This window comes from Bufo bufo, chromosome 4 (genome assembly GCF_905171765.1).
Source record: "Bufo bufo chromosome 4, aBufBuf1.1, whole genome shotgun sequence".
In the NCBI taxonomy this organism is placed as follows: domain Eukaryota; kingdom Metazoa; phylum Chordata; class Amphibia; order Anura; family Bufonidae; genus Bufo; species Bufo bufo.
In genome coordinates, this window is record NC_053392.1 from 622,945,967 (window position 1) to 623,018,055 (window position 72,089).

Consider the following 72,089-nt stretch of genomic DNA (forward strand, 5'->3'; position numbering starts at 1 on the left):
ATATATAAAAAAATTAAAAGGGGGCTAGGGGTGTGACTAAGTTTAATAGTGAAAGAAAATGGACATTAGAAGTAGAGTCTAACAGTCTTGATTGGAGATGCATTTATAAAAGCATAAAAAGAAGCACTTTATCGAGCAATTTTCGGTTGATACAGTTTTTCATTCTCCACCGAACCTATATCACCCCTTGGGTGCTGAGCAGGATGTATAAAACGAAGGATTCTAGATGCTGGAAGTGCAAAGCGAACAATGCGGATTTTATTCACTTGATCTGGTATTGTCCTCCTATTCAGGTGTATTGGACGCAGGTATTTCAGGAGCTAATTAGATCAACTGGGTGCACTGCGCCACTCGAAATTTCTATAGCGGTGCTCGGATATATTAGGAAAATAGGTTTAGACAGCAAAAATGAAAGGAAATGGGCCAAAGGATTGATGCTGGCGCGGGTTGTGGTGGCTAGAGAGTGGGGGGCGGACGCACCACCAAATATTGAAGAATGGAAGAACCTATGTGATAGGGTGCAGAGATATGAATATGCCTGTAAGATAAAATAAAAAAGAACAGGGAAGGTAAATGGATATGAGGAAAGGGGGGAGATAAGGAGTAGGTGAGATGCGCTTAAAATTTAGAATTAATATAATGAAATGGGAAAGGAAAAGAAAATAGGAAACGAAGGAGGGAGGATTGAGATCCCAGACTGAAATCCCCGATATGAGATCAAGAAATCAATCTTTTCTCTCTTTTTTTTTTTTGTAGAAAACACCAAGACAACCAAGGGGGGAGGGGGGGGGGGTTATAACTTGTCTTTATAATTTGTTATTATAATTTGTTATGATATATGTAGGAATTAAAATAAAATAAAAAAAAGGGTTAGACCCCATGATGAATAATGAGAACTGTGTAACAAACTTTTGTGTATATTTGGGAACCATCACTGTCTATATCTTTTGTTCCCTGTCTGTTCTTTTGTTATTTTTTATATGCTGAAAATGAAAATAAAAAGTTTATAAAAAAAAATAATATAAGAATTTTTTCAATTTAGGGCACAAACATTTGCACTTTTTTTGCATTAAAATGGCTCTAAAATAGTCCTTGAAAAGGCTAGAGGGATGTAAAAGGCAGTAAAATGTGCTTAAGAGCATGGCAACTGCTCTGCAAACAAATGTGGATAGGGAAATAACTTAAAATGAAATAAAATAACTAAAAATTACAAATTATTAACCTGCAACTCAGAGAAGGAGGTGGATATGGAGTCGGAGGTTGAGGAGGCGGTGAATGTGGTGTTGTAGGTGGAGGCAGCAATGGAGGAGGAGGAGGAGGCAGCCAACAATGTTTTTTTTATTTATTTTTTATTGGGGTAGGTAGCCCCCAAAATATTGGGACAAATAAAAAAGATGAAAACAAAGAATCATTGCACTTGACTTGAGTTCAAGAATGTATGTTTGATGGTGGTATAAATGTCTATTCTGCACAAGGTACAGACAAGTCTTGTGGGATCCAGGCCTGGTTCATTTTAATGAAGGTGAGCTTGTCCACGTTGGCTGTAGACAGGCGGCTGCGTCTGTCTGTAATGACGCCCCCTGCCGTGATGAATACACGTTCAGATAATACACTGGCTGCAGGGCAGGCCAGCACCTCCAAGGCATACAGGGCAAGCTCTGGCCATGTGGACAATTTGGAGACCCAGAAGTTGAATGGGGCAGAACCATCAGTCAGTACGTGTAGTCGTGTGCACAGGTACTGTTCCACCATGTTGGTCAAATGCTGCCTCCTGCTAACACGCTCCATATCAGCATTGGGGCCGGTTGTTGCGGCGAGGTGACAAAGCTTTTCCACATGTCGGCCATGCTAACCCTGCCTTCTGAGGTGCTGGCGCTGACACAGCTGCGTTGGCGACCTCTTCCTCCCAGTGGCGTACCAAGGGGGGGGGCGGGGGGGGGGGGGGCGGCCCGCCCCGGGTGCCACCCACAAGGGGGGTGCCAGCCGCGACTGAGGATAAAAAAAAAAAAAAAAAAAAAATATGTGGCGAGTGGGCCAGGCGTGGCGCTGTGATAGGGGCAGGGCTCCCCCTGTGCTGCTGCCGCCGCGGCGAATAAGAAGAGGGACAGGGCGGGGGGGGGGCGCACTGCGCCACCAATGAAGATAACTGAGCTGTTAATACAAATACAGGAGGCGGGTGCCGGAATCAAATAGCGGCACCCGACCTCTATGACAGGGATCTGCAATCAGCTGCAGTTAACCACTTAGGTGCCGCTCCCTGTCATAGAGGTCGGGTGCCGCTATTTGATTCCGGCACCCACCTCCTGTATTTGTATTAACAGCTCAGTTATCTTCAGAGTGCCCCCCCCCCCCAGTATAATAAACATTGATTGCGGCGCCCCCCCCCCCAGTATAATAAACATTGAGTGCGCCCCCCCCCAGTATAATAAACATTGAGTGCGGCGGCGCCCCCCCCCCCCAGTATAATAAACATTGGTGGGCAGTGGGCAGTGCCAATGAGGGTTAAAAAATAAAAAATTAACTCACCTCCTCCAATTGATCGCGTAGCTGCTGCCGGTCTCCTTGTAATTTCTTCAGGACCTGTGGTGACGTCACTGAGCTCCAGCCTCTATCACATGGTACATTACCATGGTGATGGATCATGTGATGTATCATGTGATGTATCATGTGATGAGCTCAGTGACATCACCACAGGTCCTGCGTCCTGAAGAAAAAGTACATGAGACCGGCTGCTACGCGATCAATTGGAGGTGGTGAGTTAATTTTTATTTATTTTTTTAACCCTCATTGGCACTGCCCACCAATGTTTATTATGTTGGGGGGGGGCGCACTGCGCCACCAATGTTTATATGTTTATTATGCTAGGGAGGGGGGGCGCACTGCCCACTAATGTTTATTATGTTGGGGGGGCACACTGCGCCACCAATGTTTATTATACTGGGGTGTTGGGGGGGGGCGCACTGCACCACCAATGTTTATTATACTGGGGTTTAAGGGGGTGCAGGTTTTTATTTTATTAAGGAAGGGTTAAGGGGTCTATTAAGGGGTGGTTAATGGGTTTTATTAAGGGGTGTTAATGGGTTTATTTCGTTAAGGGGGTGTGCAGAGGTTTATTTTATTAAGGGGTTTTATTTTTATTTATAAATATTATTGAAAACATTGAATGTTTTCTTAACTTTCTTGGGGGGGGGGGGGGTGCCAAACAAAGGGTTCACCCCGGGTGCCAAATGCTCTAGGTACGCCCCTGCTTCCTCCTCCCCTGCCTTCGCCTTGTGCCTCCACTTGTTCCCCGGCGTCAGTCGGGAATGCTCTCAGGAGCGTGTCTACCAGCGTGCGCCTGTTGTCGCTCATCTTCCGATCACGCTCCAGTGAGGGAATTAAGGACTGCACATTGTCTTTGTAACGGGGATCCAGCCGGGTGGCCACCCAGTAGTCCGCACACGTTAAAATGTGGGCAACTCTGCAGTCGCTGCGCAGGCACTGCAGCATGTAGTCGCTTATGTGTGCCAGGCTGCCCTCTCTGGGAGGGCAAGCTGTCCTCTCTGGGAGGCGTATCGTCTGCGTCCTCCGTATCCCCCCAGCCACGCACCAGTGATGGGCCCGAGCTGCGTTGGATGCCACCCCGCTGTGAACATGCTTCATCCCCATCCTCCTCCTCATCCTCCTCGTCCTCCAGTAGTGGGCCCTGGCTGGCCAAATTTGTACCTGGCCTCTGCTGTAGCAAAAATCCTCTTTCTGAGCCACTTCTAAAAGACTGGCCTGAAAGTGCTAGAGATAATCCCTCTTCCTCCTCCTCCTCCTGTGCCACATCCTCTTCCATCATCGCCCTAAGTGTTTTCTCAAGGAGACATAGAAGTGGTATTGTAACGCTGAGAACGGCGTTATCGGCACTGGCCATGTTGGTGGAGTACTCGAAACAGCGCAACAGAGCACACAGGTCTCGCATGGAGGCCCAGTCATTGGTGGTGAAGTGGTGCTGTTCCGCAGTGCGACTGACCCGTGCGTGCTGCAGCTGAAACTCCACTATGGCCTGCTGCTGCTCGCACAGTTTGTCCAGCATGTGCAAGGTGGAGTTCCACCTGGTGGGCACGTCGCATATGAGGCGGTGAGCGGGAAGGCCAAAGTTACGCTGTAGAGCAGACAGCCGAGCGGCAGCAGGATGAGAACGCCGGAAGCGCGCACAGACGACCCGCACTTTATGCAGCAGTTCTGACATGTCGGGGTAGTTGTGAATTATATTTCTGCACCACCAAATTCAGCACATGTTCCAGGCAAGGGATGTGCGTCAAACCGGCTAGTCCCAGAGCTGCAACGAGATTTCGCCCATTATCGCACACCACCAGGCCGGGCTTGAGGCTCACTGGCAGCAACCACTCGTCGGTCTGTTGTTCTATACCCCACCACAACTCCTGTGCGGTGTGGGGCCTGTCCCCCAAACACATCAGTTTCTGAATGGCCTGCTGACGTTTACCCCGGGCTGTGCTGAAGTTGGTGGTGAAGGTGTGTGGCTGACTGGATGAGGAGGTGGTAGAAGAGGAGGAGGAAGCCGAGTAGGAAGAGGAGGCAACAGGAGGCAATGAATGATGCCCTGCGATCCTTGGCGGTGGAAGGACGTGCGCCAAACAGCTCTCCGCCTGGTGCCCAGCCGCCACTACATTTACCCAGTGTGCAGTTAGGGAGATATAGCGTCCCTGGCCGTGCTTACTGGTCCACGTATCTGTGGTTAGGTGGACCTTGCCACAGATGGCGTTGCGCAGTGCACACTTGATTTTATTCGATACTTGGTTGTGCAGGGAAGGGATGGCTCTCCTGGAAAAGTAGTGGCGGCTGGGAACGACGTACTGTGGGACAGCAAGCGACATGAGCTGTTTGAAGCTGTCCGTCTCCACCAGCCTAAATGACAGCATTTCAAAGGCCAGCAGTTTAGAAATGCTGGCATTCAGGGCCAGGGATCGAGGGTGGCTAGGTGGGAATTTACACTTTCTCTCAAAGGTTTGTGAGATGGAGAGCTGAACGGTTCCGTGTGACATGGTGGAGATGCTTGGTGACGGAGGTGGTGTTGTTGGTGGCACATCCTCTGTTTGCTGGGCGGCAGGTGCCAACGTTCCTCCAGAGGTGGAGGAAGAGGCCGAGGCAGCAGCAGAAGAGGGAGCAAGAGGGGCCTGAGCCCTTTCTTGGTTTTGAAGGTGCTTACTCCACTGCAGCCCGTGTCTCGCATGCAGGTGCCTGGTCATGCAGGTTGTGCTAAGGTTCAGAATGTTAATTCCTCGCTTCAGGCTCTGATGGCACAGCGTACAAACCACTCGGGTCTTGTCGTCAGCACATTGTGTGAAGAAATGCCATGAAAGGGAACTCCTTGAAGCTGCCTTTGGTGTGCTCGGTCCCTGTTGACAGTGGCCAGTAGCAGGCGAACTGTTTTGGCGACGGCTGCTCTGCTTTTGCAGCCGGCTCCAGCTTTTGCTACGCTGTTGGCTCGGTCTCACCACTGCCTCTTCCTCCGAACTCTGAAAGTCAGTGGCACGACCTTTATTCCATGTGGGGTCTAGGACCTCATCGTCCCCTGCATCGTCTTCCACACAGTCTTCCTCCCTGACCTCCTTTTCGGTCTGCACACTGCAGAAAGATGCAGCAGTTGGCACCTGTGTTTCGTCATCATCAGAGACGTGCTGAGGTGGTATTCCCATGTCCTCATCAGGAAACATAAGTGGCTGTGCGTCAGTGCATTCTATGTCTTCTACCCCTGGGGAAGGGCTAGGTGGATGCCCTTAAAAAACCCTGCCAGCAGAGTCTTCAAACAGCATAAGAGACTGCTGCATGACTTGAGGCTCAGACAGGTTCCCCGATATGCACGCGGGTGATGTGAAAGACTGATGGGCATGGGTTTCAGGCGCCACCTGTGCGCTTTCTGCAGAAGACTGGGTGGGAGATAATGTGAACGTGCTGGATCCACTGTCGGCCACCCAATTGACTAGCGCCTGTACTTGCTCAGGCCTTACCATCCTTAGAACGGCATTAGGCCCGACCAAATATCACTGTAGATTCTGGCGGCTACTGGGACCTGAGGTAGTAGGTTCAGTAGGACGTGTAGCTGTGGCAGAACGGCCACGTCCTCTCCCTGCACCAGAGGCTCCACCAACACCACCACCACGACCATGACCGCGTCCCTTATTAGATGTTTGCCTCATAGTTAGCGTTCACTAAGCAAAGTAAAAAGTGGTTAACCACTTGCCATCTGGGCCATTTGCCCCCTTCCTGACCAGGCCTAATTTTGCAAAACTGACATATCTCACTTTATGTGGTAATATCTTTGGAACGCCTTTACTTATCCAAGTCATTCAGAGATTCTTTTCTCGTGACACATTGTACTTCATGATAGTCATAAATTTGAGTCAAAATATTTCACCTTTATTTATGAAAAAATCCCAAATTTACCAAAAATTTGGAAAAATTCGCAATTTTCTAAATTTCAATTTCTCTGCTTTTAAAACTGAAAGTGATACTTCATAAAATATTTATTACTTAACATTCCCCATATGTCTACTTTATGTTGGCCTCATTTTGGAAATTTCATTTTATTTTTTTAGGACGTTAGAAGGCTTAGAAGTTTAGAAGCAATTCTTCAAATTTTTAAGAAAATTGCCAAAACCCACTTTTTAAGGACCAGTTCAGGTCTGAAGTCACTTTGTGGGGCCTACATAGTGGATACCCCCATAAATGACCCCATTGTAGAAACTACACCCCTCAAGGTATTCAAAACCGATTTTACAAACTTTGTTAACCCTTTAGGCGTTCCACTAGAATTAAAGGAAAATGGAGATCAAATTTTTAAATTTCCCTTTTTTGGCAGATATTCCATTTTAATCAAATTATTCAATTTTCTTTAACACATCGATGGTTAACAGCCAAACAAAACTCAATATTTATTACCCAGATTCTGCGGTTTAAAGAAACACCCCACATGTGGTCATAAACTGCTGTATGGGCACACGGCAGGGCACAGAAGAAAAGGAACTCCACATGGTTTTTAGATGTCATGTCCCATTTGAAGCCCCCTGATGCACCCTTACAGTAGAAACTCCCAAGAAGTGATCCCATTTTGGAAACTAGGGGATAAGGTGCCAGTTTAATTGCTACTATTTTTGGGTACATATGATTTTTTGATCATTCATTATAACACTTTATGGGGCAAGGTGACCCAAAAATTGGTTGTTTTAGCACAGTTTCTATTTATTTATTTTTACAGCGTTCACCTGAGGGGTTCAGTCAAGTGACATTTTTATAGAGCAGATTGTTACGGATGTGGCGATACCTAATATGTATACTTTTTCTTATTTATTAAAGTTTTACACAATAATAGCATTTTTGAAACAAAAAAATTATGTTTTAATGTGTCCATGTTCTGAGAGCTATAGTTTTTTTTATTTTTTTAGAGATTTTCTTATGTAGGAGCTCATTTTTAGCGGGATGAGGTGACGGTTTTATTGGTACCATTTTGTGGGACATACGCGTTTTTGATCACTTGGTGTTGCACCTTTTGTGATGTAAGGTGACAAAAATGTATTGTTTTGACAGTTTTTTTTTTTTTTCTTACGGTGTTCATCTGAGGGGTTAGGTCATGTGTTATTTTTATAGAGCTGATTTTTACGGACGCGGCAATCCCTAATATGTATACAATTTTTTTTATTTTTTTCACTTTAACACAATAATAGCATTTTTGAAACCAGAAAAATGATGTTTTAGTGTCTCCATGTTCTAAGAGCTATAGTTTTTTAATTTTTGAGAGATGTAGGGGCTCATTTTTTGTGGGATGAGGTGACGGTTTTATTGGTACCATTTTGTGGGACACACGCGTTTTTGATCACTTGGTGCTGCACCTTTTGTGATGTAAGGTGACAAAAATTGCTTGTTTTGACACAGTTTTTGTTTTTTTTACGATGTTCACCAGAGGGGTTAGGTCATGTGATATTTTTATAGAGCTGGTTTTTACGGACGCGGCAATACCAAATATGTCTATTTTATTTAATTTTTTCTATTTTCAACATTTTTTTTTTTATTCCTTATTTGGGGAATTTTTTTTTTTAAATGTGAAACCTTTTTTTTATTTTATTTTTTCAACCCTTTGTTTTTTTATTTTTTATTTTACACTTTTCGTCCCCCATAAGGTCATACAAGACCTCTGGGGGACATTTACTTCACTTCTTTTTCTTTTTTTTTTCACTGTTGATTTCTCCTGTAACTGGGGCTGACATAGTAGCCCCAGTTACAGGACAAATGCACCCCTATAGAGGCTGTACAGCAGCAATCCAGCGCTGTACAGCCTCAGAGCAGGGCTGATCGAGGTCTCTGAGAGACCTCACACAGCTCCTGCACTCTCCGGTCACGGCGGTCACATGACCGCCGGGCCGGAACAGGAAGCGCATAGTGCTTCCTGCTCTGCATACACAGCTGTGTATGCAGCGATCCAGAAGGCAGGGACACCTGGGCACTGTCCCTGCCTTCTCTAAGGGTTGCCCTGCTGTCACTGACAGCGGGCAACCCGATCAGCAGCTGCACAATTAGCGTGCAGCTGCAGTTTCTGAACGGACGTTCTGGAACGTCCGTTCAGAAATAGAGATCCACCTCCCGGACGTTTATATCCTATGGGCGGACGGGAGGTGGTTAAGTATGTTAAAAATAATTAACCGCCAATATAAACCCTGATGTAGGGTATTGCACTCAATTTATTTTTTTTTTTAACTCTATATGACAGCGGTATTTGTGGCCTAAATGTGACACTCACTTATGCATGTCTAATCCCAGATGTGCAGTATATTCAGGGCTGGGACAAGGTCCACCACCAACAGAGGCTGAGCTGCCCAAGTGCGCCCCCCCCCCCCCTTGCCTGCGCCCAGGGCCGGTGCAAGGTTTTTTACCAACACAAGCGAACCTACATTTTGGCGCCCCCGACCCCCCCCCCCCCGACCCCTTCAGCTCACCTGGGGGAAGGGGGGGGGGGGGGTGCGCCAAAATGTAGGTTCGTCCCATAAGACGCACCTAGGTTTTAGAGGAGGATAATAAGAAACAATATTTTTCATTCCACCTCAGGTCAGACCAGCCATCAGACCCCAGCTCACAGGCACAGCCCCAATGCCTCAGATCAGACCCCCATGTCAGCCATCAGCCCTTCATGTCATATTTCTCCCCGTCCATGGCACAGGCAGGCTACAGACATTGTCTCCGGCCCATCATGTAACCCCATCCTCACCCATGTCACATTTCTCCCCCTCCATTTGATTGCTCTAACACCTAAAGAAATTTTTATTTTTTTTTAAAACCTGATGTTTCTCCAGATGATCTTATGCTAAAAGTCATGGTAATAGAATCTCAAAGGTCTATAGAAGCAGGTACACTATTTTTACAAACCTTTGAGACTCTATTAACACTACTATCAACATCAGGTCATTTAGAGAAACAGCATGTTTTTTTAATTATGTTTTTCCTTTAGGTGTTAAAACATAACTTTCATTTGATTGCTGTAACACCTAAAGGAAAAATCTTTTTAAAAACCTGCTGTGTCTCTAGATGACCTTATGTTGATAGTAGTGTTAATAGAGCCTCAAAGGTCTGTAAAAATAGGGTAACTGCTTCTATAGACCTTTCAGACTCTATTACCACTGCTATCGACATAAGGTCATCTAGAGACACAGCAGGTTTTTAATTTGTTTTCCTTTAGGTGTTCAAGCAATCAAATAAGTTATGTTTTAACACCTAAAGGAAAAAGATAATTTAAAAAACTTGCTCTTTCTCTAGGTGACCTTATGTTTATAGTAGTGTTAATAGAGTCTCAAGGGTCTATATAAGCAGTTACCCTATTTTTACAGACCTTTGAGACTCTATTAACACTACTATCAGCATAAGGTCATCTTCTAGAGAAACAGCAGCTTTAAAAAAATCCCTTTAGGTGTTAGGGTAGATTGCAATCAAATGAACGTTATGTGTTAAGATTAGGGTCAGAAGCCGACAAGCAGGGCTTTGTTTAGCCTCTTGGGTATCTTAGTTTTTACATTCATAAAGCTCCACATTGAGCTTCCAGCAGCAGACAGATGCCAGGGCACTTCTGTGGTCACCTCACCTGGGCACATGGTCTTTGCTCAGCAGAGTCCTGCCATACATGCTGGGTAGATGCTAGAATGGATTTGTTAGAAGGAGGTCTGTGACATCACTGGTCACATGATCCACTGTGAGAACGCCTGCCTCCTGCTGTGTTCAGCTCCAGAGAGAAGGGGGTGTGAAAGGATGGACTAATGGCAGGGCAGCTAGCTAATACTGGCCAATCAGCAGCCTCCTGCTCAGGGGCGTAACTAGAAGTGACTGGGCCCCACAGCAAATTTTTGTATGGGCCCCCCCCCCTTCCCCCAGAAAACTACTGATCGTTAAACAAAAACAAGCCCTCACATAGACCGAAATATAGAAAAGTAATTTTTTAAAGTAATTAAACGAAATAAAAACCATACAAGTTTAGTATCGTATTGAGCCGCAGAATAAAGACGGCATTTTTAGTGAACGCTGTGATGTGAAAACCTCAAAAATCTTGGTGGAATTGTGTGTGTTTTTTTTTTTGTTTTGTTTTTTTAACCCACAAATATATTTTTTTCCTGCTTTCTGATACAAGACATGGTAAACTAATTGGCTTCATTTAAAAAATGCATCTTGTCCCACACAAAATAAGCCCTCATATAACTGTGAATGGAAAAATAAAAAGGTTATGGCTAATGTACAAATGAAAATGGGCCCGGTCTTTAAGGGGTAAAAGGTATCAAACTACAATGTTTTATATTGCTTGCTCTTTTTGAGAGCATCAGGGTTTTTGCACATTTTACATACACAGCTCTGCTACATGCGCACACACACACAGCTCTGGGTGGCACATTATATATCACTGTGTTGCACATTTTACATACACAGCTCCGCTGTGCACATTATACATTCCTCTGTCTCATACAGCTCTGCTACATACACCACACACACTACTGTGCTGGATTCACACTATACACCTATCTTTGCTGCATTATACACATTAAGCACCCTCAGCTCTGCTACATGCACCCCACACACAGCTGCTCTGGGTAGGCAGACACACACAGCTCTGCTACATACACCACACACACTACTGTTCTGGATTCACACTATACACCTATCTTTGCTGCATTATACACATGAAGCACCCTCAGCTCTGCTACATGCACCCCACACACAGCTGCTCTGGGTAGGCAGACACACACAGCTCTGCTACATGCACCCCACACACAGCTGCTCTGGGTAGGCAGACACACACAGCTCTGCTACATACACCACACACACTACTGTTCTGGATTCACACTATACACCTATCTTTGCTGCATTATACACAAGAAGCACCCTCAGCTCTGCTACATGCACCCCACACACAGCTGCTCTGGGTAGGCAGACACACACAGCTCTGCTACAAGCTCGCTGTACATCTTGTTTGCAGATTTGACTAAATCTGCAATGTGTGAATGAGGCCATACACATCATCCCTGCATTAACCCCTAAGTACCCGGAATTGTAAGTGCTAGGGTGCTAACCTCATATGTTCAACAGTTCAAGCCAAAGTCAGGAGCAGATGAGGATCATAAAGGCGCTACCAGTCCACAGCCTGGCTCCTCCCACCCACATGATCGGTCACATGGTCATGACATCATCAAAGGTCCTGTAGCTTAGAAGGATCTCGCATCTACACTGAGCTGCAGGGCGCAGAGCCCCTATGTCTGGTATACTGGGAGGGGGGGCGCGGAGCTGAGGGATCCCCATATGTTTAGCTCTGCAGGGATAGACAGGGCACGCTGCCGGGGGAGGGGAGGGGAGGGCAGGGCGCCCGGCAGCAAGTAAGGGCTCTTTCACACCTGCGTTATTGTCTTCCGGCATAGAGTTCCGTCGTCGGGGCTCTATGCCGGAAGAATCCTGATCAGGATTATCCTAATGCATTCTGAATGGAGAGAAATCCGTTCAGGATGCATCAGGATGTCTTCAGTTCCGGTACGGAACGTTTTTTGGCCGGAGAAAATACCGCAGCATGCTGCGCTTTTTGCTCCGGCCAAAAATCCGGAACACTTGCCGCAAGGCCGGATCCGGGATTAATGCCCATTGAAAGGCATTGATCCGGATTCGCCCTTAAGCTAAACGTCGTTTCGGCGCATTGCCGGAGCCGACATTTAGCTTTTTCAGAGTGGTTACCATGGCTGCCGGGACGCTAAAGTCCTGACAGCCATGGTAAGTGTAGTGGGGAGCGGGGGAGCAGTGTACTTACCTTCCGTGCGGCTCCCCGGGCGCTCCAGAGTGACGTCAGGGCGCCCCAAGCGCATGGATCACGTGATCACATGGATCACGTCATCCATGCGCATGGGGCGCTCTGACATCATTCTGGAGCGCCCGGGGAGCTGCACGGACTGTAAGTATACCGCTCCCCGCTCCCCACTACTACTATGGCAACCAGGACTTTAATAGCGTCCTGGGTGCCATAGTAACACTGAACGCATTTGGAAGACGGCTCCGTCTTCAAATGCTTTCAGTACACTTGCGTTGTTACGGATCCGGCAGGCACCTCCAGCAACGGAAGTGCATGCCGGATCCCAACAACGCAAGTGTGAAAGAGGCCCAAGTGATAAAAAAAAAGGTTTGTTTTTCCGCCCACCCCAGGCTGCGCCCTGAGGCTGGAGCCTCCCCAGCCTCTGTGTCGGCCCGGCCCTGAGTATATTAGAGGGTTTTTTCACCCCAGTATGCCAAAGCCGTATTTATGGCCTAAATGTGACAGTCACTTATGCACGTGTAATCCCAGATGTGCAGTATATTAGAGGGTTTTTTCACCCCAGTATGCCAAAGATGTATTTCTGGACTTGCAGACATGCAGATAGCCTATGCTGGTGCACTATCGTTGCATAAAATGGCTGCCGATCATGTATTGATATTGACTAACTGAAGAAAAAAAAGTTGGTTTTCAGCAGTAGTTGGCTCAGGGCAGGCTAAAAAAAATTGTGCACTGCACCCACAAAACACTTTTTCTGTAGATCGCTGAGTACATAATCCAGTTCTTGATAAGATTTCTCCCTGATCTCTCCCTCACAGCAGCTGCAGCCTCTCCCTACACTAATCCGAGCAGAGTGACGTGCGGCGCTACGTGACTCCAGCTTAAATAGAGGCTGGGTCACATGCTGCAGTTGGCCAATAACAGGCATGCCAATAGTAGGCATGGCTGTGATGGCCTTTTGGGGCAAGTAGTATGACGCTTGTTGATTGGCTGCTGTGCAGCCTTTCAAAAAGCGCCAAGAAAGCGCCGAACATCGAACCCGAACTTTTAAGTAAATGTTCGGGGTCGGGTCCGAGTGCCGAAAAACCTAAAGTTTGGTACAAACCCGAACTTTACAGTTTGGGTTCGCTTAAGGCCTCATGCACACGACCGTTGTGTGCATCCGTGGCCGTTGTGCCGTTTTCCGTTTTTTTTTCGCGGACCCATTGACTTTCAATGGGTCCGTGGAAAAATCGGAAAATGCACCGTTTTGCAGCCGAGACCGTGACCTGTATATGACCTGTCCAATTTTTTTGACGGACAACGGTTCACGGACCCATTCAAGTCAATGGGTCCATGAAAGAACACGGATGCACACAAGATTGGCATCCGTGTCCGCGATCCGTGGCCGTAGGTTAGTTTTCATACAGACGGATCCGAAGATCCGTCTGCATAAAAGCTTTTTCATAGCTGAGTTTTCACTTTGTGAAAACTCAGAACCGACAGTATATTCTAACACAGAGGCGTTCAAACACAGGTGCTGCCAGGCAGCAGGGGGCAGGCCCCCCCCTGTAGTTAACATATTGGTGGCCAGTGCGGCCGCCCCCCCCCCTCCCTCCCCTGTAGTTAACTCATTGGTGGCCAGTGCGGCCGGCCCCCCTCCCTCCCCTGTAGTTAACTCGTTGGTGGCCAGTGGGCCTTCTCCCCTCCCTCCCCCTCCTAATTAAAATCTCCCCCCTATCATTGGTGGCAGCGGAGTGTACCGATCGGAGTCCCAGTTTAATCGCTGGGGCTCCGATCGGTAACCATGGCAACCAGGATGCTACTGCAGTCCCGGTTGCCATGGTTACTTAGCAATTTGTAGAACCATTATACTTACCTGTGAGCTGCGATGTCTGCGTCCGGCCGGGAGCTCCTCCTACTGGTAAGTGACAGGTCATGTCACTTACCAGTAGGAGGAGCTCCCGGCCGGACGCAGACATCGCAGCTCACAGGTAAGTATAATGGTTCTACAAATTGCTAAGTGACCATGGCAACCGGGACTGCAGTAGCGTCCTGGTTGCCATGGTTACCGATCGGAGCCCCAGCGATTAAACTGGGACTCCGATCGGTACACTCCGCTGCCACCAATGATAGGGGGGAGATTTTAATTAGGAGGGGGAGGGAGGGGAGAAGGCCCACTGGCCACCAACGAGTTAACTACAGGGGAGGGAGGGGGGCCGGCCGCACTGGCCACCAATGAGTTAACTACAGGGGAGGGAGGGGGGCCCACTGGCCACCAATGAGTTAACTACAGGGGGGGGGCTGCCCCCTGCTGCCTGGCAGCACCTGCCAGGCAGCAGGGGGCAGTCATGTACACAGTTCTTTTAGTATATTCTAACCTGAAGCATCCCCATCACCATGGGAACGCCTCTGTGTTAGAATATACTGTCGGTTTGAGTTTCACGATGTAACTCAAATCCGACAGTATATTCTAACATAGAGGCGTTCCCATGGTGATGGGGACGCTTCAAGTTAAAATATACCATCGGATTGGAGAAAACTATATTAACATTGAATTGCATTGTAATTCAGGACGGATCCGTTTGACTCCGCACGGCCAGGCGGATACCAAAACGACTTTTTTTTCATGTCCGTGGATCCTCCAAAAATCAAGGAAGACCCACGGACGAAAAAACGGTCACGGATCACGGCAAAACGGAACCCGTTTTTGCGGACCGAAAAAAAAATATGGTAGTGTGCATGAGGCCTAACTCTAGTGATGAGGAGAGTCAGACATGTCTTCCATGAGGGAGTTTGGAAGAGAAGATATGAGAAGCTACCCAGCACAGACCAGAGTGACCGTGGATATACAGGGAGTGCAGAATTATTAGGCAAGTTGTATTTTTGAGGATTAATTTTATTATTGAACAACAACCATGTTCTCAATGAACCCAAAAAACTCATTAATATCAAAGCTGAATATTTTTGGAAGTAGTTTTTAGTTTGTTTTTAGTTTTAGCTATTTTAGGGGGATATCTGTGTGTGCAGGTGACTATTACTGTGCATAATTATTAGGCAACTTAACAAAAAACAAATATATACCCATTTCAATTATTTATTTTTACCAGTGAAACCAATATAACATCTCAACATTCACAAATATACGGTACATTTCTGACATTCAAAAACAAAACAAAAACAAATCAGTGACCAATATAGCCACCTTTCTTTGCAAGGACACTCAAAAGCCTGCCATCCATGGATTCTGTCAGTGTTTTGATCTGTTCACCATCAACATTGCGTGCAGCAGCAACCACAGCCTCCCAGACACTGTTCAGAGAGGTGTACTGTTTTCCCTCCTTGTAAATCTCACATTTGATGATGGACCACAGGTTCTCAATGGGGTTCAGATCAGGTGAACAAGGAGGCCATGTCATTTGATTTTCTTTTTTTATACCCTTTCTTGCCAGCCACGCTGTGGAGTACTTGGACGCGTGTGATGGAGCATTGTCCTGCATGAAAATCATGTTTTTCTTGAAGGATGCAGACTTCTTCCTGTACCACTGCTTGAAGAAGGTGTCTTCCAGAAACTGGCAGTAGGACTGGGAGTTGAGCTTGACTCCATCCTCAACCCGAAAAGGCCCCACAAGCTCATCTTTGATGATACCAGCCCAAACCAGTACTCCACCTCCACCATGCTGGCGTCTGAGTCGGACTGGAGCTCTCTGCCCTTTACCAATCCAGCCACAGGCCCATCCATCTGGCCCATCAAGGCTCACTCTCATTTCATCAGTCCATAAAACCTTAAAAAAATCAGTCTTGAGATATTTCTTGGCCCAGTCTTAACGTTTCAGCTTGTGTGTCTTGTTCAGTGGTGGTCGTCTTTCAGCTTTTCTTACCTTGGCCATGTCTCTGAGTATTGCACACCTTGTGCTTTTGGGCACTCCAGTGATGTTGCAGCTCTGAAATATGGCCAAACTGGTGGCAAGTGGCATCTTGGCAGCTGCACGCTTGACTTTTCTCAGTTCATGGGCAGTTATTTTGTGCCTTGGTTTTTCCACACGCTTCTTGCGACCCTGTTGACTATTTTGAATGAAACGCTTGATTGTTCGATGATCACGCTTCAGAAGCTTTGCAATTTTAAGAGTGCTGCATCCCTCTGCAAGATATCTCACTATTTTTATCTTTTCTGAGCCTGTCAAGTCCTTCTTTTGACCCATTTTGCCAAAGGAAAGGAAGTTGCCTAATAATTATGCACACCTGATATAGGGTGTTGATGTCATTAGACCACACCCCTTCTCATTACAGAGATGCACATCACCTAATATGCTTAATTGGTAGTAGGCTTTCGAGCCTATACAGCTTGGAGTAAGACAACATGCATAAAGAGGATGATGTGGTCAAAATACTCATTTGCCTAATAATTCTGCACGCAGTGTAGAGCAAATCTAGTTGAGATAGCAGGAGTCTCAGCTTATGGACTCCACAGCACCAGTGACCGGGAGAAGCCTCCAGCACCTGGACACAGCCGGACAACTAGCGAAAAGTCGTGTTTTACCACATTCCTCTATGGACCGTGTGGAACCGTTTCTGATGGGAACCAGTACAAAGAATGGAGCAGATGATGGATGCCTGCTGCTAGGGAGAACGACCTGTAGATTGCAGAAAACAAGTAAGAATTCTATTAAATCCAGTAACTGTCTGTTAGCGAGTGGACCAATGACCCAGTGAGTACAGATAGAGGACTCTGATACTAGCTAAAGGAAGCCTGTTAGTGCATTACCTGAGCCTGTTAGTACCACAACTGAGCCTGTTAGTGCCTTAAATGAGCCTGTTAGTACCTCACCTGAGTCTGTTAGTGCCACAACTGAGCCTGTTAGTACCACACCTGAGCCTGTTTGTACCATAACTGAGCTTGTTAGTGCCTCAAATGAGCCTGTTAGTACCACAACTGAGCCTGTTAGTACCTCACCCGAGCCTGTTTGTACCACAACTAAGCCTGCTAGTACCTCACCTGAGCCTGTTAGTACCACACCTGAGCCTGTTTGTACCATAACTGAGCTTGTTAGTGCCTCACCTAAGCCTGTTAATCATGGGCGTGCGCACAGGGTGTGCCGGGTGTGCCTGGGCACACCCTAATAGGTTTGTCACCTCCATGCTCACTGCCCCCTGCTGATTCCCCTGTCTGTTATGCTGGCTGCCACCGCCCGCCGCACTGTAAATTAATTTACAATACCTGGCTGTGGGCTGCCGGCGGGCGGCGGCTAGTATTCACATAGGGGGGCAGAGTCCTGGACCCAACGGAGGCAGAGAGGGAGCCGTACGGTGTGTGCTGTGCGGCGCAGGCTGAGTTGACGTCACGTCACACTGTATCTGTGTGCTTCGCGCGCCTGCTAGCTGGAGAGGTGAGGGCATATAAAAAAAGAAGTATGTACCATTGTACCCGCCTGTCCCACAGTGCTACGCCTCCTCTGTTGTCCCCTGTATTATCCTGATACCCCTCAGTTATATAATATATCTAAGGGGTATCAGGGTAAATTATACAGGGGGTAATATAACTAGGGGTATCAGGGTACATGAGGGGTAATACAACTGAGGATGGCAAGGCTAATATCAGACATTATATAGGGGTAATATAACTTATTTTACCCCTCACCCCTGTATTATGTCCCTGATAGCCCTCCTCAGTTATATTACCCCTGTATAATGTACCCTGATAGATACCCCTTAGTAATATTACCCCCTGTATAATGTCCCCTGATAGCCCTGGTCAGGTATATTACCCCTGTATATTGTACCCTGATACCCCTCAGTTATATAATATAACTGAGAGGTATCAGGTTAAATTATACAGGGCGAGGTAATATAATTAAGGGGTATCAGTGTACATTACTATACAGGGTAATATAACTAAGGGGTATCAGGGGACATTATTATACAGGGGTAATATAACTGAGGAGGGCTATCAGGGGACATTATACAGGGGTAATATAACTTATATTACCCATGTATAATGTCTTTGATACCCCTTAGTTATATTACCCCATGAATAATTTACCCTGATACCCCTCAGTTATATTACACCCTGTATAATGTCCCCTGATAGCCCTCCTCAGTCATATGTCATCCACAGATCCCCCATAACAGTGTGTCATCCACAGATGCCCCCATAACAGTGTGTCATCCACAGATCCCCCATAACAGTGTCATCCACAGATCCCCCATAACAGTGTGTCATCCACAGATCCCCCCATAACAGTATGTCATCCACAGATCCCCCCATAACAGTATGTCATCCACAGATCTCCCATATCAGTGTGTCATCCACAGATCCCCCATAACACTGTCATCCACAGATCCCCCATAACAGTGTGTCATCCACAGATCCCCATAACAGTGTCATCCACAGATCCCCCATAACAGTGCGTCATCCACAGATCCCCCATAACAGTGTCATCCACAGATCCCCCATAACAGTATGTCATCCACAGATCCCCCATAACAGTATGTCATCCACAGATCTCCCATATCAGTGTGTCATCCACAGATCCCCCATAACACTGTCATCCACAGATCCCCCATAATAGTGTCATCCACAGATCCCCCATAACAGTGTGTCATCCACAGATCCCCCATAACTCTGTCATCCACAGATCCCCCATAACAGTGCGTCATCCACAGATCCCCCATAACAGTGCGTCATCCACAGATCCCCCATAACAGTGTCATCCACAGATCCCCCATAACAGTGTCATCCACAGGTCCCCCATAACAGTGCACCTGCGCACTGAGGAGAGACTGAAAGGAGGGGAAGATCCGCGAAAGCAAGCAGAGGACAGCACAACAGACGACTGAATTGCTTCTTTTGTAAGTAAATTATTTTATTATAGTGCTGAAACTGCTTTAAACTATAAAGAAAGGTTTTTGAGAGTCTATCTCTATCTCTCAAGTCTGAAGCAAAACCGAGGAAGAAAGGAAAACTCTTGAAAGCTTGTCTTTTAAGTATTAGGTTAGTACCATAAAAAGGTATCCCTGCAGACCGCAGTACTCTCGTATTTTGTAATCTTATCTATATATACTTATTTCAGTTTTTTCAGTAGTATGATTAAGTGGTGAAAATTATTAGTGCCCCCCCATTTTTGACTGTAGTATCTTATGTGCCCCCCCTATATATTGTTCCTAGAGTCGCCAGTGCGCAGAGGCGGAGTCACGGCAACGCTAGGGTCAGGCCCGGCCTGTGTGTGTATGTATATAATATATATATATATACATACATACACAAGTGCGCGGGCGTGTGTGTTTGAGCTTTAGGGGGCACACCCTAATGCAATAGGCTGCGCATGCCTATGCTGTTAGTGCATTGCCTGAGCCTGTTGGTACCACAACTGAGCCTGTTAGTGCCTTGCCTGAGCCTGTTGGTACCACAACTGAGCCTGTTAGTGCCTTGCCTGAGCCTGTTAGTACCACAAGTGAGCCTGTTGGTACCACAACTGAGCCTGTTAGTGCCTTGCCTGAGCTTGTTAGTACCACAACTGAGCCTGTTGGTAACACAACTGAGCCTGTTAGTGCCTCACCTGAACCTGTTACCAGGAATTGCAGCAGAAGTAAGATCTGAAGTGAATGTGCTTTTAATGGATTACAACTCCCCCTGCCATGTCAATGATTTGTACATCTATCTCAAGGCAATTAAGTAAACATTCCCGTTGTTTATAAGAACTGACGCCTCTTCATTTCTACACCTTCTTTGCACCTAAGGGTGCGGGCGTCACAAACACAAGGGACCCTGCCTTCCCTGCACTTAAAACCCTATACCACCAAGGGCACCGCAACCAACATCTGGGAGGAGATCCCTGAACATCAGAGTGTGCCCCGATGGAACCCGGTGCTGTCCTTCCCGTCACTACACGCCAGCCCAGAAACGTAAGTAACAACGACTGCACCCAAGTTGTGAATAGAATTCCAATATCACAGTAAAGACTGACACTTACGTAGCATGTACAGTAGTAGAAAAAGATCAAAGGTAACTACCTGTATACACTAAAATATCACTCAGGTTCTGTGAAAACCTGGTCGAAGGCAACAGAACAGCAATACGGATGAAAAGAATAGACAAGGAGACAGTCCTCTCGTCCTTCCTCTCTTCCTCCTTCCTCTCCATCTGTTTTCGTTCCCTCCCTTTCATTCTTTTCATTCTTTGTCCTCGTCCCTCCCTGGCCACTGGTCACATTACTATACCACAAACATAAACCTTCTTCAAGAACATAAATAGCTAACCCACTTGCTGACAGTTTCCACACAGCAAATATTATAGTGAACATGTAAACAAAGTAAGAGAAAAAAACCTGAGATACATCAGAACCGGTTACATTCTACATCATTATAAAGCCTCCATATGTCTGAGCCGTCAGATCTTTTATGCCGCAGCTTCCGGGATTTCAGCTGTGGAGGCTGTGCAGCCGTTTTTAGCCGCATTTCCATGGACAAGATATCATTAGTACATTACAGGCTCAGCAGGAGGAAATTTCACCTCTGACAATTGTTATTCTTTATCCAAAAGAAATTCTTTTCTCTGCAAAACATCCAGAAAGTCGTCCACAAAGCGGCAGCGAGAAAAGACACAATGACAGACGAAGAGCGGAGAAGAAAGGACACCAGCACTCTGAACCTGACCTAAAAGTGCCCGGGGATCAGGCGGCCCACATCTAGCTATTCCTGAAGACGAGCAGCCTCGAGGCTCCCTGCAGAAAGCTGGAGAATGTGGGGGGAACAGAGGCTTAAAGGGGATGTCCACTGCTGATCCACCATTTAAAGGGGATGTCCACTGCTGGTCCCCCCATTTAAAGGGGCTGTCCACTGCTGATCCCCTATTTAAAGGGAATGTCCACTGCTGATCCCTCATTTAAAGGGGATGTCCACTGCTGATCCCCCATTTATAAGTTTAGCTGTAACTGGACACAGGGCATGAGATAAATAGCTAAATAAGGATAAATCACCTGTCAAACCACCGCTGCTCCAGAGTTCCATCAGGGTCTGTACAATTTGGGTGCCTGCAGACAACTTCCATTAGTGGCATGAATGTTATGACACATAAGTTTCTGGGCAATCACATTGTGTATCTATATTTGCTCCCTAAGTTATAGGAGCTAAGCTAAACTGTAAGGGGCTGATTGATACTAAGCTTGCGGACTGTTTCCAATAACAACCAGTAGAATAGTGAGTGCAGCTCTGGAGTATAACACAAGATCTAACTCAGGATCAGTACAGGATAAGTAATGTGCAGCGTACTCAAGTTGTGTTTAATAGAGTTTCTGGGTGTAGTAGTGCAATAGACACTAACCTGAGACGGCTGACTCTCTGCAAGGGCAGGTGATGGTAGAAAAAGTTCGTGACGCCAGTGCCAATTAAACGGTGGCACGCCGTTTGCTGATAGCAGGAATAACTGAGGAACCACGTGATGTTAAAACAAAACTCCAACTTTAGTAGTTTCCATATAGAGACATTAATGGAAGCGCAGTTCCTTTGCATACAGTTGATTTTTCAATACGGTCGATGCAGGCAATACAGACTAAGCAAGGTGACTTCAGAGTGTGAAACACACAGGACTTGCAGTACAGGAGCTTGCACTCTATTTCTGACTGATCCTGGGACATAGAAAATCTTCTCCAAGGCCCAATACCTTAACTCTGGCGTATATCCTTGGTTCTCTCTTTATAAAGTACCTCCTCTGTTATCTTGAGTACCTCTTGCTTTCCTGCGCTTTGCCTCTGTCTCTCCCTCAGCTTCCTCAGCCTCTAGAAACTTCTGAGCTCTAAACTAGACTGACTTTTGCTTCCCTGACTGGGCCTTATATAAACTAGGGCTCTCTAGCTCCCTCTAGTGACTAGAAGCTGGAATGACACCCCTAGCAGGCCTGTACATGCAAGTGTCATAGTAACAGGGAAATACATAACATTACATTACATGACAATTTATAAAGATGACATATACCAACTTCCCCATAAATAAGGGGGGACGACAGCACACCAAGTGACACTTTTGTAGTGACGGGCATTACAGTCCCCGTACACTACATACCCCACTGCTTTAAGCTGAGTACGACCTCGTACTCCATCAGGGCTCGCCCAACTGGAATCTCTACCTGAAACAGAAAAACAAACATGCAGGCATACATATATGTAATTCATCTGCATTTACATTCATATCAGGTCCAATTGGCAAAGGTGAAGGGTGGTGACAAGGGGCGTCGTTCTCTTCTCTCAGGATAGTGAATGGAACTGGGGCGCTAACCTGGCACAGCGTAACATTATAACCAGGATAGTCCATGACAATGAATAAGTCCATAATAGAACAGCAAAATAGATAAAACAGTATAAAAACGGAACTACCCAGGAGTTTCTTGTGGGTGTATCACAGGCAAGGGCTCACGTGGAGGAGTCCATTCTTGCGCACAAATGTCAAGTAAGGTATTGCCAGTGGCAACTGTTTGGGAGGAGACACCACCAGAATAATCAAAGTCTCCTAAACGGACTGGCGGGCGTCCCCTGGTCATCCGGGTAGACCTTCTCAAAACAGGGGTCTCCTCTTCCCTTAGCAACGAGGTAGAAGAGAGAGGAGCAACAGGAGGGTCTCCATCAGGGAGATCTTGGTCAGGAACAAATGGAACAACTAGATCCACTAGAGGGGGAACTGGATCCGGGGCATCTTGAACCAGCTCTTCCGGAGGTGAAGTTACAGTAGGTGCCGGAGCAGGCACCAGCAAGTTCAACCAAGGTGTCAGAAGCCAATGCATGGGATCAGCGTCAGACCTCAGATTACTAACAGCCTGCATAGGATCCTCGGGCTGTATTGCTGACTCTGACACAGGATATTCAGATCCAGAACTCTCGGCACTAGGTTCTGGTGTCAGGCAGAGCTTTAACCGGTTTCGGTGTACAATTTGGGATCCCTTGTCTTCCCGGGTGATCTCATAAGTGTGAGTTCCAACATTTGGGATTGCCGTGACAACATAGGGACTTCGCTCCCATTTACTGTCCAATTTACTGGTACGGCGGTTATTCTTTAACCATACCACGGCCCCTATTGTCAAGGGTTCTGCATGGGCTGCTTGATCATAGTCTCTCTGCTGTCGGTCCCTAGCATAGTCCATACGCTCCTGAACAATGGCTTTGGCTGTATTCAATCGCCTTTGATGTTCAGCAACCCAGTCGGTGTTAGGTAATGGGTTAATGCAATCAGGCACATGTATGTCCAATGAATGATCAGCAGGCAATGTTCCTTGGCGCCCAAACATCAAGTAAAAAGGGGTATACCCGGTGGAACAATGTATGGTATGATTGTATGTGAACATGAGCTGTGGCAACAGACTGGGCCAGTCTCCTCTGTTTTCAGGAGGCACGGCCCTCAGCATCTCTATCAAGGTCTGATTCATTTTTTCACATAATCCGTTACCTTGAGGATGGTAGGCCGTTGTCCGGATCTTCTTACAGTTGTGTAAGCAGCACAGTTCATGGAACAGATGGGACTCAAAAGCAGGTCCTTGATCGGTGAGGATCTTTTCTGGACATCCATAGGGCAGGAGGAAGTGCTTCCAGAACATTTCGGCTGTAGTCTTGGCTGTCTGGTCTCTCACAGGCACTGCTACAACAAACTTTGTGAAATGGTCAATAATAGTCATGGCATAAGCATACCCTGAGCGACTAGGCTCCAGTTTCACATGGTCGATGGCGACAAGTTCAAGAGGACGGGTACTTACAATGGGTCTCAGTGGTGCCCTCTGATCATGGTGCTCACTTCGTTTTAAGGCACAGGCTACACACTCCCGACACCACTTCTCCATGTCTTCTCTCATGCCCACCCAGTAAAACCGCTAGCGGATAGTAGCCTCAGTCTTTTGGACCCCAAAGTGACCGGATTGATTGTGGTACATCTCCAACACCATACCTGCATCTCGTCGGGGTATGAGAATCTGGTGCACTCTCTCGTTGGACACTGGGTCTAGGCTTCTCCGTAGTAACAGGCCCTTTTGTATGAAGAGTTGATGACGCTGTCTCCACAGTTTGATGAGCTCAGGATCTGCACTCTTACGCCGAATCCTCTCAGGGGCTCTGCCACTAGTAATGAAGTCCAACAACTCACCCAGCACTCTACTTTCAGACTGTAGTTTCACCCACCTTTCTTCTTTAGGTTCAGGCCTACTGGAGGGTGAAGGAACTGCAGCTCTGTCACTGGTAGCTCGAGCCTGGTCCTGTTGAGCAAATTTGTTATAGAAAGCCGGCATCTCTACATCTTCCCAAGCATCTCGCACATCATCAGGAGCTGTCTCTGTGGGAAGTCTGGATAAAGCATCAGCATTATCATTAGTGCGTCCAGCACGATACTTTACAGAGAAATCATAGTTGGCAAGGCGAGAGGCCCATCTCTGCTCCAAGGCCCCTAATTTAGCTGTATTTAGATGTGCTAGAGGGTTATTGTCCGTGAATGCAATGAACGGGGTGGCGGCTAGATAATCCTTGAATTTTTCCGTCACCGCCCACACTAATGCCAGGAACTCTAGTTTGAAGGAACTATAATTCTGGTCATTTTTCTCAGCTCCTTTCAGGGAGCGACTTGCATATGCTATCACTCTCTCTTTTCCCTCTTGGATTTGGGCTAACACCGCTCCCAGGCCTCGCTTGCTAGCATCGGTATAAAGATGGAAAGGCTTGCTATAATCTGGGTAACCTAAATTGGGAGGCTCGGTCAGTTTCTTTTTTAGCAATTGGAACGCTATCTCTCTTTCCTCATTCCACTCAATGGGTACAGGAGTTCTAGGACTCTTTTTGGGTTGTCCCCTCAGAAGTTCCTGGATAGGATCAGCTATTTGAGCAAAATGGGGGATAAAACGTCTATAGTAGCCGGCAAAACCAAGGAAACCCCTCACTTCCTTGACAGTAGTAGGAACCGGCCAATTACGGACAGCCGCTAACTTATCAGGGTCAGGTTGCACGCCCTCTCCGCTTACCACATGCCCCAGGTATCTTACTGCAGGTTTGAGCAGGTGACACTTGGATGGCTTTACCTTCAAGCCATATTTGATAAGGATTTCAAATACTTCTGCCAAATGTTTCAGATGGTCTTCATATGTTTTTGAGTACACAATGACGTCATCTAGATACAGCAGCACTGTTTCGAAGTTTTTGTGACCCAAACACCGCTCCATTAGTCTCTGGAAAGTTCCTGGGGCATTACATAACCCGAACGGCATACAATTGAATTCAAAAAGGCCCATGGGAGTAGTGAAAGCAGTCTTTTCCCTATCTGCAGGGGCCATGGGTACTTGCCAGTAGCCACTGGTCAAGTCCAAGGTGGAGAAATAGGCAGAGGAGCCCAGAGCAGTTAGCGACTCCTCAATGCGGGGCAGTGGGTATGCATCTTTGTGGGTTATTTGATTAATTTTCCTATAATCCACACAGAAACGGATACCACCGTCCTTCTTCTTTACAAGGACTTGGGGTGCAGCCCACAGACTACGGCTGTCCCGGATTACATTAGAGTCTTTCATCTCTTGGATCATTTCCTTTACAGTCTGATATGAAGTAGGCGGTAAGGGTCTGTATCTCTCCTTGATAGGAGGATGAGAGCCAGTAGGTATGGTGTGTTGTATGGCACTCACCTCTCCATAATCCGTAGCATGCTTACTGAAGGCCTGGTGGTACTCTTTGACAAGCTGTATAATCCCTTCTTGTTGTTGTTGGGGGGTAGTCTCGTCCCCGACATGGAGCTCTTCCCACCAGGGCACTTGTGGCTGGGTCACCGGCGAACATCCGCTGTCTGCAGCTGGCGGCTTTTCTGTCACTGGAAGACGAATGATGTCTTGGAAGGACACCTGGGACAGCTGGGCAACACGGCAATGCTTAGTAAGCGCAACAGGATGATTGCTCAGGTTAATCAGACGGACAGGTACTTTACCTTGGGAGACGTTCACCAGGCACTTGGCAGCTCTCACATAAGGGTAATCCTCCATCTGGATTGGTTCCACCAGGGCTGGATAATCTCGGCCTTGGACTCCCAGGACAGCACGACACCATAAAAGAGTTTGAGAATTAGGAGGCAAAGTCACAGGCTTAATATCACTAATCCTGGCAGTACAAATTTCTCCTTTCCCATTAGCAAACCTCTGCTGGGCACTTAACACAGTAATAGTCTTTTGAATCACCCTCCTGGATGCAGAGGAAGCAGTGGGCAAAGTCTGATGTAATACGGCAAGTATTTCTGAATAACAGTTTTTGAAGACATTGGTGCCTAGAATGACAGGATGTCCTCCTCTGTCACCGGCCTGTACTACGATCACTCCCTGTTGAGGCAGGGTTACTTCTCCCACCTGCAGGGTGGGTTCCCAGTATCCATGGATCTTTACTGGTTTGCCATTGCTGGCGATAATCTCCACCCAGGATTCAGGCGGCTGGGTCAACTGGTTGGTGTCCCAGAACTTTTCAAATGCAGGCAGCTGAATAGTAGTGACTTGAGACCCAGTATCTAATAGGGCTTCAAAGGGGACCCCGTTGATCTCTATATTGATTTTAGGATGGGATCCTACATAACGTGGCATCCAATTTGGATCCTCTGGACCTAGTGTTCTACCTCCCGAGGGGTGGTCCTCAGCCTCAGGGGTTGCCCGTTTAACTGCCAGCACGTGGATTCTGTGTGTCCCAGCTTTTTGCAGTATGTACACACGGGCCGCTTACGGCCTTTATTGCGCCTCCCAGGATCCCTGGGGTGAGTCTCTTGGTAAGGAGGTGGGAACGGCCTAGGAGGTGACAGGAATTCTTCTTCTGTCATTATGGGTTTTTCCCATTCCTCTATTTTTCTGCACACCTTCTCTAGACTTTTAGTGAGGTGATTTACTTGCTCTGTCAGCATGGCAATAGTATCGGTAGCTGACACTTGAACAGCTTGGCCGGCCTCAGCTCGGTTAGTGATAAGCGGTTTTGGCCTGCAGGCTGATGACTCAGATGGGGTGCTCAACTCCGGAGATACTGCGGACCCCAGAATTTTTATAGCCAGTTCTTTAAAGTCCAGAAAGGCACTGTTAGGGTGCTGGGCAGACAGCATCTTTAATTGGGTCCTTATTTGTTCACTAGACACCCCGTTGATAAATTGTTCCCTCAGGGTCTGGTCCTGGTTATCAGCCTCTTTGGGATCTATCTGAATTACAGCCCCTAAAGCCTCCTGAAGTGATAGGGCATAGTCACGGAGGGACTCACCGGACTTCTGTTTCTTGCCAAAGAAGTGCATCTTTATCTCTGAGGCAGTCCTAGTTTCAAAAGTGGCTCTGAGGCGGGTGAATATCTGTTCTAGAGTACTCCGCTCAGTAGCAGGCCAGGATAACACTTCTCTACGGGCCGCTCCCTCCAGTTGTGCCAGCAGGATTTCCATTTGCTGGTCGGCATTTATAGGGTACAATCGGAATAGTGCCAGCAACTTTTCTTTAAAGTCCCTTAGGGTATGGGTATCTCCCCTGTAGCGAGGGAACCATGGGGCCCCGAAATAGTAAGGCATGGTAAAGGGCATCATGCTGGGGGCTGTAGGATGATTAGGAGCCGCGAACTCTCCCGGGGCCGGCTGCTCAGGCACTCCTGGCTCTGACATGGTAGTCTATTGAGAGGTGGCCACTGGCGACTAAAGGGGCCGGAACACTCCCCTTCCCTCCGGTTACAAGTGCTTACCGGTATCGCCGGGCTTGCGCAGGCCAAGTCTCGCGAGATTCCGGACGTCCTGAGCACCCAATGACGTAGAAGAAGCAGGGCCGCGGCGGTGCGATGATGAAGAGGGGCGGGATTCTCTGTGTCCTTGCAGGGATCCGCCCACGAAGGTCCTCAGCAGCGCGGGAAACTTTACTCCAGGCGGCCGGTGGCCATCTTTAGCAAAACGCTGTCCATTCACTGACAGCAAGCAGGATTGTAAAAAGTCCACAAAACCACACTCCAATGTGGCGATTTTCTTCCTCTTGGTAGCGCAACACTGCACAGCGCTTTTTAGAGGTTTTAGGAACACTTTTGGTATGATTTTCAGTTCACAAAGTCCACTTTAAATAAACAGGCAATTTGTCACTTTGGTCACAGGGCAACTGTATAAGGCACAAAGTTCACGCTTCTTGCACTAGAAAGCGTGCGTATCCTGTTCGTGACGCCAAAAGAGAGGTGCAGCGTACTCAAGTTGTGTTTAATAGAGTTTCTGGGTGTAGTAGTGCAATAGACACTAACCTGAGACGGCTGACTCTCTGCAAGGGCAGGTGATGGTAGAAAAAGTTCGTGACGCCAGTGCCAATTAAACGGTGGCACGCCGTTTGCTGATAGCAGGAATAACTGAGGAACCACGTGATGTTAAAACAAAACTCCAACTTTAGTAGTTTCCATATAGAGACATTAATGGAAGCACAGTTCCTTCGCATACAGTTGATTTTTCAATACGGTCGATGCAGGCAATACAGACTAAGCAAGGTGACTTCAGAGTGTGAAACACAGGACTTGCAGTACAGGAGCTTGCACTCTATTTCTGACTGATCCTGGGACATAGAAAATCTTCTCCAAGGCCCAATACCTTAACTCTGGCGTATATCCTTGGTTCTCTCTTTATAAAGTACCTCCTCTGTTATCTTGAGTACCTCTTGCTTTCCTGCGCTTTGCCTCTGTCTCCCTCTCAGCTTCCTCAGGCTCTAGAAACTTCTGAGCTCTAAACTAGACTGACTTTTGCTTCCCTGACTGGGCCTTATATAAACTAGGGCTCTCTAGCTCCCTCTAGTGACTAGAAGCTGGAATGACACCCCTAGCAGGCCTGTACATGCAAGTGTCATAGTAACAGGGAAATACATTACATGACAATTTATAAAGATGACATATACCAACTTCCCCATAAATAAGGGGGGACGACAGCACACCAAGTGACACTTTTGTAGTGACGGGCATTACAGTCCCCGTACACTACATAGTATGTACACAGGGACTGCACCAGCAGAATAGTGAGGGCAGCTTTGGAGTATAATACAGGATGTAACTCAGGATCAGTACAGGATAAGTAATGTATGTACACAGTGACTGCACCAGCAGAATAGTGAGTGCAGCTCTGGAGTATAATACAGGATGTAACTCAGGATCAGTACAGGATAAGTAATGTATGTACACAGTGACTGCACCAGCAGAATAGTGAGTACAGCTCTGGAGTATAATACAGGATGTAACTCAGGATCAGTACAGGATAAGTAATGTATGTACACAGTGACTGCACCAGCAGAATAGTGAGTGCAGCTCTGGAGTATAATGCAGGATGTAACTCAGGATCAGTACAGGATAATAATGTAATGTATGTACACAGTGACAGCACTAGCAGAATAGTGAGTGCAGCTCTGGAGTATAATACAGGATGTAACATAGGATCAGTACAGGATAAGTAATGTATGTGCACAGTGACTGCACCAGCAGAATAGTGGGTGCAGCTCTGGAGTATAATACAGACTGTAACTCAGGAACAGTACAGGATAAGTAATGTATGTACACAGTGACTGCACCAGCAGAATAGTGAGTGCAGCTCTGGAGTATAATACAGGATGTAACTCAGGATCAGTACAGGATAAGTAATGTATGTACACAGTGACTGCACCAGCAGAATAGTGAGTGCAGCTCTGGAGTATAATACAGGATGTAACTCAGGATCAGTACAGGATAAGTAATGTATGTATACAGTGACTCCACCAGCAGAATAGTGAGTGCAGCTCTGGAGTATAATATAGGATGCAACTCGGGATCAGTACAGGATAAGTAATGTAATGTATGTACACAGTGACTGCACCAGCAGAATAGTGAGTGCAGCTCTGGAGTATAATACAGGATGTAACTCAGGATCAGTACAGGATAAGTAATGTATGTACACAGTGATTGCACCAGCAAAATAGTGAGTACAGCTCTGGAGTATAATACAGTATGTTACTCAGGATCAGTACAGGATAAGTAATGTATGTACACAGTGACTGCGCCAGCAGAATAGTGAGTGCAGCTCTGGAGTATAGTACAGGATGTAACTCAGGATCAGTACAGGATAAGTAATGTATGTACACAGTGACTGCACCAGCAGAATAGTGAGTGCAGCTCTGGAGTATAATACAGGATGTAACTCAGGATCAGTACAGGATAAGTAATGTATGTACACAGTGACTGCACCAGCAGAATAGTGAGTGCAGCTCTGGAGTATAATACAGGATGTAACTCAGGATCAGTACAGGATAAGTAATGAATGTACACAGTGACTGCACCAGCAGAATAGTGAGTGCAGCTCTGGAGTATAATACAGGATGTAACTCAGAATCAGTACTGGATAAGTAATGTATGTACACAGTAACTGCACCAGCAGAATAGTGAGTGCAGCTCTGGAGTATAATACAGGATGTAACTCAGGATCAGTACAGGATAAGTAATGTATGTACACAGTGACTGCACCAGCAGAATAGTGAGTACAGCTCTGGGGTATAATACAGGATTTATTTGAGGATGGCTGTCTGGTCATTTACCAACATTTATAGACTCAACATGAAGTTCAAATTTTAAAGACTTTTCCCACCTTTATGGCTTATGTTTTTTCTGTAGACGTTTCAGTACAGATGAGTTTGTTTTTGCCGCTTCTTTCTTTCTCGCTCATGCAGCATTATGTCTAGTGGGTTGAATCATTAATCCCTCTTTCATCATAGTGTACATAATTCAGAGTTCTGGTTACTCGCTTATCTCCCCCCCCCCCCCCCCCCCCATTGCTTTCTAAGCTGTCTTGAAGTGGAGCTTTCAGGCCGGTTTGGCGTTATTGATTTAAACGGTCGGCGTACCTCTTGTGCGCTCCCATCATTACTATTCTCAGTGGAAGTGAAAAGCTTCAAAGCACAAACCTTGTAGAGAACGCGCCTGTATCATCCTCAACCTTTCATGATTGCTCTTTGTGACAAGGCATAAAAGGATCAACGGAGCAAGAAATCTGCCTTTTATAATGCTGTGGTATCTCGGGCTCGGTGACTCTGTACACAGGCGAGATGGGAAATTTAATTACGAGCCACGGGTTCTGTCCAGAGGACAAACTTTGGTTTCACCTTCGTAGGTTGATTGAATGTTTTAGACGCCGCAGTCTCATTACGTCTCGGCAGATTTTATGCTCAATATCTCTTATTCATTGTCATTTGGTGACCCAAAAGAGAGACACTCACCTGCCATGGGACCCTGTTAGAAACCACCTTAAAGGGGTTTTCTTACTTCAGCAAAAAAAAAAAAAAAAAAAAAAATTGATGTAGAGAAAGTTAATACAAGTCACTTACTAATGTATTGTGATTGTCTTTTGCTTCCTTTTGCTAGCTGGATTAAATTTTCCATCGCATTATACACGGCTCTTTTACAGGGGTTATGAATACCGCTGCAGCGCAGATACCAGGTGGATGGGAGCTGCTGTGCATGCATTCCTATGCGTGCCCTCCGACCACCAGAGAGGTTCTTGCTCTTTCCTATAGTGTGCAAGCACGGCCACCGTGGCTGGATTGTAGGGTGGTCGTAACCATGGAAGCAAGCAGTGTATAATGTGATGAAAAAATGATTCAAGTTAATAAAGGAGGCAACATGGACAATCTCAAGGGTCTCAGCCTTCGTGCTGGGTGTATTTAAATTTATTGTGTGTTCCCAGCATTTGTGGTTGAGCTCATTGCCACGTTTAAGTAAAATACTGTTTTGGCAAAAGCTGGTGTTGGGGTTGCTTTCCTTGTTCGTGACTTTGCTGTATCATGGGGAGTCACCCCGGTACACGGCTTACAACTTGGTATAGTCGGCAGGATACAGAGACCCTTATGGACAGGAACGTGGCAGGAGACCTTCCCCTAGCGCCAACGGCGCCGGTCTAAGACCCAGCTCAGGGTGCACCACTGCAAGGCCAACTTGCCCCAACACCGCTGGAACAACCTGCCCCAGTGCCACTGATACAGCTTGCCCCCGCCATGCCCACCACAGTAGGGTACATCCCCATCCCGCCATGCCCCTATTGCGTCATCTGCCAAAGTTGACGGTAAAACCATGATGTTGCAGGACTGGACTGAAAGGGTGCATAGTGTGGTTAGAATGTGTAACCTGACCCGTGAGCTGTGGGCAGAGGTTGCATTAGGGGCTCTAGAGGGTGACGTCAGACGGACAGTGATGGTAAGGCCCGAATCTGAGAGAGACGCCCTAGAAAAAATATTCTCCCTGCCGGAGAAACCCTGGGGGGGGTGGGCGTGCTAAATTAGTGCAGTTGTGGAGCCACTTCTTCAACCAACCACAGCGAGAGGGTGAGACCCTGATGTAGTACTCCAACCCCCTACAGGAGACATACAGCGGCGAGATCCAGTAGCCATGGTAGCATTCTGGGAGGTGGAACGGCTACTACGAGACCAGTTTATAGTAGGGCTCTCCAACAAGTTTTTACAGGACAATTTGCAAGAGATGACCTGGCCAACGGCCATCAGAACCTTCTACAGCGTCTACCTAGCTGCCGTGGAGAGAAAGGAAGAGCACATGCTGGCGGCAAGAGTAGTGAGTAGCACCCATGCTACAGGAGGCCAGTCAGGGTCTGAAGACTCAGAATCCTTAAAGGATATGGTCCAGGCCCTGCGGACAGAATTGAGAGAACTTCGGCTGGAAGTATTCCAAATGAAGACAAGATCAGCCCAGCCTCGGGAAATGACCCCAGTACGCCGAGCCACTCCACCCAGAATAACTCAGGTGCAGGGGCGGGTCATAACAGGGCCCCTCTGCTGGGCTTGTCAACAGCATGGCCATATGGCCAGAGAGTGCCCAGAACAGATGAAGTCCGAGCTGACATTAAACTTCTGACCGCCGCAGTAGCTGAGCATCCTGTGGCGGCACTCCAGAAGCTAAGCCCTATGCATGAGGAACACAACTTTTATGCCAGCAGCCCATTATGGAATCTGAGTTGGAAGGCCAGAAGGTACACTGCCTAGTTGATAAAGGGTCAGAGTGCACCCTTATGGCTCTGGAGTTCTTTGAGAGACACTTTGGACATATGATGGAGCCGGAAGACAGGAGCGTCATCAGGCTGACGGCTGCCAATAACAGAGAGATGGACGTCTGAGGGATATTCTGGGTGCGGGTCTGACTGTTTGGGCAAGACGTCGGCAAGAATGAGGTCGTGCTGGTTGACCATTCATCCCAGAGAGGAATGGACATGATGCTAGGTATGAATGTGCCGAGAGACCTAGACCAGGAACTCTATGCCAAAGAAGGGCTGAAGTAATGGCAATGGGCCACCACACACTGGCCGACCCAGAAGGTTCTACAGCAGATGGTGACGAGCTGTAGTCTGCGAAAGAGCAACATGTCCGGTTGGGCTATGAATATCCCACCTCAATAAAAACAAATATTGATGCTGCCGGTGGAGGCTGGACGAGGACTGAATGGACTGGAGGTCATGAACGAGCCTGCTTACAAGGAGAAAATGCAGACTTGCCCTCTGGTAGCCCGGGCCCTCGCTTGTGAAGGATGGATGTGTGCCTGTACGCTGCCTCAATGTTGAATACTGTGAGTTAGCTGTTCCTGTGAATACCTTGCTGGCCAAAGTTTATATGTCCGAAGGGGACATCCCTCGACGAAGGGGCTTCACGATACAGCCAGATAGGAGATCAGCCTCGACATATGCTATAGAGGTCCATCAAAGGGAGATCCCGACAGCGGAGTGGAGCGGGCGAGGGATCGTGGCCCAGATGGGGGTGGACCGCAAGACCCTGACTTCAGGACAACAGAAGTTGCTGGTAGACACCCTTTGGGATTTTCAGAAGGCATTCTCGAGACAAGATTAGGACTTCGGGTGTGCTTCCGCCATCAAGCATGAAATCCCCACAGGAGATGCTGCGCCAATCAGGGAATGTTACCGGCAAATCCTGCACAAAATATTTGTTAGAAAACCGGGTCATCCAAGAGAGTCAAAGTCATTGGGCTGCTCTAGTAGTCTTGGTGCGGAAGAAAGATGGGAGTCTCCGGTTCTGCCTAGTGTCGAATATTCGTATTATGAATTTTTATCGCGAATATCGGCACTTCAAGATTTTGCGAATATTTTGAATATAGTGCTATATATTCATAATGACGATTATTATTATTATATCAGATCAGGTGATCATCCCTTTCTTCTTCTAGCTTGTGGGCCAATGAGAAGGCTTTGTCACAGCTTAGCAACATCCCTAGCAACCAATAGAAAAGTTGCCTACCCCTTTACTATATAAGAACCTCCCCAGCAGCTACTGTATTTTCTAAAGTTTATTGCAGTTATGAAAGAGACAGCAGTGTCATTGCTGTGCTCTGTGCTTTGTTGTATTACATTAGATAGTTAACTTATATATATAATTCAGATAGTTAGTGGGAACTAGTCAGTGTAGGTTAGATTTATCTATAGTGTAGCTGATAGGTTCTGCTGTCCATACCTACATATATGCTACAGACACAGTGCTGTGATCTCATAAGTTGCACGTATTTCGGGAAAAAAAATGTGCATCATTAATTGCCGAAAATTCACAAGGGCAACTATATTGGAGCACTCTATGTGCATATAAAGCTATTCTAAAGTTATGCCTTGCCAACCATTTTCTCCAGTCTTAGGATACTTATACGAGCTTGAAAAATGTAGCATAAGTGACCCATGCCTGTATTTTGCGTGCATTACGCGAATAATACATTGCTGATTTTCGCAATCAAGAATATAATCTCAAATTCGCAAATATATGACGAATATTCTACAAAATAGTCGCAAAATATTGCAAATTCAAATATTGCCCCTGCCGCTCATCACTAGTTCTGTGTGGATTATCGGAAACTGAATGCCCAGACCGTCCGGTATGCCTACCCCCTTCCGCAGATTGAGGAGTTGTTGTCTGCCCTGAGTCATGCGAAGTTCTTCTCGACTCTTAATCTGGCCAGTGGATATTGGCAGGTATCAGTGGCCAAGAAGGACAAAGCGAAGACGGCCTTCATCCTACCTATGGGACTCTACGAGTTCAACAGGATCCTGTCCTATGCCCCGGGAACATTACAGCGGTTGATGGGGGACCTCAACTTCGAGTCGGTATTGATATGCCTGGACAACATAGTAGTGTTTGGGCCTCATTTCAGGATCACCTACAGAATCTGCGACAGGTCCTAGGACAGTTGTGAGACCATGGACTCAAGATTAAGCCCAAGAAGTGGCAACTGTTTCGACAGCAGATAGAGTATTTGGGACATTTATTCACACAGGACGGGGTAAAGCCGCCCCCCAGCAAGGCGGAGGCCATGCAGAAGTGGTCCAAGCTGGTGTGGGCATTCGTGGGACTGGCCGGCTACTACAGAAGGTTAATACCCAAATTTGCTAATTTGGCGGGCCCGTTAAACGAGTTATCAAGGGGCACTGCGGGGGGCCGAAAAATCGTCCCATCGAGTGGGGACCCCGGCAAGAGGCCTTTGAAGCAGTGAAGGAGGCACTGACCAGTGCCCCAATTCTGGCTTATGCGCAGTTCGACACCTCATTCCTGCTGTACACTGACGGAAGTCTACATGGTCTGGGGGCTGTGTTATCCCAAGTCCAGGACGGACGTGAGAGAGTCATTGCCTACGGCAGCCAGTCTCTGATGGAGTCAGAGTGCAACCCTGACAACTATAGCTGTTTTAAATTGAAACTACTGGCACAGGTGTGGGCATTGACCAAAAGATTTGCGGATTACCTGACAGGTGCAGAGGTGATGACAGACCGTGATGACAGACAACAACTTGTTAGTACATCTGGAGAATGCCAAGCTCGGTGTGCTTGAACAGATGTGGATGGCTCGCCTCTCTAAGTACCAATACCGCATAAAAATTACAGTCTGGGATAGAGAACAGCAACGGTGATGCACTCTCCCGAGTCCCTGTAGGGTTGTCGACTAAGAGTGCCGATGAGGAGTTAGAGGACACTGAAACTCCTGACCTTGGTTGATTACCCATGTTTCAGGACGTAGCACATTCAAGTGGGGTGGCGTCCGGGATGAAAATGGTGCTGGGAAAGATGTTGGCTGATTCTAAGAGGGTCCAGAATGGCTGGCTGGACTTGTTGAAAGTAAAAGCATGGGTCCGGACCAAGATCTAACGCACAATAGGGTAGTACGTTCAACACAAACTAAATTGTTTGACAAATAGAGGTGCTCACCTTTAGGGGTTGTGCAAGTATAGACACAACTCTATTGTAGATATGTAGGTAGTTTATAGACCTTTAGGATCCGTGAGTGCAGCCGCAGAAGGAATGTCTTTGGGATCGGATGCCCAATCCGCCAAAGGATGCTTGCAGTAGAAGAAAATTCTGATCAGGCGCAAAATCACTGGTTCCAATAAGTCTCTGTTGGTGAATCTTCTTTATTTACATAATAAGTAATTATGCATAGAAAAACGCGTTTCGGGGCTCAAACTGTCCCCTTCATCAGGTTAGCATATGGTCACAATATCTAGTGGTAGTTATGGGTTTATATAAACAGAAAAAAACCGCCAAAAAACGGGTTACCTGGGAGCTGCCCACAGCTGGGAGGGGCTAGCCCCAGGTGTACTATCAAATATTCCATCAGCATGTCAAAATATCAAATAAACAGTATATATATCCTTAGCTAATGCGAATAGCCGATTGGTGAAATGATACTAGTATTATGAGTGATTTTGAGAGACTAAATGCATAAATACATAAGATCTGGCCAGCAGACTGGAGTCACATGACCGCTACACTGCGATCATGTGATGTGGGCAGGCCGGCTGCTATGTGCGGTGAGCGTCCGGCGTGTGCGCTCAATACCTCTGTGTTACTGATGTGAGCCGCCCGGTCATGTGATCGCTGGACTTGCGGTCACATGGCTGGTTTCCATGGCAGCAAAGACGCTGGTGAGCGCTTCAACAGAGCGCAGTGCCTGGGAGACCATCGGACACAGCGCAATAGGGTCATGAGGGATCCATATATAAAAAGATTGATTGCTACATTATATCTAGAAGTATGCTATCACATGGATAAAAGTGCATATGGTGCGATCAGTCTGGCACTGATTAAGACAGTTAATTCAATAAATAAATAAACTAATAGAAAATATACATAAAGATATGAAATATAAATAAATAAATAAATAAACATATGCAGCTAGATTGCTTCTAGAAATATATTTACCATGTCATACACATAGTACACACCCCTTCCTGCGTCTGATGAATAAAACATCTTGTGTATATATGATCACATAAAAATACATACAGAGTATACATGTAAAACAATATCTATATATAAAAATATATATTTAAAAATATATATTTAAAAATATATGTTTAGAATATTTAAAAAAGACCTATATCCATATATGTGTCCATAAAAAGTGGTGATATTGCAATAGATATGGGGTTAAAATATCAGCGATAGGTAAAAATAATTGCGTAAAACATGGGGGGGGGGGAAGGTATACATAAATATTAATTGCTATTACACCTAAGCTTTTATAAATTGATCTCAAATGCTTCGTTAAGGCCATAGGGACTCAAACTATTCAATTTAAAAATCCAGTACATTTCCCTGCGTCTAATGTACTGAGTATCTTTATATAGGTGACTTGGAATTTGTTCGATAGGGGTTACCTCAAAACCGGTTGAACTACCCTCATGGTGTTCTGCCGCGTGTCTTGATACACTGTGTTTCCAGTATTTTTTCTTGATATTAGATCTGTGTTTATTTAATCTGTTACGCAGTGTTTGAATCGTGCGCCCCACATACTGCAGGCGGCATGGGCATTCCAAAAGATATATTACGTGGTTAGATTCACAATTCAGATTACTCATGATGGGGAATGACTCCCCACTAGCTCGGCTATAAAAAGTGGATTTTTGGCATATGCTGGAACAGCATAGACATCTTTTATGTCCACATCTAGAACTGCCTTTCGGGACAGTGGTGTCATAATTTTCAGTGTGATATACAACTGGATTGAGTTTACTGGGGGCAAGAATATTTTTGAGAGTGCGGGCTCTCTTATACGTGAGTTTCGGAAGCTCAGGAATAATTTGATTTAAAACGGGATCCCTTTTCAAAATATGCCAGTGTTTTTCCAGAACGGCTTTTATTGACAGATGGTTTTGGTTGTAAGTGGTAATGAAATTACAACTATATCTCTCAATACTATTATCTTTCTTCTGTTTGGGGGCTGGAATCAGACATTCGTCTTGAGTCAATCCCGCGGCCTTAGCTCTTGCTCCAACAATGATATTGGTTGGATAGCCTTTTTGGCTAAACTTGGAGGCCAGGGCATCACATTCAGGGCCGGTACAAGGCAGGGGCCGAAGGAGCGGGTGCCCTGGGCGCTACCATTTGCGGACAGGAGGGGGGCGCAGGTGAAGTGCTGTGCCCCCCCAAGTGAGCCGCCGCCGCCGGGCACAGGGAGATGAGCGCTTCCATTGCGCTCATCTCCTTAGTAATCTGCCTGTGCCAGCGGAGGTGCAGGGGAGGGAGAGGCGTGTCCCTTCCCCTTCCTCTGATAGGCTGCAGGCACTAGGCCGGCAGCCTATCAGAGGCCGGCGAAGGCGGGGCGATGACGTCATCGCACCGCCCGAGCCTTACAGCGCGGGACACAGGAAGAGTCTGCATCGCATCGCTGACACTGAGGTAAGTATAAGTGTTTTTTTCTGTTGTTTTTTTTTTTTACAATAGTGTTACTGGCATTGGGGGGGGGGCGGCTTATTACAATGAGGGGGGCTTATTACAATGAGGGGGGCTTATTACAGTGGGGGGACTTATTACAATGGGGGGGCTTATTACAATGGGGGGACTTATTACAATGGGGGGGCTTATTACAATGGGGGGGGCTTATTACAATGAGGGGGCTTATTACAATGGGGGGGCTTATTACAATGGGGGGATTATTACAATGAGGGGGCTTATTACAATGGAGGGGGCTTATTACAATGGGGGGGGGGGGTTATTACAATGTGGGGGCTTATTACAATGAGGGGGGCTTATTACAATGAGGGGGGCTTATTACAATGGGGGGCTTATTACAATGAGGGGGGCTTATTACAATGGGGGGGCTTATTACAATGAGGGGGCTTATTACAATGGGGGGGCTTATTACAATGGGGGGCTTATTACAATGGGGGGGCTTATTACAATGGGGGGGCTTAATACTGGCACATGATGGGGGGGCTTAATACTGGCACATGATGATGGGGGGGCTTAATACTGGCACATGATGATGGGGGGACTTAATACTGGCACATGATGGGGGGCTTAATACTGGCAAGTGATGGGGGGGCTTAATACTGGCACGTAATGGGGGGCTTATTACAAGCACGTAATGGGGGGCTTATTGCTGGCACGTAATGGGGGGGCTTATTACTGACACGTAATGGGGGGCTTATTACTGGCACGTAATGGGGGGCTTATTACTGGCACGTAATGGGGGGGCTTATTACTGGCACGTAATGGGGGGGGCCTATTACTGGCACGTGATGGGGGGCTTATTACTGGCACGTGATGGGGGGCTTATTACTGGCACGTGATGGGGGGCTTATTACTGGCACGTGATGGGGCTCTTGTTACTGGCACATTGGGGGGCTCTTGTTACTGGCAGTGGCACGTTATTGAGGGCACTTATTACTGGCACATTATTGGTGGGCACTATAGGGGCATCTACTGAGGCCACAAAGAAGGGGTGTTTTATATGGGGGGCTCTCTACAGTAGCATTTTATACTGGGACACATTATGGTGGGTACTATGGAGAAGGGGAGAGAGGAGTACTATGGAGTCATCTACGGGGGGCACTAAGAAGGGGTATTTTATACTTGCAAATTATGGGGGACACTGAGGGCATCTACTGGGGCACGATATATGGGGCATTTTATACTGGTACATTATGGGGGGCACTAGCAGGAAGGGGGGAGAGGAGCACTATGGAGCCATTTACTGGGGCACTATATAGGGGTATTTTATACTGGCACATAATGGGGGACATTAGCTCAACTGGGGGCATTACAAAGGGGTATGTTTTGCAATTTATAAAGAGAATTCTTTCTACTGGGGGGCATTATGGTGGGTTTTATTACTCCCCCATGGTATGACCCCCTAGTAGCAGCACCAGCCTCTCCCTGCTCTGCTATCCCTCTGCCCCTTCTCCAAATCCTTATTATGAAATCTTTCTCATTAGGATAAAACACAACATCAGCTCCGCCGAGCCCCCGGCCAAAGTGTTGAAGTGGCGTCCGAGATCCCCAAGGGCCAAGCCAAGTAACTGTAAGTGTTCATGTGAAATATGCTTTTTTTATATATGTACACTCCTGTGAGAGGCGGGGAGGGAGATCTGTGGATGACACTGTTATAGGGAGGGAGATCTGTGGATGACACTGTTATAGGGAGGGAGATCTGTGGATGACACTGTTATAGGGAGGGAGATCTGTGGATGACACTGTTATGGAGGGGGAAATGGGGATGACACTGTCATGGGGTGGATCTGGGGATGACACATATAGCATAAGATGCTATATACGGTATGTGGCATCCACAGATCCCCCCCATAGCAGTGTCATCCACAGATCCCCCTCTCTATAAAAGTGTCATCCACAGACAGCTGGACTTTTCTTCCCTGTTGCGGTTTTAGGTATTGGGTAAAGTATTGTAGCATTTCTAAGCGTACTTGTGTAAATGTATCATTGTTATAGCTGCCCCCCCTACTTTTGTCCTGGCCCCCAGTCTGCCCCCCCAAAATTTGAAAGCTAGAGACGCCACTGCGCCTACACCGTCCACACCAGCCATGTCAGCGCTGCTCCTTCTCTCCCCCTATGAATTTTGTGCCGACTGCGCTCCTGGCTCGGGCTCCCTTTCCTCCTCTGCGTTTCCTCGCCCCCCCCCCATGGAGGATTCATTTGGTTGATACCACCGGCGTGCGCTGTGTGACGTCACGCGGCTCACGCCGGAGGCGAGGTGTGAGGTGAGAGAGGGAGGACTCGCGCAGCCTACAGGGAGCTGTGTCAGCGCGTGAAGAACAAGCCACGAGGAGCCTGCCTTCACTAGCTGCTACTCACACACAGACTGTAAAAAGTAAGAAAATAATGTAATACAAATAACAAACTAATTTTTTTATTAAAAAAAAGGGGGGGGATTGGACTGAGATGATCATAATTTTTTTAATAAAAAAAAGCAGTTTAAAGAAATGATTTTGTGTTATTTTAAGCTTGCCTTTTCTGTAAAAAAAAAAAAAAAACATTAATTGCAGCTTCACTGTGCCATCACATGCAGCCACTCTGTGCCCACCAACCGTAGCCACTGTGCCATCAATTGTCGCCACTATGCCCATCATGCAGCCACTGTGCCACCTAACGCAGCCACTGTGCCATCACATGCAGCCACTGTGCCAACACACTCAGCCACTGTGCCATCAATTGTCGCCACTGTGCCATCACATGCAGCCCCTGTGCCATCACATGCAGCCCCTGTGCCATCACATGCAGCCACTGTGCCATCACACACAGCCACTGTGCCAACACACGCAGCCACTGTGCCACTCGTCAATTTTCGCCACTTTGCCCATCAAACGCAGCCACTGTGCCGATCAAACGCAGCCACTCTGCTCATCAAACGCAGCCACTGTACCCATCAAATGCAGCCACTGTACCCATTAAACGCAGCCACTGTACCCATTAAACGCAGCCACTCTGCCCCTCAAACACAGCCACTGTGCCCATCAAACACAGCCACTGTGCCCATCAATTGTTGCCAGTTTGCCCCACTGTGCCCATCAATTGCCGCCAGCGTGCTGCCAGTTTGCCTGATCAATTGCCACCAGTATGCCGGGGGGGGGGGGGGGGGGGGGGGGGCGCAGTTTGCCATCTTCGCCCTGGGCACCAAATGGCCTTGTCCCAGCCCTGATCACATTGTTTGTTGAAATCATCTCCGCGAGTACAATTTCGTCTTAGTCGTTTAAATTGACTGAAGGGGATGTTCATCTTCCATTTTCTATAGTGTGTGCTCTTGAAGTCTAGATAGCTGTTACTATCAACTTTTTTAAAAAAGGTCCGCGTATTTATTCTGCTGTCCTGGATGAAAATTTCTAGATCCAGAAACTCAATCTTTTTATTATCGTATGTGCCAGTGAAGGAGATTCCCCAATTATTGGTATTAAGATGTGAAATAAAACTGTCGATAGATGCTGGGTCCCCATTCCAAATGAAAATCAGGTCGTCAATATATCTACGGAAAAACACGATGTTGTTGTTGGCCCAGAAGCTTGAGTGATATATGAACCTCTCTTCGAACTCCCCCATAAATAGATTCGCAAAACTGGGCGCAAAACGTGTCCCCATTGCGGTCCCACGTATTTGTTTGTATATATCGTTTTGGAATGTGAATACGTTGTGCGTGAGTATAAATTCAATACCCCTCATGATAAACGCTTTTTGTGTAGTCGGCATTTCTAGATCTTTATCTAAAAAACTTGATGTGCACTTCATGCCCAAAGTGTGAGAAATGTTCGAGTATAATGCCGAAACGTCCAGGGTCACCCAGTGGTAGCCATCCAACCACTTGATCTCTTTAAGCAGAGTAATCAGGGAAGCAGAATCTTTCAGATGGGATTTCAGATTGAGAACATGTTTTTGTAAGTAAATGTCGATATAGTGTGACAAATTCCGAGTGAGGGAGGAGACTCCCGATATTATAGGTCTACCCGGCGGGTTCTGGATATCCTTGTGGATCTTAGGGAGGTGGTAAAATATTGCTGGTGCAGACTCTTTCACCATAATATACTCCCTTTCCTTCTTATTTAGGCAGAGATCTGCGGATTTGATTAATATCTCAAATTCTTCTTTGTCTCTTTCAGACGGATCACAATTCAGGGGTATATAGTATTTTTCATTAGATAAGATATTCAGAGCTTCTCTCACATAGTCTTCACGATTCTGGATGACAATGCCCCCCCCTTCATCAGCGTTTCTGATAACTAGATTTGTATCTGATTGTAGCTTCTTAAGGGCTATTTTCTCTGATGGTTTCATGTTTTGCTTCATTTCTGATCTACGGTTGATGTCCCTAAAATCATTAGAAACCACAGAATAAAAGGTATCTAGGAAATTCCCTTTGTGATGGATGGGATAGAACGTGGATGGTGGTTTTAGACCAGAGGGTATGGTCAGAACCTGAGTCATGTCGAGTGATGTGGTGTTTGGCTCTGGTGTTGGCCCAGTATTAGAATTTTCTTTAATTTTAAAGTGTCTTTTTAGGGTGAGTTTCTTTATATACTTGTTCAGATCAAGGAAGAGATCAAATTCTTTGATCTTACTGGTGGGACAAAAAGAGAGTCCTTTGGATAACACTGCAACCTCATTTGATGTCAATACATGACTAGACAGGTTAAAAATACCATGGGAAAGGGGAGATGTGTCTGATTTGGGGGTTAGTATTGACTTCGAGGGGTGGGAATTTTCCTTTTTGCTTTTACCTGCTCTACAGCCTCTCCTTGTTTTTTTCTTTTTACAGATTTGTGGCCTAGTGGGTGAAAAAAATTGGCTATATTGCTGGTTTTCGGACTTTTTGGAATGGAATAAACGGCTGGGGGGTGGATGAGGGGAGGGAGGTCTAAAAAAGATACCATGGATGTGAAAGGACCAACTGTGAATGGTTCTATAACCGTTAAACCATTAGGATTATCAGAGTCAATATTGCCGGGACTGATAGAGTGTGTACTGACAGGTGAATTGCTGTAAGTTTGCAATACGCCCGATTTAGGGGTTGATGGTGGGGAAGTGCTCACATGGATAGTAAGGAGAGAGTCAATCTCCAAGTCAGAACAGACTGAAGGAGTAGGGGAGCTAGATGAAACTGAGGGATGTGGTTCAGGATGGATAGAAAATTCAGTAGGCGGCAAATTGAGTGGGCCACATGTATTGAGTATTTCAGTGGAAAAAATTGAAGACGGAGAGGTAAGTGTAAGTGTAGTGATAGTAGTAGGAGGAGCCAGTACTCCACCAGGAGTGAGTAAAGGAGTCTGGAAAATGGAGACTTGGGATTCCTGGTTGGGTGTATCCTTTTGTAATCCATTGATGTGAGCAGATCTACCAATGGGAGTATAACAAACATTGGATGGTGCATGTAGATCAGAAACGGAGGTAGATGTCTTATCAGCTGGTGTTTTATTGTATTTTGGTGTATACTGGATCTGTGATCCAGGATACTTATCGGATCTATTATTTTGTGAGTGTGATACTTGGTGGTTATTGAATCTATTTCGGTTGGAATATGACACCCATGGTTTGTGAAATTTTTTGTATTTATGGTCTTGTTTGTGGAGGAGAGGTGGTCGGATCTCAGCCCCATTGGCACTGTGGGGATGTGTAGCCAAAAGGGGTGTGTTGGTGTTCTCTATGGAGTTTACCTCTGGAATGGAATTTGCTGAATATGGTTTGGTATGGTTATTTATTATATGCCTAGACATGTCAGGTTTCAGCCAGTATTTGATATTATTGGTGGCAAAATCTTGTCTGTCTCTGTTGAGTTTATTGCTTTTCTTGTATAATGTATCTTTTTCTACTGATAGGATCCTAGATGTAATGAGACGATCAAATTTGGTAAAGGCTGGATGTGATTTATGTTTGGATATATTGTTATGACATTCAGATATTTTCCTACCACATTCCAGATACAATAACCGTAGTTTTTCTATCAGTCTAGTGATAAGTCCATTTGCACATTCAAGCAGATAATTGTCCCATTCTTTGCAAAACTCAATGTCCTCCTTAAAAGAATTCCCAAACCGTAGTCTCAGACCACGGGGAACAATTTTCTCCTTGAGATAAATCTCAAGAAAAATGGCATCTAATTGATGTTGTATTTCGTCCGACATAAGTTTCTCCAAATCATGAAATAAAGTTAGTAAAGTTTTTTCATCAATATTTGCATTCGGTTCCTGGTTTGGGTTACCGTGATGTTCTGTGGTACTCCTTGTACATTGAATGATCAGGCGTTCACGCTGTTCCTTTCGGTTTTGAGCATATTCCATCTTCTTCTTAAATAGATAGGCCTATGTGCTGCTCCCTTTTATCTGGAAACTCCAGGTATAAACGTCTTGGTACCACGGGCGAATCTAAGTCCCCCTCGGTCAAGAGGGGAATATAGAGACAAAAAGAGAGAGGGGTGGGGGGCGCACAATAGGGTAGTACGTTCAACACAAACTAAATTGTTTGACAAATAGAGGTGCTCACCTTTAGGGGTTGTGCAAGTATAGACACAACTCTATTGTAGATATGTAGGTAGTTTATAGACCTTTAGGATCCGTGAGTGCAGCCGCAGAAGGAATGTCTTTGGGATCGGATGCCCAATCCGCCAAAGGATGCTTGCAGTAGAAGAAAATTCTGATCAGGCGCAAAATCACTGGTTCCAATAAGTCTCTGTTGGTGAATCTTCTTTATTTACATAATAAGTAATTATGCATAGAACAACGCGTTTCGGGGCTCAAACTGTCCCCTTCATCAGGTTAGCATATGGTCACAATATCTAGTGGTAGTTATGGGTTTATATAAACAGAAAAAACCGCCAAAAAACGGGTTACCTGGGAGCTGCCCACAGCTGGGAGGGGCTAGCCCCAGGTGTACTATCAAATATTCCATCAGCATGTCAAAATATCAAATAAACAGTATATATATCCTTAGCTAATGCGAATAGCCGATTGGTGAAATGATACTAGTATTATGAGTGATTTTGAGAGACTAAATGCATAAATACATAAGATCTGGCCAGCAGACTGGAGTCACATGACCGCTACACTGCGATCATGTGATGTGGGCAGGCCGGCTGCTATGTGCGGTGAGCGTCCGGCGTGTGCGCTCAATACCTCTGTGTTACTGATGTGAGCCGCCCGGTCATGTGATCGCTGGACTTGCGGTCACATGGCTGGTTTCCATGGCAGCAAAGACGCTGGTGAGCGCTTCAACAGAGCGCAGTGCCTGGGAGACCATCGGACACAGCGCAATAGGGTCATGAGGGATCCATATATAAAAAGATTGATGGCTACATTATATCTAGAAGTATGCTATCACATGGATAAAAGTGCATATGGTGCGATCAGTCTGGCACTGATTAAGACAGTTAATTCAATAAATAAATAAACTAATAGAAAATATACATAAAGATATGAAATATAAATAAATAAATAAACATATGCAGCTAGATTGCTTCTAGAAATATATGTACCATGTCATACACATAGTACACACCCCTTCCTGCGTCTGATGAATAAAACATCTTGTGTATATATGATCACATAAAAATACATACAGAGTATACATGTAAAACAATATCTATATATAAAAATATATATTTAAAAATATATATTTAAAAATATATCTAACCTCTGATCTAAGATCTAACCTCGGCCAGAAGAGCGGGCTTGTCTGACTCCAGAGGGCCAGAAGTTGTTAAGGCAGTGGGATAAGCTGACTGTTACCCAGGGCCTACTGTGTCAGACTCTATACTTACAGATTGTCATCCCCATGTCATTGGGACTGGAGGCCACCCGGGAAGCCCATGAGAGGAGTGCCCATTTCTGTAGCAACAAAACGTTCAAGTGGCTCCAACGGCTCATATACTGTCCAGATTTGGCAGACATGGTGGCCGAGGCATGTATTAAATGTCGGCACTGCGGGCTGAGTAAAAGTACTGAATAGTAGGCTCCTATCCAGGCCATCCGGACCTCCACGCCCCTAGAGCTCCTTATGATCGATTATGTACGGATTGGGTACTCTACCTCTGGACACTCATACTGTCTAATCATGACAGATCATTTCACAAAGTATGCGGTGGTTGTACCCACCAGAGACCAGAAGGCAGAGTTGGCCGCTGAATCCGTCTGCAAACACTTTATACAGGTGTTTGGGTGTCCACGGAGGACACATTCGGACCAGGGGGCATGTTTTCAGGGTACTCTAATGAATGAGCTGTGCCAATTGTATAGGATCGAACGTTTCCACACCACCCCGTATCACCCCCAGGGAAATGGGGTGTGTGAGTGGTTCAACAGCACCATATGGCGATGTCCGCCGGTGCCATATTCTTTTATATTGTGAAGAACTTTGACCCATGACACATCTATCAGGTGGTACAGGACAGCCAATTGAGATGTTTCAGCACATGGACCTACCCCCTACCTTATAAATAAACCTGATCTGGCCACCATTTTACATTCAGTCTTTTACCAGTGTAGGGAGAGGTTTGCTGTGTGGAGCAAGGACAGGCTGTTAGGGACACCAAACGCTAGCTAATAGGGCAACAAAAGTCCTTTTAAGGACTGGTATAGGTGTGCTATCAATAGGTGTGACTTACAGAGGGGTGTGATATACTTATAATATACTTTCTAACATAGAAAGCATATTATAGTGCATTTGTATTGTGCAGCAGTTGTGCGCGTTTCTGCTGTGATACTGCAGCTATACAGAGGGGCAAATGCTCTTGGAACAAATAATTTCTACTGGTGTGATATACCAGTTGCCCCCCAAAAAAACTGATTGAAGCAGGGGTGTGATATACCAATAATAAACTTTCTATATAGTGCATTTGGGTAGTGCAGCATTTGTTTGCGAATCTGCCGCGTTACCGCAGCTACACAGAGTGACAAACGCTATTTGAACAAATTATTTCAACTGGTGTGATATACCAGTTGCCCCCCAAAAAATCTGATTGAGGCAGGGGTGTGAGATACCTTCTTCCAAAAATACTGCTCTTCTATAGGGACTTTTGTCACAGGGTAATTTTGAAAATGACAGACAGAGGAAGAGGCAGGCCATTCCACAGGGATGGAAGGGGTCGGGCAGGTGCACCAGGCCGGAGCCTAAGTGGGAAGTTGCAGAAGGTGCATGCAATTACGTCAAAGGACGCACCAGAGTTGGCTGAGTGGCTCACTCAGCCTTCCGCTTCTGCACCCTCCTCATCCTCTCTATCTGCACCCTTTTCACTCTCTGCTGTGTGAACCCCCAAAGACACCACCATATCCTCTCCGCTCGAGTCAGAGGAAATATTTTACCATCCATTAAAAGACCTTACCGATGCGCAGCCATTCTTGGCATCGGATCAGGAAGAAGAGGTATCAACAGTCGCCACCCAGCAGTCTGACGACAGTACCCAGATCAGCCCAAGGAGGGTGGTCCCCACTGTTGCTACCTACTCCGAAATCTCTAATGTCAGTGGTGGTGAAGGTGACGATAATGATGTTTCGATGGACGCCACGTGGGTGCCCACAAGAGAGGAAGAGGAGGGGAGTTCAGAGGGAAGACAGAGCAGCAGATAGGGAGGAGAAGGAGGAGAAGCAGTCAGAACTTACAGTGCACAGGAGGCAAAAATCTGACTGAAAATGTATCTGGAACGAGCCATCCACCATGCGCGGGCACATCTGGCGCTCCGAGGACGGCGGCACATTGCTCCGCAGTGTGGGCTTTTTTTTAACATGTCCGCTGTTGACAATAGTGTTGCCATCTGCAGCCTGTGCTGTCAACGCATACGTCGTGGTAAGCCCAACACTCACCTAGGGACAACCGCATTAAAAAGGCACCTGGCCTCCCATCACCGAGACCAGTGGGAGCAACACCGTCAGAACCCACAAAACCACACTCACGGCGCCCCACGTCCTGCCTCTTATCCTCTCTCCTCCTATTTGTCCTCCACTCCACCTTCCACCGTGCCATCGTCGCATTCATCTGGCAAAAGGCAGGCTTCCGTGGCCCAAATGTTCGAGCGTAAAAAGATGATGACGCCGGATAACCCTCTTGCCCAACGACTGACTGCTGTCTTGTCGGAACTGCTAGCCCACCAACTACTGCCATATAAACTGGTGGACTCAGAGGCCTTTAGAAAATTTGTGGCCATTGGCACACCGCAATAGAAGGTCCCCGAAAGGAAATATTTCTCCCAGAAGGGCATCCCGGAGCTATATGGCCATGTTCAGTGGCAAGTAATTGTATCTCTGGCACACAGTGTCGGTGCCAAGATGCATCTGACCACAGACACGTGGTCTAGCAAACACAGGCAGGGAAGGTAAATAACTTTTACTGCCCACTCGTGAACCTTCTGACGGCCGTCAAGCATGCAACTCGTGGCACCCATGTGGATTTCCTCCTACTCCATCCTCCGTCTCCTCCTCGGCTGACTCCTCCTTTTCCACTGCTACCGCCTATTCCGCTTTTCCCCCCAAGCTCCCCAGAACTTATTTGACGTGCCAGGTGAGACGTTGCCATGCTGTGCTGCGGCTGTTGTGCCTGGAAGCCAAGAGCCACACCAGTCCTGCACTCCTTTGCGGTCACAGGCCGATCAGTGGCTAACCCCGCTCAATTTGACAGTTGGTAAAGTGGTGTGCGACAACGGTGCCAATATGCTGAGCGCGCTGAAACAGAGCATAATGACACATCCTGAACTTAGTCGTACAACAATTCGTTGCCAAATACCCTGGGGTCCAGGACATCCTGACGGCAGGCCAGGAAAATCTCTTGCCATTTTAGAAGATCTTACACGGCCATGGCTCGTCTTGCTGACCACTTGCCCGTCAGATGTCTGATTTGTGACTGTCCGAAGTGCTGGAACTCTACCTTGTATATGCTTGATAGGCTGCTTCACCAGAAATGTGCAGTTAACGACTACCTGTACGAACTCTGCGGCAGGACAGGTTCTGGGGAGCTTGGTTTTTTTCACCGCGCCAGTGGCTGCTCATGCGCGACGCATGCAGACTTCTGCAGCCATTTGACGAGATCACCAAACTGGTCAGTTGCAGCCAGGGTGCCATCAGTGACATCGTTCCTTACGCCTTCTTTCTGGAGCGTGTATTGCGTTGTGTCTTTGATCGAGCCATCGAGGAGCAGGAGCAGTAAGATGAGGAAGTCGCAATGCTGGATGAATTCCCAGGGGGGCTACTCCATCTGAGACAAGTCATCAGGAGTCTGAAGAGGAGTCAGAGTAGGATGGTGCCACGGTGGAGCAGGAGGAGCAAGAAGAGCATGCTTTAAACTTTTTTGGTATCCCTGGTGTTGTCCGTGGCTGGGGGAAGGAGACCGGGGACGACATTATCCTAGACGATGAGCAGGAGCCAGGCCACTCCACCGCTTCCAGTTTAGTGCAAATGGGGGCCTTCATGCTCCAGTGTTTGATGAGGGACCCCCGTATAAAAAGCATAAGGGGCAAGGACCAGTATTGGGTGGCAACGTACTTAGACCCCAGGTACAAACACAAAATGGTGGACATGTTACCAGCATCACATAGGGCTGGCCGAATGCAGCACTTCCAGGCCTTGCTTCAAGAAATGCTGCATTCTGCTTTTGCGGGCGCTGGCAGAGGAATTTCCACTCACAGAGAAACAGTTCCAGGTACCAATCCAACAGCACATGCAAGAATAGGGCGGTTTGAAGAAGTGTTGGTCACTTTGGATATGAGATCATTCTTGCAGACAACCCATTGACATCCGCCCTCTGGATCCAGCCTAGACCGACAGGTGTCCAACTACATCGGGTTAGCGGCCGATGTGGATGCTCTGAGAAGCGAGAAACCCCTGGACTACTGAGTGTGCAGGCTTGACCTGTGGCCAGAGCTGGCACAATTTGCCATGGAACTCTTGGCTTGCCCCTCATCCAGTGTTCTGTCCGAAAGGAAGTTCAGCGCAGCAGGGGGGATCGTGACCGATAAGCGCACTCGCCTAGCTCACGACATTCAACACCTGTGACGACCACGTTTAATTGAATTTCCTCATGCCAGCCCACACATATCCTACAACACCAAGAACAAAGAATGGTCCATGTCTTATGTAAATAATGAGGCATAAAAGGCCTTTTCTGTCCGTTGAATGCCTAATGTTTTGGGCCTCGGAGGAATTCAACACCTGTGACGACCACGTGTTTCAACTATTATCATTAGTTTTTTTTTCAAGAGGCAGGATTTCGTTAGCCATGTTTTTAATCAAATTTTATATTTTTATTTATTTAAAAAATATGTATTTGACCTGTATTTGTACCGGCCTTCAGGAAAATTGATATCCATTGACTGTCTAATATACCTCCAGCCACATAATTACTTGATCTTTTCTGTACGGTGAATACATCATTTTTGGGGCCTGTAGTCCACTGGCCTGCTGTAAAATTGATATCAAATGACCATGTAATTTACCTCCAGCCACATACTTACTTGTTCTTTTCTGTCCGTTCAATGCATATTTTTGGGGCCTGTAGTCCACTGGCCCGCTGTAAAGTTGATATCCAATGACCGTGTAATCTACCTCCAGCCACACACTTACTTGTTCTTTTCTGTATGGTGAATGCATAATTTTTGGGGCCTGTAGTCCACTGGCCTGCTGTAAAATTGATATCCAATGACCTTGTAATCTACCTCCAGTAACATACTTGTTCTTTTCTGTACGGTGAATGAACCATCCCGGCCGATGTTCGTCCATCACTATTGAGCAGTCGGCAGCTCCTCCCCCATTATATGTGCCTGATGTGCCCAGTGCTTCTGAGCCTATCACTCTGCGAAGGTCAACCTGGCCCAATGTTGGTGTGCCCCCACAGTGCTATGCCCAGGATAAGTTTGTATTGGGAGGGTTGTCAAGTACCACAACCTCTAATGGGGTGGCATGTGAGATGAGAAAACAGCTCTCATTGTCTGAACACTGTTTGTGTAAATTAAGTTAAATATCTGGACTGCCATTCTGATGTTTGGCCACAAGGTGCCACTGTTTTCTTAACACAGCTAACAGACTGCATATTTTTCCATGTTCATGAAAGGTGGGGTTACAAGCCTGGAGAGGAAGAGAGAGAGAGCAGCCATATTGGGGAGAGCTTGGAAGAGGACCCAGGAGCTGTGTGTGAGGAGGATACATCAACATTCAGTTGTGTGTCCAAGGCCCTCATCCTGTCCAGAGGAACAAGAATTTCTTCTAGGAACGCTGATGAGAGCTGAGGAGCAAAGTACCATACACTGTGGTACCGCATGCTTGTTGGAGAAGCTTTTTTTTTGGTTCATAGTCACCAGCGGATGCAGAAAAGACCTGGGTCAGTAAGACTGATCGTGCACGCATCTCACCACAGTGTTGGCGCCTAGAATCCTTGAGACTGAGACCAGGCTTGTAGTTAGATAGGATTTCTGTTTGTGTCAGTCCACAAGTGTTGCTGGATGTTCATTGCAAGGACTCCACAATTTAAAGTGACATTTCACACTAGAGAGCTGATAATCTTCCCCACAAACTCAAGCCAGGCTGGCATTTTGATCAGAAGAAATATTCAGGCACGTGCTACAGGACCAGTTACGGGAGGGGGAATACTGTAGAGCATTGTAAGATTGTAATCTGTTGTGCTGCACTGCAGGCTAGCCCGCACCATGCACCCAAACAGCTGCTCTTGATTTTTAGGGTAATAACAGGTAAAGCGTGGCTGTTTAGTTGTGCCCGCCAGTAGGTAAATTACTGCACTTTTCTCTGGCTTCCATCGCAGGGTGCTGCACAGCACAAGAGTCTCAGCCTTTGGGCTGGGTGTATGTAAATTTATTGTATGTTCCCAGAATTTGTGGTTGTGCTCATTGCCATGTTTAAGTAAAATACTGTTTTGGCAAAAGCTGGTGTTGAAGTTGCTTTCCTCGTTCGTGACTTCGCTGCATGCTGGGGAGCCCACCTGGTACACGGCTTACAGACTCACTGATGATCACATTCAGGACTTGACACAGGATTTGCCACAGAGCATGGGAGGAGAGGGAGTCTCCGCTAGACTTTGCGGTGGACATTTTGTAGGGGCTCCTGAAGAAGAGAGGATGACCTGATAAGAGCTTCGGTGTGGGAGGCAGAGTCTCCCTTCTGACAGGTGTGCCAACGAAGCAGGCAACTTCAAGTGAGGTTGCCTAGATAGGCAAGGCCCAATGCAGACATGAGCATGGGAGAAAATAGAGTCTCGCTCTCTGCCAAGTGCCCTGGGACAAAGAAGGAGAAGGGTTAGTGCAGCCAGGCCTGAAGAGGGAACACTGGAGCCCCTGACGATATGCATGGAATTTGCTTCCACAGCTTGTGGATTGCATTGACTGCATATATTTTTTAAGGGCATTGTTCTGGTGCTCCCCTGGTACTTATCCTTTAACCCCTTTACAAGGATCTGGCCATAGCTGCAGGGGAGCCACCAGTAAGCTACCTCTTGGAGTAGTCATGGTGTCATTGGCAGCTGCCCCCTGCCGTGCTAAACACACGTTCAGATAATACACTGGCTGCAGGGCAGGCCAGCACCTCCAAGGCGTAAAGGGTAAGCTCAGGCCATGTGCCCAATTTGGAGACCCAGAAGTTGAAGAAGGGGGCAGATACTAATGCAAAACACCAAAGGGGACAGGCAATAGTCATAGTCAGGAACAGGCCGAGGTCAGGGCAGGCAATGTTTTTGCGTATCTGTGAAATAAGTCCTAGGTCAGGACAGGCGGCTGAGTAGCAGAATTGGTAAACTGGCATAGGTTTGGTACACAGGCAAACTGAATAGCGTTCCTTCACTGGGTAAACTAGCAAGCTAGGAGTAGGAACCTAAAGCTCAGGCACTCTTAAATACCCAGAAGTGATGACTAAGAGTGTGTGCTGTAGCACCTTGAGTCAGGAAAAGTGTGTGCTCCCTGAGGCAGAAGACTTGAGAGGAGACTGCAGTCCGCAGCCTGCAACAAAGGAGCTGGACAACAGTGGGCATATGGCACACCAGTGGACGGACCTGATGCAAGTGGCAGATAAGAGCATGTGGGTCCAGACCGCTAGTAAAGCAGGAGGGCAGGAGGAAGAGTGGCCATAGACCTTACAGGAAAATTTACCAGTGGGCCGATGCCCATGGGGCCACCCAAGTTCTCTTCTCTGCCGCTGGCCAGGTACATAATGAGCTCTCAGCGGTAATTAACCCTGTAAGAACAAGAAACTCATGTACCCAGCCAGCGACCACACAAGCACTCTGAAGTCAACTACTGTGGCCCACATGTCACCTCCTAAGCCCCCTGCTCCATATCTTAATGAGAGACAACTGGAGGAGGACATAAAATGGCATCTAATGATGTCCACAACAGAAAGACAGCTTTTGGGGCAGTAAAGAAAAATATATTTGCCGTTCAGCGGTGCAGTTATAGGTTCTAAAGCCTCTTTGTGGAGTGTATAAGTGGAAAAAATATAAATATATTTGCTGTTCAGCGGTGCAGTTATATGTTCTAAAGCCCTTTTGTGGAGTGCATAAGTGGAAAAAAGAAAAAGATATTTGCCGTTCAGCAGTGCAGGTATATGTTCTAAAGCCCTTTGTGTTGTGTAGACATGGAAAAAAAATAGGGTCTATTTGCTGTTCAGCGATGCAGTTATATGTTCTAAAGCCTTTTTTGTCGTGTATAAGTGGAAAAAATAAAAATATATTTGCCGTTCAGCGGTGTAGTTATATGTTCTAAAGCATTTTGTGGAGTGTATAAGTGAAAAAAAAAATATTTGCCATTCACCAGTGCAGTTATATGTTCTAAAGCTCTTTTGTGGAGTGTATAAGTGGAAAAAAGAAAAATATATTTGCCGTTCAGCGGTGCAGTTATATGTTCTAAAGCCTTTTGTGGAGTATATAAGAGGAAAAAAGAAAAATATATTTGCCGTTCAGCATTGCAGTTATATGTTCTAAAGCCCTTTTTGGCGTGTATTAGTGGATAAAAGGACCTAATTGCCATTCAGCGGTGCAGTTTTATGTTCTAAAACCCTTTTGTGGAGTGTATAAGTGGAAAAAATTAAAATATATTTGCTGTTCAGCGGTGCAGTTATATGTTCTAAAGCCCTTTTGTGGAGTGCATAGGTGGAAAAAAGAAAAAGATATTTGCCGTTCAGTGGTGCAGGTATATGTTCTAAAGCCCTTTGTGTTGTGTAGACATGGAAAAAAACTAGGGTTTATTTGCTGTTCAGCGATGCAGTTATATATTCTAAAGCCCTTTTGTGAAGTGTATAAGTGGAAAAAAGAAAAATATATTTGCCGTTCAGCGGTGTAGTTATATGTTCTAAAGCCTTTTGTGGAGTGTATAAGTGGAAAAAAAATTATTTGCCGTTCACTAGTGCAGTTATATGTTCTGAAGCCTTTTGTGTAGTGTATAAGTGGAAAAAAGAAAAATATATTTGCCGTTCAGCTGTGCAGTTATATGTTCTGAAGCCTTTTGTGTCGTGTACAAGTGGAAAAAAATAAGGGCCTATTTGCCGCTCAGCGGTGCATTTATATGTCTAAAGTCTTTTGTGTCGTGTATAAGTGGAATAAAACTAAGGCCTATTTGCTGTTCAGCGGTGCAGTTATATGTTCTAAAGCCCTTTTGTGGAGTGCATAAGTGGAAAAAAGAAAAATATATTTGACGTTCAGTGGTGCAGTTTTATGTTTTAAAGCAATTTTGTGGAGTGTTTAGGTGGAAAAAATAAAAATATATTTGCCGTTTAGCGGTGCAGTTATATATTCTTAATAGAGTTGAGCGGACACTTGGATGTTCGGGTTCGACGGGTTTGGTCGAACTTCGGAAAAAGTTCGAGTTTAGGACCCGAACTTGACCACGAACCCCATTGAAGTCAATGGGAACCCAAACTTTTGAGCACTAAAATGGCTGTAAAAATGTCATGGAAAGGGCTAGAGGGCTGCAAATGTCGTCAAAATGTGGTTAAGAGCATGGCAAGTGCTCTGCAAACAAATGTGGATAGGGAAATGACTTAAAATAACATAAAATACGTAAAAATTAAAAATAATAATCTTGCTCTAGGAGGACCAGGTCCATATGGAGTAGGGGGTTGAGGAGGCGGTGGATGTGGCGGTGTAGGTGGAAGTGGCGGTGGAGGAGGATGAGGTAGCCTACACTTTTTTGGTTTTAAATGTATTTGTATTTTTTTAAATTAGGGTACACCCCAAAACATTGGGAAATATAACTTGTGATAACCACCTGCAGTCATGCTAAACACACGTTCAGACAATTCACTGGCTGCAGGGCAGGCCAGCACCTCCAAGGGGTAAAGGGCAAGCTCAGGCCATGTGCCCAATTTGGAAACCCAGAAGTTGCAGGGGCTGACCCCTGTCAGTCAGTTCGTGTAGGCGTGTGCACACTTACTGCCCCACCATGTTGCACGTCCCCGTGATGTTCACGATCCAGTTTGATATCTGCTCTATCAACTTTCGATGTTCTTTTATGCGCCTACCATGGTGATCACGGGTGACGGGGAATCAGGGTTCCAGGCCAGAGAGGGAGCGTGAGAAAGAGAGACCACATCCAAGGGAGGATTCATTTTTTCAAATTTAAAATTATAGAGTTGAAATATGGGAGAAATTATTAAAACATAAAAGTGTGACAACTAAAGCTTAAGCATTGAATGAAAGGATGTGGTGCGCATTAATTACTGAATAATTTATTAAATTTTAATCCCTGTCACCTATGCAGAGCAGGTGTTTATTCTTGTCTAAAATTGTATAATGTCAATCCAAGAATGTAACAGAAAAATTATTGAAATTTATTAAGCTGTCAACTAGGTAGATGAGGGTAGGTAGATGAGGGGTATATTACACCCAAAAATTTGTGAATTTCACCCAAAATTGTAACTGACAATTTTTTTTTTTTACCGGTCTACTAGGTATAGCAGTGGTACTATACACACCAAAATTGGTGAATTTCTCCCTAAAATGTTAATGCCAATTTTTTTTTTTTTTTAACCGGTCTATTAGGTATAGCAATGGTACTATACACCCAAAAATTGGTGAATTTCACCCGAAAATGTTAATGACAAAGTAGTGAAATGATATAAAATAAAATACGTACAAATAAAAATAAAAAATTTGATTTATGAGGTGGAGTTCCATATGGAGTAGGAGTTTGAGGAGGCGGTGGACGTAGCGGTGTAGGTGGAAGCGGCGGTGGAGGAGGACGAGGTAGCCAACACAGGTTTTTGGTTTTAATTTTATTTTTTAAAATTAGGGTACACTCCAAAAGAGTGTGAAATATCCAAAATACAAACATGAGCAATTGATCTGCAGTATAACAATGGCTGCTTAGTGCCGGTATACAGGTCTATTCTGCACAAGGTACGGACAAGTCCTGAGGGATCCATGCCTGGTTCATTTTAATGAACGTGAGCTTGTCCACATTGGCTGTGGACAGGCGGCTGCGCTTGTCTGTGATGATGCCCCCTGCCGTGCTAAACACACGTTCAGATAATACACTGGCTGCAGGGCAGGCAAGCACCTCCAAGGCATAAAGGGCAAGCTCAGGCCATGTGCCCAATTTGGAGACCCAGAAGTTGAAGGGGGCAGACCCGTCATTCAATACGTGTAGGCGTGTGCACACATACTGCTCCACCATGTTGGTGAAATGCTGCCTCCTGCTAAGACGTTCCAAATCAGCTGGTGGTGCTGGTTGTTGTGGCGTGCTGACAAAGCTTTTCTACATTTCGGCCATGCTAACCCTGCCTTCTGAGGTTCTGGCGGTGCCCCAGCGGCGTTGGCGACGTCTTCCTCCTCCTCTGCCTTCGCCTTGTGCTTCCACTGTGCCGCCGCTGTCAGGTGGGAATGCCCCCAGCAGCGCGTCTACCAGCGTGCGCTTGTACTCGCGCATCTTACAATCACGCTCCAGTGAGGGAATTAAGGACGGTACGTTGTCCTTGTAACTAGGATCCAGCAGCTTGGCCACCAAGTAATCAGCACAAGTTAGAACGTGGGCAACTCGGGGGTCGTTGCGGAGACACTGCAGTGTGTAATCGCTCATGTGTGCCAGGCTGCCCAGAGGCAACGAAAAGCTGTCCTCTGTGAGAGGTGTATCATCTGTGTCCTCTGTATCCCCCCAGCCACGCACCAGTGATGGCCATGAGCTGGTCTTAGTGCCACCCTGCTGTGAACATGGTTCCTCCTCCTCCATCTCCTCCTCCTCATCCTCCACTACTGTGCCCTGGCTGGACAATTGTGTACCTTGTGTTTGTGGGTGCAATGACTGGCCGGAAACCCTATGAAATTATCCCTCTTCCTTCTCCTCCTCCTCCTGTGCCACATCCTCTTCCATCATCGCCAGGAGCGTTTTTTCAAGGAGGCATAAAAGTGGGATAGTAACGCTGAGAATGGCGTTATCGGCACTGGCCATGTTGGTGGAGTACTCAAAACAGCGCAACAAGAAACACAGGTCTCGCATGGAGGCCCAGTCATTGGTGGTGAAGTGGTGCTGTTCCGCCGAGCGACTCACCCGTGCGTGCTGCAGCTGAAACTCCACTATCGCCTGCTGCTGCTCGCACAGTCTGGCCAGCATGTGCAAGGTGGTGTTCCACCTTGTGGGCACGTCGCATATGAGGCGGTGAGTGGGAAGGCCGAAGTTACGCTGCAGCGCTGACAGGCTGCTTGGCTGATTTGCAAGGGGGCGAAGTGAAAGACTGTTGGACATCGGCTGCAGGTGCCAACTGTGGTCTTTCAGCAGGAGACTGGGTGGGAGACAATGTGAAGGAACTGGATCCACTGTCAGCAACCCAATCTACTATCGCCTGTACTTGTTCAGGCCGCACCATTCATAGAGCAGCATTAGGTCCGACCAAATACCGCTGCAGGTTTTGTCGCCTACTCGCACCTGAGGAAGGGGTTTCACTTGTGCGTGTAGCTGGAACAGATCTACCACGTCCTCTTCCTGCAACAGGAGCTCCACTGCAATATGAGGCTCTCCTCATATTTTTCGAATTTAGGATCTTGCCCTAAATGGGTGTTTAATTAATAGTAGAATAGAACGACAGTATGTAAAGTGTGTATCTCACACGGCCTGAACCAGACTAGACCTCAATTAAAGATTTGTTTTGCCCAAAATGGCTGTATTTCAAATGCCTGAATCAAACCCCTATATGTAAAGGGTGTATCTCACATGGCCTGACCCACTGTAGGCCTGAATTTAAGATTTCTTTGCCTAAAATGGATGTATTTCAAATGCCTTAATCAAACCCCTGTATGTAGAGGGTGTATCTCACACGGCCTGAACCAGTGTAGGCCTGAATTCAATATTGGTGCACCAAATGGCGGTATTTCAAATGCTTGAATCAAACCCCTGTATGTAGAGGGTGTATCTCACACGGTCTGAACCAGACTAGGCCTGAATTAAATATTTCTTTACCCAAAATGGCTGTATTTCAAATGCCTGAATCAAACCCCTGTTTGTAGAGGGTGTATCTCACAGGGCCTGAACCAGTGTAGGCCTCAATTAAAGATTTCTTTGCACGAAATGGCTGTATTTAAAATGGCTGTTTTTCAAATGCCTGAATCAAACCCCTGTATGTAGAGGGTGTATCTCACAGGGCCTGAACCAGTGTAGGCCTGAATGAAAGATTTCTTTGCACAAAATGGCTGTATTTCAAATGCCTGAATCAAACCACTGTATGTAGATGGTGTATCTCACACGGCCTAAACCAGTGTAGGCCTGAATTCAATATTGGTGCACAAAATGGCTGTATTTCAAATGCCTGAATCAAACCCCTGTATGTAGAGGGTGTATCTGACATGGCCTAAACCAGTGTAGGCCTGAATTAAAGATTTATTTGCACAAAATGGCTGTATTTCAAATGGCTTTATTTCAAATGCCTGAATCAAACCCCTGTATGTAGAGGGAGTATCTCACAGGGCCTGAACCAGTGTAGGCCTAAATTAAATATGTCTTTGCACAAAATGGCTGTATTTCAAATGGCTGAATCAAACCCCTGTATGTAGAGGGTGTATCTCACACGGCCTGAACCAGTGTAGGCCTGAATTCAATATTGGTGCACCAAATGGCGGTATTTCAAATGCCTGAATCAAACCCCTGTATGTAAAGGATGTATCTCACACAGCCTGAATCAGTGTAGGCCTGAATTAAAGATTTATTTTCACAAAATGGCTGTATTTCAAATGCCTGAATCAAACCCTTGTATGTAGATGGAGTATCTCATACGGCCTGAACCAATGTAGGCCTAAATTAAATATTTCTTTGCGGCTGTATTTCAAATGGCTGTTTTTCAAATGCCCGAATCAAACCCCTATATGTAGAGGGTGTATCTAACAGGGCCTGAACCAGTGTAGGCCTAAATTAAATATTTCTTTGCCCAAAATGGCTGTATTTCAAATGGCTGTATTTCAAATGCCCGAATCAAACCCCTGTATGTAGAGGGAGTATCTCATACGGCCTGAACCAGTGTAGGCCTAAATTAAAAATGTATTTGCCCAAAATGGCTGTATTTCAAATGGCTGTATTTCAAATGCCTGAATCAAACCCCTGTATGTAGAGGGAGTATTTCATACGGCCTGAACCAATGTAGGCCTAAATTAAATATTTTTTTGCGGCTGTATTTCAAATGGCTGTATTTCAAATGCCCGAATCAAACCCCTGTATGTAGAGGGTGTATCTCACACACCCTGAACCTCTGTAGGCTTGAATTCAATATTGGTGCACCAAATGGCGGTATTTAACCACCTCCGGACCGCCTAACGCAGATTCGCGTTCCGGAGGTGGCAGCGCTGCGCACAGTCACGCATATACGCGTCATCTCGCGAGACGCGAGATTTCCTGTGAACGCGCGCACACAGGCGCGCGCGCTCACAGGAACGGAAGGTAAGAGAGTGGATCTCCAGCCTGCCAGCGGCGATCGTTCGCTGGCAGGCTGGAGATGTGTTTTTTTAACCCCTAACAGGTATATTAGACGCTGTTTTGATAACAGCGTCTAATATACCTGCTACCTGGTCCTCTGGTGGTCCCCTTTGTTTGGATCGACCACCAGAGGACACAGGTAGCTCAGTAATATGTTGCACCAAGCACCACTACACTACACCCCCCCCTGTCACTTATTAACCCCTTATTCACCCTTGATCACCCCTGATCACCCCTGATCACCCCATATAGACTCCCTGATCACCCCCCTGTCATTGATTACCCCCCTGTCATTGATCAACCCCCTGTAAAGCTCCATTCAGATGTCCGCATGATTTTTACGGATCCACTGATAGATGGATCGGATCCGCAAAACGCATACGGACGTCTGAATGGAGCCTTACAGGGGGTGATCAATGACTGTGGTGATCACCCCATATAGACTCCCTGATCACCCCCCTGTCATTGATTACACCCCTGTCATTGATCAACCCCCTGTAAAGCTCCATTCAGATTTCCACATGATTTTTACGGATCCACTGATAGATGGATCGGATCCGCAAAACGCATATGGACGTCTGAATGGAGCCTTTCAGGGGCGTGATCAATGACTGTGGTGATCACCCCATATAGACTCCCTGATCACCCCCCTGTCATTGATCAACCCCCTGTAAAGCTTCATTCAGATGTCCACATGATTTTTACGGATCCAATGATAGATGGATCGGATCCGCAAAACGCATACGGACGTCTGAATGGAGCCTTACAGGGGCGTGATCAATGACTGTGGTGATCACCCCATATAGACTCCCTGATCACCCCCCTGTCATTGATTACCCCCCTGTCATTGATCACCCCCCTGTAAAGCTCCATTCAGATGTCCGCATGATTTTTACGGATCCACTGATAGATGGATCGGATCCGCAAAACACATACAGGCGTCTCCCTGGAGCCTTCCAGGGGGGGTGATCACCCCATATAGACTCCCTGATCACCCCCCTGTCATTGATCACCCCCCCTTCCTGTCATTGATCACCCCCCTGTCAGGCTGCATTCAGATGTCCGTATGATTTTTACGGATACATGGATCGGATCCGCAAAACACATACGGACATCTGAATGAAGCCTTATAGGGGGGTGATCAATGACAGGGGGGTGATCACCCCATATAGACTCTCTGATCACCCCCCTGTCATTGATCACCCCCCTGTCATTGATCACCCCCCTGTCATTGATCACCCCCCTGTCATTGATCACCCCCCTGTAAGGCTCCATTCAGACATTTTTTTGGCCCAAGTTAGCGGAATTTTTTTTTTTTATTATTACAAAGTCTCATATTCCACTAACTTGTGTCAAAAAATAAAATCTCACATGAACTCACATTACCCCTCACGGAATCCAAATGCGTAAATTTTTTTAGACATTTATATTCCAGACTTCTTCTCACGCTTTAGGGCCCCTAGAATGCCAGGGCAGTATAAATACCACACATGTGACCCCATTTCGGAAAGAAGACACCCCCAGGTATTCTGTGAGGGGCATATTGAGTCCATGAAAGATTGAAATTTTTGTCCCAAGTTAGCGGAAAGGGAGACTTTGTGAGAAAAAAATAAAAAATATCAATTTCCGCTAACTTGTGCCAAAAAAAAAAAATTTCTATGAACTCGCCATGCCCCTCATTGAATACCTTGTGGTGTCTTCTTTCCAAAATGGGGTCACATGTGGGGTATTTATACTGCCCTGGCATTCTAGGGGCCCCAAAGCATGAGAAGAAGTCTGGTATCCAAATGTCTAAAAATGCCCTCCTAAAAGGAATTTGGGCACCTTTGCGCATCTAGGCTGCAAAAAAGTGTCACACATCTGGTATCGCCGTACTCAGGAGAAGTTGGGCAATGTGTTTTGGGGTGTCATTTTACATATACCCATGCTGGGTGAGATAAATATCTTGGTCAAATGCCAACTTTGTATAAAAAAATGGGAAAAGTTGTCTTTTGCCAAGATATTTCTCTCACCCAGCATGGGTATATGTAAAATGACACCCCAAAACACATTCCCCAACTTCTCCTGAATACGGCGATACTACATGTGTGACACTTTTTTGCAGCCTAGGTGGGCAAAGGGGCCCATATTCCAAAGAGCACCTTTAGGATTTCACAGGTCATTTACCTACTTACCACACATTAGGGCCCCTGGAAAATGCCAGGGCAGTATAACTACCCCACAAGTGACCCCATTTTGGAAAGAAGACACCCCAAGGTATTCCGTGAGGGGCATGGCGAGTTCCTAGAATTTTTTATTTTTTGTCACAAGTTAGTGGAAAATGATGATTTTTTTTTTTTTCTTACAAAGTCTCATATTCCACTAACTTGTGACAAAAAATAAAAACTTCCATGAACTCACTATGCCCATCACGAAATACCTTGGGGTGTCTTCTTTCCAAAATGGGGTCACTTGTGGGGTAGTTATACTGCCCTGGCATTCTAGGGGCCCAAATGTGTGGTAAGGAGTTTGAAATCAAATTCTGTAAAAAATGACCAGTGAAATCCGAAAGGTGCTCTTTGGAATGTGGGCCCCTTTGCCCACCTAGGCTGCAAAAAAGTGTCACACATCTGGTATCTCCGTATTCAGGAGAAGTTGGGGAATGTGTTTTGGGGTGTCATTTTACATATACCCATGCTGGGTGAGAGAAATATCTTGGCAAAAGACAACTTTTCCCATTTTTTTTATACAAAGTTGTCTTTTGCCAAGATATTTCTCTCACCCAGCATGGGTATATGTAAAATGACACCCCAAAACATATTCCCCAACTTCTCCTGAGTACGGAGATACCACATGTGTGACACTTTTTTGCAGCCTAGGTGGGCAAAGGGGCCCACATTCCAAAGAGCACCTTTCGGATTTCACTGGCCATTTTTTACAGAATTTGAGTTCAAACTCCTTACCACACATTTGGGTCCCTAGAATGCCAGGGCAGTATAACTACCCCACAAGTGACCCCATTTTGGAAAGTAGACATCCCAAGGTATTCGCTGATGGGCATAGTGAGTTCATGGAAGTTTTTATTTTTTGTCACAAGTTAGTGGAATATGAGACTTTGTAAGAAAAAAAAAAAAAAATCATCATTTTCCGCTAACTTGTGACAAAAAATAAAAAGTTCTATGAACTCACTATGCCCATCAGCGAATAACTTAGGGTTTCTACTTTCCGAAATGGGGTCATTTGTGGGGTGTTTGTACTGTCTGGCCATTGTAGAACCTCAGGAAACATGACAGGTGCTCAGAAAGTCAGAGCTGCTTCAAAAAGCGGAAATTCACATTTTTGTACCATAGTTTGTAAACGCTATAACTTTTACCCAAACCATTTTTTTTTTTATCAAAGACATGTAGAACAATAAATTTAAAGCAAAATTTATATATGGATCTCGTTTTTTTTACAAAATTTTACAACTGAAAGTGAAAAATGTCATTTTTTTTGCAAAAAAATCGTTAAATTTCGATTAATAACAAAAAAAGTAAAAATGTCAGCAGCAATGAAATACCACCAAATGAAAGCTCTATTAGTGAGAAGAAAAGGAGGTAAAATTCATTTGGGTGGTAAGTTGCATGACCGAGCAATAAATGGTGAAAGTAGTGTAGGTCAGAAGTGTAAAAAGTGGCCTGGTCTTTCAGGGTGTTTAAGCCATGGGGTCTGAGGTGGTTAAAATCTCTGAATCTAACCCAAATGTATTAAGGGTGTATCTCACAATGACATCTGCATCAAAGGCTGCCAACAAATTTTTTTGTGCCCAAACGAGTGTTTGTTTAACAACTGAATTTGACAGCAGTATATAAGCCTGTAATTTAACACGATGCTGCAAGGCCTGAACATAGTGTTTTTTGTCAAAAAAGTGTGTTTTTAAAACCCCAGAAAATGATGGGTGGATTTCTAGCTTAAATTGCACACTGACTAATCCAGATGTTATAGATTGTTAAAAAAAAAATTTTGGTAACAGAATATGAAAACTGTATAACACTTGCAGATCAGGAAAATACAGTTTTTTGACAAAAAAAATTGTTTTTCAATCCCCAGAAAATGATGGGTGTATTTCTACCTTAAATTGTACACTGACTAATCCAGATGTTGTAGATTGCCCAAAAAAATAAACTTGATTTGCAATGTCCCAATAGCTCAGATGCAGTGCTGGTGCACTGAGCTTGCATAAAATGGCCGCCGCCGCCGCCCACCTAACTAACAGAATTATAAAAGTTGTGTTTTTTTTGGTCAATGGCCTCAGGGCAGGGTAAAACGATTGTGCCCTGCACCCACACAACTATTTGTCTGTAGATCGCTGAGTTAGATTCTCTCCTATTCTCTCCCTGAAATCACAAGTCCAGCAGCATCCTCTCCCTACACTTGTAACAGCAGAGTGACGTGCAGCGCTACGTGACCCAAGCTTATATAGAGGCTGGGTCAGGGTCACATGCTGCTCTGGCCAATCACAGCCATGCCATTAGTAGGCATGGCTGTGATGGCTTCTAAGATCAGACAGTTAACCGCTTGTTGATTGGCTGCTCTGCATCCTTTCAAAAAGCGCCAAGAAAGCGCCGAACACCGAACCCGAACCCAAACTTTTACTGAAATGTTCGGGTTCGGGTCTGGGGTCCAAAAATCCTAAAGTTCAGTACTAACTTATTCTTAAGCCTTTTGTGTCGTGTATGCGTGGAAAAAAATAAGGGCCTATTTTCCATTCAGCGGTGCAGTTTTATGTTCTAAAGCCCTTTTGTGGAGTGTATAAGTGGAAAAAAGAAAAATATATTTGCCATTCAGCCGTTCAGTTGTGTTCTAAAGCCATTTGTGGAGTGTATAATTGGAAAAAAATAAGGGCCTATTTGCCGTTCAGCGGTGCAGTTATAAGTTCTAAAGCCCTTTTGGAATGTATTAGTGTGAAAAAAGGCTTATTAGCCGTTTTGTGGTGAAGTGAGAAAATTACAGACTTTTTGGGGGTGTTTTAATTCCAATTTTATTTATTTATTTGATATAACAGTTTGTCAGACAGAGAAGTGCCAGGCCCTGCTCAGGGGAGTGGCAGAGGCCTAAATGTTTCTGGCACAGGCACAGGTAACAGCAGAGTAAGGGGGCATGCCAGCAGTTTTCGCAGCGAGAGGCCTGATCTCTCGATGTCATCTAGAGGTTGTGTCTTGACCAGCAACCTACCGGTTCTTGAATGGTTGACTCGGTCATCCACTTAGTCCCAAGTGACATCAGACATTCCCAGTCAAGAGTCGGTGGATTCTTCAGACACAACTCTTAGTTGGCATGGCCCGGGAGCAGGCCCTGTGCCCTCACATGTCCTCAACCTGCCTCTGTCCTTTTCTGTTCCCTCAGCCAGAGAAGTATTATATGCTGTGGGCTCAGCCCCACTACACAGCGAGGACGAGCTACTAGAGGACAGTCAGCAGCTACCGGCCAGCCAAGATGTGGAGGAGACATCCGCTGCTTCCTCCGGTAGGTGGGTAAGTAGTTATGAGGAGAGTGGCGTGGGAGCTGGTGTTGCGAGTGGTTAGGCTCCTGACCCAGAGATGGTTGAGGAGGACATCAGTGGCATGCAGACAGTACTCGATGATGATGATGTAGCTGATCGCATTTGGGAGCCGGGTGAATTAGGGGCTTCATCATCATCGGGAGAAGAGGATAGCAGCTTGCCCGTGAGGCAGCAGCAGAGCCAGAGAGTCGCTAGCGTGGCAGGGAGTCAGAAGGTTGGCAGCAGTGGGAGGTCGGGAGCCAAACTTGTCCTTTCCAAAGGGGGCGTCGGTCAATGAAGGTATTGATCCTGAGCTCTGTTCGGTGGTCAATACCTTTATTTTATTCGGTTGGGTCGCGAGTTGAAGGGTGATCTAGCGGTTTGGGAGCGGTTTTTGAGGGATTTTAATGGTAGGGCATTGGTGATGGGGGATGCGGTGGATAGTTTCGATTTTGATTTGTATTCGGATGCTGCGGGGGAGGGTGGGTTTTGGAGTGTACTGTAATGGCCAGTGGTGTGCGGGGAAGTGGCCCGAGTCTTGGGTGTTGAGGGGTTGGGTTAGGAACGTGGCGTTGCTGGAGTTGTTTCCGATAGTACTTGCAGTGGTGCTTTGGGGGGATAGGTTCAGCAATAGGAAGGTTCGTTTTAACTGCGATAACCTGGGGGTGGTGCAGGCAATCAACGGTTTGATGGCGTCGTCTGTCCCAGTGGTTAAGTTATTGCAGCATTTAGTGTTATGTTGTTTAGCGCTTAACGCTTGGATTGTGGCTGTACATGTGTTGATAATGGGGTAGCTGACTCTCTTTCTCGTTTGCAGTGGGAGCGTTTTCGGCAGCTGGCCCCAAAAGCGGAGGCGGTCGGGCTGGTGTGTCTGGAGTTTCTTTGGGAGCTCTTGGAGGTACAGTAGCGGGGATGTTGAGGGAGTCTTTGAGCGCTGGCACTTGGATGGCCTACGGTAAGGCATGGAGAGTTTGGGAGCGGTGGGGCGCTGAGATGGGAATGGGCATTGATGAGGGTGAGATTCCGTTAGTATTGTTCCTTGGGAATATGGCGGAGAAGGGATGGTCAGTGAAGAGACTCCATCTTGTCTTCTCTTACATGTACAGAATTGTTATAATATCTCACCCACGCACTTCACATCCCCCCCGCTGTGAGTTAGGTTCACTTATCTGTCTCAGGACAGATTCTGGGAATCTCTCAGAACTAGAACAAATGTTCTATTTCACTCAGGGTCATTCGGCACAACTGCGTACATTCTTATATGTGATGTATTACATACCCATAAAAGGATGTTCCGGTAGTATCTGTATGGGCGTCAATGTTTATCATTTTATGATTGGTTTAACGCTGTTGTTATGCAAACTTTTCTGCTGCCTATATGAGGCCAAGCTATAGCATAATAAAATTAGAGTGTTTCTCAGTGATGTGTGTGTCTGTTATTGCCAACTAAGAAACATCTCTCCTGATGTCAGTGTCTCAAACCAAGGTTGTCGTAGAGGTCTAGAAAGGTCCAAATCCTTTCAGTTTGGGGGCTCCGTCCGGGATAGAGAAAGCCATCCTTGTGTCCGGTAAGAGAGACATCCCTTTTGTCCACTTCCGGGTCTGAGGGCAATGGCCACATCTCTACCCGTGAGTTTTTATTATGTATCCGGGATACATTGTTAAGCCTTAAAAATAAACTTCGGGAGTTTATAATAAGTACTTGGAGTACTTTCATGAATAAGGCTGGCACTTGGAGTGCCACGCATGGGAAAAAAATCTCAGGGAGATTTGTTTTGTGTCAGGGACACATCATAGAATCTCAGGATCCATTCCGTAAGTTGTTGTGTGTCAGGGACACACCATAGATTCTCAGGGAGATCTATTTACTTTATCTAACTGTCGACAGATATTTTTTAGTACCAGGGGTACATGTAAGAGAACAGTCTCCGGGAGACTGACCTACCTTGGTTTGACGCATACCTATATTTAGAGTATTATGATACATAGAGTGTTAAAATTCATCTGTTTGTGTGAGAGCTATTGTTCTGGTGGTAAGTGTAAGAACATATCTCACTGTAATATTATCACTCTGTCATTTGATGCATTTTCTTACTGTGGGTGGAGGAAAATCTAAGTGTGAGTTTCGCCCTCCCAACCAAAGACTGAAGGCTGCAAAAAACTGACAGCCTAATTCTCCTTCCCAATCTCATGTTAATTGTAAAGCAGAGCGTTTTCTCATGGACCTCAGACAAAATACAAGACTTTGAGAAACATTTATATGAGAAGGAGGCAGCGGGATGATTTGAGATCAGGAAGATACAGACTCCCACACATAGTTACAAAAGTTCAGGAGCAAAACCGTGAGTAAACTGAGACAGCCGAGACATTTCTCAGTTGCTCTCAGCCATTTACTGCAGAAGCTGTCTGTTTCAGCGTGATAGACTTGAAAAATTATTTCTTCTCTTTGCCAGTTGATAAGTAGACCAGACTCTCTTTTTGCTTTTTCTTTTGAGGGTCGTCAACTCACCTGGTTCAGGATGCACCAGGGATATGCTGATTCACCTGTAGTGTACAGCATTGTCCTCCAAGCCAGTATAAAACACTGGCACCCCCCCCCCCCCCCCCAGGGTTCTGTGCTCTTGCAATACGTGGATTATTTGTTATTGTGTAGTATGTCAGAGGAGGCCAATGTAACAGATGGTTTATCTTTGTTGAAATGGTTGTCTGAATGTGGACACAAGGTGTCACGCAAGAAAATGCAATAGTGTAGAAAGCAAGTTGAAAACTTGGGCTTTGTTCTCACAAAGCGAGAAAGGAGAATCAGCACAGAAAGAGTCCAGTCTGTTGCGGGCCTGGTCACCCCGCACACCAAGAAAGAAAGTTATCTTTCCTTGGTATGATAAACTACTGCAGACACTAGATTCCTGATTGCTCCTACTATGACAATGTAATGAGACAAGCCACTCTGGCAGACATGCCAGATCTCATCAGGTGGTCTGAGGAAATGTTTAATGCATTTGATTATTTGATATGTTCTTTTAATGACAAGTCTGGGTTTGGGCCTCCCTGACTACAAACTCACATTCCACGTATATGCTCGACGAAATTGTAAAACCATGGCGGGTGTGCTGACACAATATCACGGAGGCAAGTTACGTCCTTGTGCTTTTTTCTCAAAGGTGGTTCTGGCATCCGTCCAAGGAATGCCGGCCTGTCTGAGATCTCTTGCAGCCTGTGCTATAATGGTTGAGCTTGCAACGCGACTCACAATGGGACATGAGACTATCCTGTACACCACACATGATGTAGTTAGGCCTTCTCAAAGGCATACACACACAGCACATGTCCGCACAAAGACTATCTGGATGGGAGATTCTACTCCTCAGCAATCCCTCCCTCCAAATCAAATATGCAACACACACCTCAGGTCCAGCACCTATCTTGAATGCCCTATTAGGACTTAAAGGACCTGAGGATCACTTGACAGAGGCACATGATTGTATACACGCCATACAACATGACACACATATTGTCCTGGAAGCCAGACCCATCACATACCAATCTGCACAAGCAGCAGAATTAATAGCACTCACGAGAGCATGCATACTACATGAAGGCAAGCCAGTCACCATTTACACTGACAGCAGGTACGCACATGAAGTGGTCTGGGACCACGGGGTCATTTGGCAAAGGAGACGATTCATTGCAGCTGATGGTAAGCACATCTCACATTCACAACTTGTCATACAACTTTTAGAAGCCATAAGATTGCCCTCACAGATTGCAATTGTCCACTGCAGGGCGCATACTGGTGGTAAAGATCATGTGTCCCAAGGCAATGCCCTGGCAGACGCGGAGGCCAAGAAGGCTGCACTGATGGCCCCCGGCCACATTGCAAATGGTAAAATTAGTACCTCCTTCACTTGAGTTAACTCAGATGCTTGTGGATCTCCAGTCCTCAGCTACTGACGATGAAATGGCCAGTTGGTGTTATCCAATCTTGCAGAAGAATCCTAGGACAGGATTAATCTGCAAAGAGGGGGAAACATGCATACCACAGCACAGCTCCCCTCTGTTCATTGCACATTTTCATGGAGTAGGACACAACAGCATTCAAACAACACACATGCTGCTAGCACAGAACTTCTATATTACAGGCATTAAACAGTTAGTGTCAGATTATGTGGGAAGGTGTATCACATGTTTGAGGAACAACCCAAACACCAATGTAACCAGATTGATTAAAACACTAAGTGAAATTGAGGAAAAAGTTGCTCGTAAGTGTCCTTGTCTTCCACAGGAACCAACTCACCCATTCCAAGTGGGAGATATCGTGCTGATAAAGAAATTAAAGAAAGGAAAATTCGCAGGAGACTTCACCTACGGACCACCGACTACAGTGGTAGCCGCGACCCGCACAGCAGTACTCACGGAAGAAGCGCCTACTTGGATCCACGCCACCAGAGTGAAACTGCTAAAGGAGGCACCCCAAAAGGAGGTAATAACGGGGACAGACAGTCCTGACCTCGAAAAAGGACAAAAGGAGGTAATAACGGGGACAGACAGTCCTGACCTCGAAAAAGGACAAAGTGAGGTACTAACGGGAGCAGACAGCTCTGACCTCCACCAGGATGCACTCCCTCAATTCTGGAAGATGGCAGAGACGGTCCACTTGGACTGTGGGATTACTGACGATCCTAATAACTCTGCCGGAGGATAACAAAGCTGAAGTTGCTATAACGCAGAAAGGTGGAATCACTACCTTCTGGTACAATTCCTCCAGTACTCACGTTGCAACTTACTCCTTCTGTTTATGCAGCATAATGAAGTGCAGTCCTTCCACGAGATGCGGCAACCACTATAAGAATGGACATACCCTCAGAAACAAAGAATCCTCCTCAAACCCCGTATCTTAACTTTTAACAATATGAGAGCAATATCTGACCCAACATATGAGGAGGCTCTTGCAGCAGAAACTGGGTTCTCTGATGCCAACCTATGGTTAGAATGGATGAAGTACAGCGCAGCTTCAGTAAATAAAAGTAATTGTTATATATGTGGGACCGCTAAGCCTCACCTAGGTACTGTGCCCTCAATATTGCCCTCCAGTGTTGAGGAATGATTTTGGCAATTATTCTCAAATTCATCTAGTAACCAGTCTGCATGTGAAGAATGGAAGCAAAAATACCCACTCCTCATAGAAACTCCCCGCCCTGGTGCGGGTATACATATCTATCCTGGTAACTATACCTGTCACAGAGGGGGAGATCAAGGAAGATCCCTGGGTAATTTCACTGAAGGATACTGTGCAACTTACAGTGAAACAGATACCTCCCTCACACAGAATCAAGTATACTCGATTGGAGATGTATATTGGATCTGTGGGGATGGAAAGATAAGATCTAGATAGAGGGTTCCTGGAAAGGTGAATGTGCCCTTGCTAAAGCCATCATGAACATACACATCTCCACTGAAAATGAAAAAGACTCCAACACACATATACGCAACCGTCGTGCCCTCCCAAAAGGTAGCTTCGACCCACACGTGTATATTGATGCAATCGGGGTCCCAAGAGGGGTCCCTGATGAATTCAAGGCCAGAGGTCAGGTGGCAGTAGGATTTGAAATCATAATTCCCTACATAACAATCAACAAAAATGTAGACTGGATCAACTCTATTTACTATAATCAACAAAGGTTTGTAAACTG